The 72,089-nt window shown below is 38.5% G+C and overlaps 1 long non-coding RNA gene across 1 annotated transcript; it reads left to right on the top strand.

Moving 5' to 3' along the window:
- The first annotated feature begins 40,422 nt into the window (after nt 1–40,422).
- Nucleotides 40,423–59,247, top strand: LOC149127619 (uncharacterized). The gene is made up of 3 exons (XR_016231295.1): nt 40,423–40,590; nt 56,960–57,046; nt 59,084–59,247. It is a non-coding gene; the product is annotated as an uncharacterized LOC149127619 (long non-coding RNA).
- Nucleotides 59,248–72,089: the final 12,842 nt, after the last annotated feature.

Genomic DNA, 72,089 nt, shown 5'->3' with positions numbered 1-72,089 from the left:
TTCCTGTTGAGTTTTTGTTGTTCTTAAGTCTAGAAGAGGTGAATACAAGAATTTCATACAGAGGTCTTTCCTTTCAAGTTCATTTCTTCTTGAGCATTATCCAGCTTTAATTAACTCTACAGTACCTTCAAGTAAGTGTGTGTATGTTTGAATATGGAAGCATATAACATGTCCAGAATTTACATTTGATTTCTCTTGATGTGTTCATTTGGTAAGAGCTTGTATCTATTACTATGAAAGTATCCTGAAAGATTTCTTAAATAGGATAAAACATAGATCAATGCAAAGTTAATGTCCATCAAACAAGAACTTCTGTTAACCAAAGAGAGTCTATTGAGAGAGTTAAAAGGTAAAAGAAATTGTGACATACATATACAGATACATATCCACGTGTGTGTGTGTGTGTGTGTGTTTATGTAAGGATGATGAAGGTAAGGAGGTACCTAACATGGAGGATATGAGGTCACTAATCCCATCCTATAGCTCTCACTGTAACAGACAAACCCTCCTCCCCTTTCTATGAAGTGGGAAACTACAGCTTCCACAAAACCACTGCTCAGGACTGGAGTAAGTCAAATATAACCTACATGGCTTTTGGCTGCATCTCCAAGATGATCTTTAACTCATTAAAAGATCATTATAATACATTTCCTATGACCCATTGTTTATTTAGTATGCCATGACACTTTCTAGTTTTCCAAAAAGGAAGTGGGCACTATTTATTCCTGCCCCAGATTCCACCCTGTTTGAATATTCAGTTAAACTCATCACAGACACCGCCCAAAATACTGTTCTAGTTCATATAAAATGATGCACCTGAACCAAATTAAATGCAGCCCTTTGTTGACTTAGACAGCCTGCATTCCTAGTGTGTACATTCCCTTTGCTTACAAATAAAATTTGTTTCTCTGCTTACCTTTGCTTACATCTCACCCTTAAATTCCTTGTTGTATCACAGATAAGGTAGGGAACCCCACAACATATGATAAGCCAGCCAGGAACCCGGAGCAGGAGACAGAAGCCCCTGGAGACATTACCTGACCTTTCTCTCCAATCTGGCTTCCCTTGCGTTTGAAGATACTTGTTTCATTCTGCCTTGCTCTCTTTCTTCCTTCCATTTCTCTCTGTGATGGACTAAATCTTCTTAACCCAGTATTCCTTCTTTCTCCAGCAACTGCAAGAGGTGGGAAGATAAGTCATCACTGCACAGATTGGATACCTTTGATTCTTCCTTGCAGAAAGTTTATAATAACTGGGGCTTTCTCCCATGTTGTGCAGTGCCCAGAGGGTCTTGTTCCCACTGTCATTTGCCCATGCACTTTCTACTATGCTTAACCTCCTTTTCACTGTGACTTCTAATCCACCATTATTTTTGCTCCTTCAGAATGAATATTGCATCATATATTTTACCATCCCTACCAATGAGGTGTTTGGTTCTCATGTAGCAAGACTCTCACTATATATGGCAAGTAAATTCTGTCATCCTCTGACTTCCAACAACTCTTGCTATCTCTATGGGAAGCCCTTTTGCACATGACCTCTCCAATTGTGAACTCCAACGCCTACATAACACTACCTCACTTACATTGGGGTACTGTTTTCAACCTCATTTGTTACAGTCTTTTCAGCTCTCATGGCACCACCCAAAATGAGGGGTCAGGATGTAGTCCTAGGATATCACTTGATGGTACTCTAAAGAATAATCCATATTAAGATTTCCTCTGTATGATTAGTAAGAAGGGCCCTATATCCACTTTCAGTTGATAATTTCAGGATTATTTTGATAGTCATATCAACCCACTACCAGCCTTGATAAAATGTTAAAAATGAGACACAGACCCTGTGTTATACCTCCATAATCCCCATACCCACCATGTTCAACAGACACCCACATACGATGAGGGGTCCTGAGAATTATTGGGCACCATGTTCCATATTCAACATTTGGGAGCTCCGAATAGAGTCCAAGAGGAACTTGTGCTACCACGTGATACAGCCCAGATGCAGGGATATCAAATATGACCTGTGATACTTACAGGAGTCTCATAGAACCATGACCCACCCCTCCCCCCATCTTCCATTGTCTTCTCCTTAGATCATAAACAGACATTTTCGACCATGGATAACTCCCCATCAATCCCCATGGACTCAGCCTTGGGTCTCCTGCTTAAAATTGGGAAACCCTTGAACTAAATATTCTAAATAAGTCAAAACTTATTCTCCTTGACAAAACTGTTTGGTCACAATATAAACCAGAGAATGGAGAAACCTGAACACCAACTTTAATCCTATCTTCTCACCTAAATTCTTTTGTAAGAAACTGCAAAATTGGCCTGAAATTCCTTAGTCCCAGGTCTGTTTTCCATCCACAGATTCACTCCTCAATTGGCTGCAATGGCCAGGACAGAGCCAGGCCAAAGCCAGGAGCCTGGAACTCCATCTGGCTCTCCCACCTGGGTGGCAGTGACTCAAGTACTTGGACCATCATCTGTTGCCTTCCCAGGTGCATTAGTGGAAGTGAAGTAGCCAGGACTTGAATTCTTTGGGGAAAATGATCATGACTAAGTGACAAAGCCCTAGATTACCTACTGGTAGAGCAAGGTGCCATATGTGCAGCAATTAATAAAAACTGCTGCACTTGCACTAACAACAGTAGACTTGTGGAAGAGATCAAAAGGAATTATGATCAAGCCAACTGGTTGCATAGTTTTCATAATGGAATTTTCTTGGCTTTTACCACCTGAGAAGCTGTAAAAAGTACTCTCCCTCTTCTGACATGGTGTTTACTCTTGCTTTTTTTTTTTTTTTCTTTTTGCCCATGCATTCTCATCCTGATGGCCAAAATTCACCAGTCAATTTTCAGAATTCAGCAGTTTCGTGGGGAAATGATAGTCATGGAGGGATTCCAACCATTACCAGTGTCTGGTGGTGAAGCTCTCGATCCTCCGATGGAATCTTTAGATCAGTTGTCAATGGATTCGCACATCACTGGTAGTCGGGAAGCCATCCTAGCACAGCAGGGAGTTTCAGAAGATGGACCTTTCTCTCTCTATCTAACATCAAGATCAGGGCATGAAAATCTCCAGGAAGGGTGTAGATCATGTAGGGAAGGAAGTAACTCACAAGGAGGAGCTAAGGGGGCCATCCCTCCCTGCAGCCCCACCCACACTGCAGCCCTGTCTACACCACTGACTCCCTCCCCTTTTCCATGTAGCAGAAAACTGCAGCTTCCATGAAACATTTCTTAGAACTGACACAGACAATGGGCAAAAGTAACCAACATCTAGTCTCTATAACTCTGTAATGACTTTTAGCTCATTATAAGATCATTATAATATAATTACAACTGACACACCTACCACCACCACCAAGTACCTGAAACCGTGGACACTTGTAAAGTGTCCAAAATGGGCATTGAAATGGGTGAAACTCTTGTCCCATCTCAAATTCTGCCCCATTTGAATATTCAAGCGACTTCTGCCAAAGATACAACCCCTGTTGCTCCTAGTTACATAGAGATGGGTCCAAACTGCTGAGTGCAGCTCTCTCCTGGGTATTCCCACACTCTTTCTTTAATGTGCTTTTTCACAGACATCCCAAGCAGGATGTTTACTACTGCATCGAATGCCCCTTACCCCAGATATTTTGTAGTGGGATTCTACATCCTAGGATACTTATACATTTAATTTTACTAGATATTGCAAATTAATTTCCTTAGATATGTAACATTTCTGTAATTAAATCAGCAGTGTTTTTTCTACTTATTTCTTGTTGAATCCTTCATGTAGTAGAGTATTAAACTTGTGATTATAAAATGAATTTAAAGCCCAATTGCGAGGCCAGTGCTGTGGTGCATTAGGCTGAGCCTCCGCCTCTGGTGCTGGCATCCCAAATGGGAACCTGTTCGTGTTCTGGCTGCTCCTTTACTGATGCAGCTCTCTGCCCCTGTCCTGAGAAAGCAGTGGAAAACAGCTCACTGTCTTCGGCCCCTGTACCCAGGCATGAGACCTGAAAGAAACCCCTGGCTCTTGGCTTTAGGTAGGCTTAGCATTGGCTGTTCCAGCCATTTGGGGAGTAAACCAGCAGATGGAAGATCTCTGTCTTTCCCTCTCTCTGTCTGTAGCTCTGCTTCTCCAATACATAAAATCTTAACCTAAAAAAAGTACCAATTGCAAAAACTTGCAAAAATTAAAAGAAAAATAAGAAAGTAAGGAGGAGGGAAGGTAGAAGGGAAAGAGGGAAGCATTGGTAGGCAGATCATTATGTTCTTAAAACCATACGTATAAAACACATGAAACCTGTTCCGTTTATTTAAATAAATAAGTTTTTAAAAATCCAAATTTTCCCAGTATTGAAAAAATATGCATATTTTCACCTCTGTGAATTTTTGCTAATCTGATAAATAGTGGTCTCAGAATGTTTAATTTACATTTCTGTTATTCTAGCAAGCCCAAGTATTTAATAATAAATATAATTGAATTGATTCTTAATATATATGAGCATGTAATTTTCTCTTGCACATTTGTGAGGGATATTTGAGCTCTTTTTCTTTCCTTTTTTTAGGAGTTTTTTCTTTAGTAGTCATGTCAAGCCATTCAGTTGCATGTAGATACACTGTCAGAAAAGTATTTTATTAAGTAGTATTATGAAGTTTAATATGCATACAATACACGTGCACACATACACATGTAGGTTTTTCCCAAGTTTTGAAAATAAGGCAAACCTGGAGAAAATGATATGACTATGGTATGTTACAAAGAATGACATGGTTACTTTCCATAATTAGTAGGGATTTTCCTTCTAACTCTCATTCTTTCCTTCACATATTTTATTTTTTAGGAGAGGAAAATTTGGACTCAATTTTATCTAAATCTGTATATTAAATATTTCACTAATAGAGAATTCATAGCTATAATCATAAACTTTTGTTGTTGTTGAGTATGGGGAGATGCTTCTGTCATTTTGCAATCTTCTTGATTAACAAATTAGTAATTGTGTTAGAGAGAGAGGACTTAAAATTTCTCATGTCTCCAAGCTGGTTCATTAATCTCTGTATTAAGTCAGTGAAGATGAACTCAGTACCATGAGCCCTAGTGATGTCCTAGGTGATAAGAAGACAGCAGTGCAAAAAGAAAACTCCATTTTTCTTCTACCACTTTACTTCAAATCTAGTGGAAAAATAGGCATCCAGGTATGTAAAATCACATCCCCAGGCTCTCATCCCAGACTTCGCTTGAGAAAGTCTTAAAAATGAGAAGGAAATGGTGAAAACCAGACCTGGTAGATGTGAGAAGGAGTTCTATCCCATTGCTTCCCAACACAATTTTTTTAAATCAAATAGGTGTCATCATTGGGATATTAATGTCTTAACCATGACAAATAATCCTGCGTATAAGGCATTCACTTTAATTTCTCAAGCTTTCTTGTCTGTAATTTTTGGATTAATTTTATAAAGAATTCTTTCAAAAGATAATGATGAGGAAAGTGATTATTTTTATGTAGGAAAAGAAAGCAAAATATGTAGGAAAGATTAAGAAAATTCATTATAAATGAATAAAACATGTAAATTTATTTTTGCTCTCAATTATGACATGTACTAGGATTAGAAAAGTTTTTTTTAACTTGAAAGTATTTATGGGTACATAGTTCAAAATATGGCAAAAAACCTGCTTATTCTTGGAAATATTAATTAAGATACTCATATAAGAAGATGTCTGATGTGACAGTTTTGTTTTTTTTTGTTTGTTTGTTTGTTTGTTTGTTTTGACAGGCAGAGTGGACGGTGAGAGAGAGAGACAGAGAGAAAGGTCTTCCTTTGCCATTGGTTCACCCTCCAATGGCCACCGTGGCCATGGCCAGCGAGCTGCGGCCGGCGCACCGCGCTGATCCGATGGCAGGAACCAGGTGCTTATCCTGGTCTCCCATGGGGTGCAGGGCCCAAGCACCTGGGCCATCCTCCACTGCACTTCCTGGCCACAGCAGAGAGCTGGCCTGGAAGAGGGGCAACTGGGACAGAATCTGGCGCCCCGACCAGGACTAGAACCCGGTGTGCCGGCGCCGCTAGGTGGAGGATTAGCCTGTTGAGCCGTGGCGCCGGCCTGATGTGACAGTTTTGGTCTTTGTTTATGCATTTTAATGATTTTTTGACATGTGCCAAAAAGAAACCTTGCAGCAAATGACTGAGTAATGAAGGACTGCATTTTGATGCCAATAGATTCATCACTTTTGTTGGGTAGTGAATCAGGAGGCTTAAGTCATTTCAAATACTAACCAATTTCCCTGTCATAGTACTCTTTTTTTACACAAAAACTATATCTTATAACTCTGAAAGGTTGTTTTGCTTCCTTTTCTAGTTTTTAAATTTATTTATTTGAAAGGCAGGGAGACAAAAAAAGTAACAGCTATATCTGTATGTTTATATCTATATCTATCTATAACTATATATATGCATATATATATATATATATATATATATATAGATATGGAGAGAGAGTGTGTTCCTATAAGCTGGGTAATTCTCCATATATTCATTGAGCAAGCCACAGAGAATGCAATCCAGGTCTCCCAGGTGGTGGCAGGAATCCAATTACCTGAGCCATTGTATCTGCTGCCAAGCATGTACCTTAGCAGAAAGCTGGAGTCATGAGCTAGTGCTGCCTACTGAATTCAAGTACTCCAGTGTAGGGTGCAGGAAGCTGGAGTCATGAGCTAGTGCTGCCTACTGAATTCAAGTACTCCAGTGTAGGGTGCAGGAAGCTGGAGTCATGAGCTAGTGCTGCCTACTGAATTCAAGTACTCCAGTGTAGGGTGCAGGAAGCTGGAGTCATGAGCTAGTGCTGCGTACTGAATTCAAGTACTCCAGTGTAGGGTGCAGAAAGCTGGAGTCATGAGCTAGTGCTGCGTACTGAATTCAAGTACTCCAGTGTAGGGTGCAGGAAGCTGGAGTCATGAGCTAGTGCTGCCTACTGAATTCAAGTACTCCAGTGTAGGGTGCAGGCATTTTAACTGTGAGGCTAAGCACCTGCCCCATTTGTGGCTCTCTACTCCAATAATAAAGCAATCTTGGTTTTATTTTATTTTTTGTGCAGGCTCCCCTAATTTTTTTAAAAAAACATCCAAACATAAAAGCATAAGCATTAGCAGAAAAAGAGTCTGAAATTTCTCCAGAACATATGCCATCCATTTCAAGTACTGACATATAAATTATATATGGGAAAAGTCTTAAGGGGTTTCATGATTGGAGTCTTACAAAGCCGGTGACTGAAATATTTTAGTACATTATTTTTTTTTGCTAATTTAGATATTATTACATTTGAAAGCAGTGATTTTATAGATTCTGCTTTATTTCTGATAAACGCTAGAAAGACATCAAAAATAGAAATATCCACAAATACTTAAATAATACCTTTTCTTAAAAAAGGAGCAAATGGAATTATTTGTTACTTGTGAAATTCTGACACTTGAAGCGAGTATTACTGTTCATTGTTTTTATTAAAGTGTTTTCTCTTTTTTGTAGAACAACATTAAATGGAAGATAGGACTCTTTGTACCATTATCTCCTAACAACTCGAGTCTGTACTCCTTACCACATCTTTTCCTTTATAGCTTTTACAAAGAAAGGGCCTATATTGGGATCTGCATGCATGGCCACATGCCCAAGTTTACTGTGACTTGTGTGATATGTACTTCACTCATGAACCTTCATCTGTGGATAGACAGACTGTAATAGGAAATGCAGAGAATATGAAAGACTGCTATCAGAAATTAATGAAAGAGCATTTCAGTGGCTGCATTTCACCAAGGAAAGACAACCCCTATTACATCTTATGTTCTTCCTGTTGCTGGGGTAATGATCCCACCTACCTCTTAACCCCCATATCCTCTTCATCCTGATATGATGCCAGCCCCACATATGGGAGGTATGTTCCAAGATGGCACTGTTGGGCACTTCTTGTGGGATGATGCTGGTGGGTCCTGTGCCCAGAAGGTGACCACGCAGGGGCAGCCACCAACCAGTGATGTCTGGGCCTCCAAGTAGGAGACCTCCCACCTGTTGCCTGATGGTAGCCACACAACCAGGAATGACTTGACCAGACAGACAAGGACTGAGAGGAGGCTTCTTCATATGACTTTGGCATCTTCACAAGAAGGCGATGGTGCTATGACACTGGGTGTTTTCTAGCATGACAAGGGGGCCTTTTTTCTCTTTCTGATCAAAGGGACTAGTTTTGGAGGGAAAAAGTGAATTAAAAAACCAAAGATAAAAATTCAGAATTCCCCCAAAATACAATATTTAGAAAGGGCGAACAACCAGATTAGCCTAAGACTGTGAAAAACTATGTACATGAATGTTCCCTGAAAAACATACAATCTGGGGGTAGTTGACAACCTCATAATGAAAAAAAAAAAAAAAAAAAACACAACAACAAAAAACTAACCATAATGGCCGCGGGTTCATGGTAGACTTAGAATTTAAGCACAGAGATTAAATATATGGTGATTAATCAGAGACACCAAATAATTTGCAGGAGCAATAGTAGAGTGACAAGAAGATATAAAGGAAATGACTGGAAACTAGACCATTATAACAGGAAAATTACTGAAAAATATTAAAGGAAATGTAAGTGAAAAATCATACCACTTAAAGAAGATTCTTAAAGAAACCAGTATCCAGACCTCCTCTACTGAAACTTTGGTATATTGATAGTGAATTTAGAGTTCCACAAAAATCCATAAAGTAAAAAACACATTCATTTAAAAGAGGGAATTGTTAGGCAAACCTAAGATGTCTATGAAAATATGTGTACACGATGCTGTCAGAACAACTTGTAGAATTTTGATAGAGTTCATAACCTCAGAAAGAAAACGTCAACAAAGATGGCCCTAGGTTCACAGTGGCTGGGTTATCTTAGATTAGAATAATAAGCATCAGTGCAGGTAAAGGTAATCTCAAGGACAAAAATAAAAATGCTGGAAGTTTTATGAAGCAAAATATACTGTGGTTATGGTGAGTAGAAATGAATAATTTGCTAGGAGCAATAATAGCCTGATAAGCAGAACTAAGTAAAATTGGTAATATACACAATTACAACTCATTATAAAGGAAAAAAATCAAGAAAACATTGACCAAACATTATACTAACTATGAAAATAATATTGAACTTTTTAACTTTCAAAAATCTAAGGTAAATTTAGAATCTCATAAAAATTCAGAAAAGCTACTGAATATATTACCTGGAAATCGTGAATGATTCCATTTGTCTAAAATGGCCCTGAGAAACAAATATTTGATAATTTCCAGGACGACTTTCAGAACTGCATGGTGCCAATGGTCTTACAATGAAAAAAATCAAGCCAGATGGCCTCTACCTCACAATGCAAGTAATGGATTAGATGAGGATATTTAAAGACATGGAAGCAATGGGTATAAAGCCAAAGACAAGGAAATTCAAAAGTTGTGTTCATATTATGAAATAAAATACAATGTATTGTCATTACTTTGGTAAAGAAATGAGTAACAGTACAAATAATAATAAACTGAGAAAGAGATTTTTAAAATTGCTAAAAAATATCCCATTAAAATTGCATTAAGAAAGAAAAATTTTCAGGAAAAGCAAATTAAAGATGATACCAATTAAAAATAATCAAATACAGTGTGCCTGTATTTATAACTACTCTACTTCAGCTTTCAAAATTCAGAGATAAATTTAGAGTCCCATAAAAATCCAGATATGCCTAAAGTTATTTTGCAATGGTGAATGACCACAGTGGCCTAAGATGGTTCTAAAAATCTATATACTATGTACATGAAGGTTTCCAGGAGAAAACTTTGTTTTAAAGAAATTTATTCATACATTAGATTGTTAGGGTCACAGAAAATTATAATTGTAACACTTTTTTTAAATTCATATTAATATCACATTACTACAAAGAAAACAGATCCCATGTAGTTCAGATATAGTTCTAAGAATACAATGATACTCCCTTCCACAGTCCCTCCTTCCTCCTTTCTTTCAATGGTGTTGATTATTACACCAAAAAAAAAAAAAAAAATGGCACAGGTGATAATCACACATTGAATGACAGAACCATAACCAAAAATTAAGGATGAAGATATTATGAAATGAATAAAATATATGGTATTAATTGTGAGAAGAAATTAATTAAGTTTGAAGGGGTAATAATGTAATAAAAAGCAGATATAAGAGAACTTGATGAAAAATTGTCTGCTACATTTATATAACAAAAAGAAAAATGAAAAATTTCCCAGGAAGTGTAAATCAAATAAATCTCACCGTTTCCCAAACTACCATGATGAAAATGTGCCAATGTCTAGAATTATTCTATTAAAACTTTCAAAAATCAAAGATGATTTCATAGTTTGGTAACATTCCAGAGTAGGAATCAATTATTTTACCTGGAACGGATAAACAATCAGATATTTCTTAGATGGTTTTGAAAGGCTGAACATGCAGGTGTCCAGAACACTTACAGAACTGTGAGGCCGTTGGTGACCTCACCATGAAAAAGCCAATTGAGATGACCATAAATTCACATTGCTGAGACTGGCTTAAACCAAGATAGTAAGGTTTTGCAGAGGTGATACACATAAACTCTAAGTTGAAAGCAAAAACTGAAAAAGGGATACAGTTGTTGGCATATAAAATGTAATGTGATTAATTTTCAAAGAAATAAATAATTTGCAAATAGTAATAAACGAGCGAAAAGAAGAAACAAGGGAAGCTGTTGAATAATTAACCATTACAAATATATTAAAATACAGAAATAAAAAACATTACTAGGAAACAATCAAGCAAAATTCTGTCATATACTAGAATAATGAAAATGAAACGTTTCAGTTAAGATAAAAATGGATGATATGACCATAGTACTTAAAAAAGCTGAACAAAAATAAAAATATGTACAGACGTTTAGTTTCTATTTTTTTCCAGTTACACAAGCTAATGTAAGTTTCCCTTTTGTTGGCTCTAGTGGAAAGACTAGAGGGTCTACTTCTTCATAGGTTTTAATTTGGAAGATACAACATTGTGAATTTTGATAAAACTGAAATCGGTTTACTTGAAATTTCCTATAATTTCTAAAAATTATAAAAATAAAACTTTTTTCTTACTGTAGTGCTACTTCTGTCCTTTTTGTCTTTCATCTCTCCTAATATTATATTTTACTTATTTTTTAAAGATTTATTTTATTTATTTGAAAGGCAGAGTTACAGAGAGAGGTAGAGACAGAGAAAGAAAGAGAGGTCTTCCATCTACTGGTTTACTTCCCAAATGGCAGCAACTACTAGGGCTGGACCAGGCAGAATACAGGAGCCAGGAGTTTCTTGTGGGCCTCCCTGTGGGTGCAGGTGCCCAAGCTCCTGGGCCGTCCTCCGCTGTTTCCCCAGGTACATTAGCGGGGAGCTGGATCAGAGGTGGAGTAGAGAGGACTGGGTCACAAAGCCAGCCCCTCTTCTCTCCTTTGAATCTCCTGTTGTCAAGAGATTTTCATCTTTAATTATACTATTTTATTATTAATATTATTATTATATTATATTATTTTATATTATTTTTCCAAATATGAGGCAGCAGCTCAGACCTCTAACCTGTGTTCTAAATATCTATATTGAGTTTCCTACCAGATTTTCTCAAATAAATGTGATTCCAATATTTTAATCCTAATATATACAGTATCAAATATACTGGTTTTCTGATTAGGCTTCACCTTTAGCTATATTTCTATCTATCAAAAATTATTCATTTTGCCACTTAACATAAAACTGACTCCATTTTATCATTTATATTATCAAGTGGTTACTTTGCTTCCTGTAAATTGTTGCTTACTCATTTTGAGAACATGAATTGAGACTTAATAATTGTGTGAATTTATAGTGTGCAACATGATGCTTTCATTTATGCATTATATGATGATAGAAGACTTACACATCCTAATTTTTTCTTAAATCTTATCCTTATTGCTTAATAAAGATCAATATTAGCATATTTCATCATTATTGGGTGTTGGACTTATAGTGTGTCTTTAAGTCAATTCCCCTACTTATTTCTGTTCTTAATGACTAAAGATGGCTTATAGGCAACTTTTGATATAAATCTCCTAATTGATTTCAGTGAGGGAATATTTTTATGCTAAGTAAAACATTTTTAATAAATACACTTAGGATTTGTATATATGTTTTCCTATTTTTGATGTTTAATATTTAATTGATAACAAAAATATTTCTCCATAAAATGAGGTTTACTTGTATTTGATATATTAATTAATATATGTGTCATGGACCATATCATGTTTGGTGTTTGATTTTCTCTTGGAAAGACAGAATATAACAAGGAATAAGAAAGTGAAGGGGGAAAATGCTATTGTCTGTGGACACTGTTACAATCATTTCAACAGGCATAGGGAAAAAAAACACTGAAATTTCAGCAGGAACCATTGAAAACATGTGATCATCATCTCCTTACAAAACGGAGAGAAAGAATCCCATATGGTGGAGATTTTGAAAAACAGAAAAGAAATAAACCAGAAAGATTGCATTAAATTATTTAGTAAACAAGTTCATCATATTTTTGTGGATAATGATTATAATAAGGATAAGAAGAAGGAAAATATGTTCAAATTTATTGTGAGGTCTGATCTAAACCTGAAGTATGATATGCTAGTTAAACCCTAAGGAACTACATGAAGATTAGTTGTCATGTTGCAAATATTACATATGCTTACAAATATGTTTTCTATGGAAAGGAAATCTCTCCAAGGACAGTACAGTTTACATTAGGCCCAAGTTATCCTATATCTTGAAGATTCTTGGTAAGCAACTAAGGAATGCCATAATTAAAATTTGCATCTGGCTAAATATATTTTAATTTATTCTTCCTTCAAATATTTACTTGAAATACTTTTAAAAGTCTTTATTTTTCATTCTTCTCACTTTCTCTTTATAAATATGTAGAGGGCTATTTAAAAAAAATAATCTGTAGACTTCATATAATTTCAACCCTAACTCTTTGGGCATGCATTCATTCATCCATATGAAATCCTACTATAAATCAGAATATTGTGGTTGTATACATTTATACAAATTGAGAATAATTTACTGATATTGTGTAACAGTGAATTAATTAAAAATTTCTCACAGTGCTTCCAAAACGAATTTTTATTGTCCCCATTTAGGTTGTGAAAAATGGGTATTATTTACAGTTTTAGATACATTGTAATTCTAGGTTTTTTTCCTCTTTTATCATGCTGTTAAGTCTTGCTCAGTCATTTTGCACTTGATGTGTTTATTCATGTCTCTTTTAAATGTCATTTTATGATTTTTTTTACTGGATCTGTATTTTTTTGCTGTACTTTCCACCTTCATTTCATTTAAAACACACAATGTTATTCTTGAAGGAACCAGATAAACATGTTGAAATAATAAAACTACAGGATATGAGAAAGATAAAAATCACCAGAAGGCACCTTCTGGCATTGAGAAGGTGAATAGGGCAAAATAATGAGACAGAAGCATCATGTTATTTCACAGTTCTGTCATCAGAAGGGTCTATTAGATCCAGTTATGGTTTTAGGGAGGACACTAGAAATAATACAACTCAGTCAACAAAAGTCAATATGTGCACATTTTAATATGAATAGATTTCCTGTAAAGAGAGGAATGGGAGGGGGAGGGTGACACGGGAAGAGAGAGGAGACAGAAAAGAGCAAAAGAGAAAATAACAGCCATGCAAAATATATTCATTTCCATTCATGCTTTTTTCTGGATGGTGATTTTTCTTTGCAAAAATAAAACATTCCTTTGCTTATGGAGAAATGTTATGCATATTTGAATCAAGGTAGTGCCTGAACTAAGTGGTATGATCAAACTAAAGTCTGACATTAGATAATGTAACAGAAATGAAATATAAATCAAAGAGTTCCTCTCTTAAATAATTGAATTCATAACCCATGACTTTGAATTTCAAATTTTATTCATTCATTTTATGATGGCTTTCTAAATTGGCTTTTTCCAGCTCATATGCCAAAAATACTTGATAGCCCAAATTTTCCCACTATAGAACTGCTTTGATAAACTAACTTTGAAGTCAATTGGATCATTACAGACAAAAGGGAATAATACTACAATGCTTGCAAATTTAGGTAAGTATATAGAGATTATCTCAAAGAAGGCTTGTAATTGGATGTAGACATTTTCATGTAACTGTATGAACAAGGAGGATTAGGGAGCCAAGACATAATTAAAGAGCCAGAGAAAATCATTATGTGTTTGAAATCGCATAGGATACAAATGTAACATTCATTATTTCCTCAAAATATATTGATAAAACATGTTCCATGTGCCAAACACTTTTTTGGCATTTGGGAAGCAGTTAATGAAACCAACATTCTTCCTGTCATGAAGATTGTATTGAAGCAGTCAGAGACAGATAAGCAACACTACAAGGAATATATAATTCAGTTAAATCACATGCTATAATATAACATTGGTGTTTATAAAATAACAGGAAAAGCAATAGTCTGTGTCATAAGTACAAGGGAAGGATGTTGTTTCAAATTGGTTGGCTTATGAATGCCACATTGTGAAGGAGAGATTTAAGAAATGATTTTAATGAGGTCATGGAGTTAGCCATGCATTTTTGGAAGAAGAGTAGACAAAAGAATCATTGACAGAAATATTCGATGACAAGAACCTTCTTGTTATGTTCAAAGAATCAGTTGGTGACTGGTGAAAATGAGGTGTTATAGACAGTTGGGTTTGGAATAGGAAATAAGATCGATAAGGTTGGAGATGTTCTTATCCATTGAGTGTGGACAGAACTAAGTTATTTGCTTCTAACCAATAGCATATGGAAAAGTAAAGCAATACCACATCCATGATTATGCTACAAGACTGACTTGTCTTTCTGGAACTCTCTCTTGTTTTACTACTTTACTCCAATAATCTAGTTTCTGTATTGTGAAATGATCCATGGAAAAGTCCACATGGCAGGGAATTAAAAGAGACATTTAATCAACAACTCTTTTTTTTAAAAGATTTATTTATTTATTTGGACATCAGAATTACACAGAGAGAGACGGAGAGGCAGAGAGAGAGAGAGAGAGAGAGGTCTTCCATCTACTGGTTCACTCCCCAATTAGCCACAATGTCTGGAGCTGTGTGATCCAAATCCAGGAGCCAGGAGCTTCTCCTGGTTCTCCCACATGGGTGCAGGGGCCCTAAAAATTTGGCCATCTTCCACAGCTTTCCCAGGCCATAGCAGAGAGCTGGATCAGAGGTGGAGCAGCAGGGACTCAAATAGGAACTCATATGGGATGCCAGCACTGCAGGTGGCAGCTTACCTGCTGTGCTACAGTGTAGGCAGGCCCCAATCAACAACTCTTGAGAAAGTAAGGTTTTGTCCAACACCCTATCCCAAAAGACTAATTCCCACATACAATCTAGCAAGTAGTCAAGTAAAAAAGTACCTCCTTGTTGAACCTTGGGATGATTGCAACCTTTTAGAATTGTCAGATACAAGGGCGCAATTAACATTAATTTAGGTAAAACAATTTTTCAGTGTAAGTATGACATATTTGAGTTATATACTAAAATCATTCATTATTTACTTCCAATTCAAAGTTATTTGGGCATTTCATATTTTATCTGTAATCCAGCAGACCTACTTGTGAAGAGCTAAGAGCGGAAGAACACCTTTGAACTGCTCCCTTGTTCTGTATCCACAGAAAGTGAGATAATGGATGAGGATTATTGATGCTAGGTTTAGCAGTCATTAGGTATACAATAGTAGATAACTGATACAAGGCACTTTTGACAGGCAGAAGAGAGCTGGATTGCCTAGATGGCAGAATACTGAGGAAGCTTAGTGCTCTAGTCTAAGGGAAGATAGTTTAAAAAGAGTGGAGAGTGCAATTCCCTGGAGAGAGTGCAATCACACTAGGGTGGAGAGAGTTAGGGAGAAAACCACAGAGGAAGCATCATGCAAATTAGAGGAACACTATGGATCCATGTGGAGGGTGTGTATGTGCACAACTCAGGACCACAGCAGTCAAGAGCCTCAGCACCAGCTTTGGAGAGGAAGGTGAAACCAGACTGCAGCAGCCCCAGCCACTGATAAAGCTGCAGGAAGAGCCTATTGTGAGTCCAGCTTGGAACCCGTGGGGGACAGTGTAACTGACAACCTAGAGGAATACAACAAGGGGGGACATACTTCTCTCTCCCTTACCCCTGTCACTGGTGTCCAGTAACTGGCTGAGAGAGGGCAGGTGCCCATTTGGACATACATAACAGCTGCACCAACTTGTGTCCACATGCCTAGCAATGAACTGAGAGGAGACACCTGAATCAGTTTGTGAGCACTGACAGGGGGCTGGATGCTTATGATGTGAGAGCCTTGTGTGCTGGGACAGACCATGAAAACACTGTGGCTGTTTAAGGGCACCAGGTGTGGCTGGTTCTCTGAGCAATCCCTGCGGGCAGCCCCACACTCTCAGGGCTCCTTGATTGACTGGTGAGAGTCATTACTGCACAGATCCTTTGTGTGGTTCTTGTGGCAGTGCAGATGAAGATTGTACCCACTGGGGCTAGTGCCCAGGTATTGGTCTCCTTAGAGGAGAGAAGGTAAGTGTGAGATTATATCAACAGATCTGATCAAACCCTGCCCTCTGATTTAAAAAAAGAAAGCAAACAGCAGAGAGATTTACTGCAACCAAATTGGATGTCACCTTTGACACCCCCTCACCCTTGAGCACTTAACAGAGCTCCTGGGGCACACCCAGCACATGACTCTAGAGCTCCTGGGGCACACCCAGCACATGACTGTTTCTTCACTGAAAGCAAAGATAGTCCACTAAGCCACAGGTAATAGACCAACGATAAAAACAATCAAAAGGGCAAAAAATCCAAGTATCTCCAGAAATGTCTAAAAACAAATGCAACAATTCAAGAAACAAGAATAAAGATGACAACAGAGGAACACAATGACACATCAGTACTAGAAAGTGAAGATGAACAGATTGAAGAAATGCCAGAAATAGAATTCAAAAATTGATCATAAGAATTACTTAGAAGTAATCAGAAGTAAATCAACAAATTATAGAAATCCACATATGAGATGAATGAAATTTTTTCCCATGAAATAGAGATTTTAAAGAGAAATCAAAATGAAATAATGAGATAAAGAATTCAATAGATCAAATTAAAAAGGTGCTGGAAAACTTTAGCAAAGACTTGGTGAGGCCAAAAAAGAATAATTTAGTTAGAAAAGAAATCTCTGGAAATTTTTCAGTCAGACAAAAAAAAAAATTAGAAAACTGAAAAACAGTATGAGATACTATCAAATGACCCAACATATGGGTCTGAGAAATTCCTGAATGTATTTAAAGAGAAAATGAATTAGAAGGACTTATTAATGAAATAATTACAGAAAACTCCCCTAATATGGAGAAAGAAAGGGATGTCCAAGTATGGCAAGCTCATAGAACTTCTAATAGACATGACCAGAAAAGATCTTCACCAAGACACCTTGTAGTCAAATTTTCCACAGGAAAACATAAAGAAAACATTATAAATGTGCACAAGAGAAATGCCAGAAACAAAAAAACTTAAAGATCAGAAAAATCAAGAGTTGTTTTTTTTGAAAACAATAAACAAATTTCACACACAATTGACTCAACTAACCAAAAATAGAGGGAGAAAAACCAAATAAATAAAATTAGAGATTTAAAAAAGAAATGTAACCCCTGACACCACAAAAATAATAAGAATCATCAGAAATTACTGCAAAGAGTTGTGTGCCAGATTCCTGGACACATACAACCTACCTAAATTGTGCCATGAAGACAGAGAAAACCTAAACAGACCAATACCCAAAACAGAACTCAAAACACTAATAATGATCATCCCAACAATGAAAAGTCTAGGACCAGATGGCTTCAGTGTTGAATTATAGCAGATATTTAAAGAAGAATTAACTATAATTCTTTCTGAGCTATTCAAAACCATTGAAATGGGGAGAATCCTCCCCCACTACTTCTACGAAGCCAGCATCACATTAATTTCTAAACTTGAAAAGAAGATATAACAGAGAAAGAGAACTGCAGTCCAATTTCCCTGATGAACACAGATGCAAAAATTCTCAACAAAATACTAGCCAATCAAAACCAATAACACAACAGAAAGATCATTCACCTGGAGCAGGTGGGATTTATACCTGGTATGCAGGGATGTTTCAACTTTTCCAGATCGATCCATGTGACATATCACATTCATAAACTAAAGAGCAAAAACATGATTATTTCAATATGTGCAAAGAAAGTTTTCATAAAATACAACATTCTTTCATGATAAAAACTTTAAGCAACTTGGGTACAGAAGGAACATCCCTCAACACAATCAAGGCAATTTCTGACAAATCCATGGCCAGCATCCTATTGAATGATCAAAAGCTAGAACCATTCCCCATAAGGTGGGGGACCAGACAAGGATGCCCACTCTCTCTATTGCTATTTAATAAAGTCCTGAAAGTCTTAGCGAGAGCCATTAGGCAAGAAAAAGAAATCAAAGGGATACAAATTGGGAAGGAGGAAGGCAAACTATTCCTATTTTCAGATGACACAATTCTATATAGAGAGGATAGAAAGACACCACTAAGGGGCTATTGCAACTCATAAAAGAATTTGTCAAAGTGGCTGTATATAAAATCAACACAAAAAAATCAACAGCTGTTGTATACACAGACAATGCCACAGCTGAGAAAGTAGTTCTAAGATTAATTCCATTCACAATAGCTGAAAAAAAAATTAAATAACATGGAATAAATTTAACTAAGGACATCAAAGATCTCTATGATGAGAATTACAAAACACTAAATAAAGAAATAGAAGAAGACACAAAATACGGAAGAAGCTTCCATGTTCATTGATTGGAAGAATCAACATCATCAAAATGTCCATACTACCAAAAGCAGCTTACAGATTCAATGCGATGCCAATCACAATACCAAAGACATTCTTCTTAGATCTAGAAAAAATGATGCTGAAATTCATATGGAAACAAAGGAGACCCCAAATAGCTAAATCAATCCTATGATACAAAAATAAAGCAAGAGGTATCACAATACCTGATTTCAAGACATACTACGGGGCAGTCATAATCAAACACTTGGTACCGGCCAAAAAACAGATTTGTACACCAATGGAACAGAATGGAAACTCCAGAAATCAACTCATACATCTGCAATCAACTTATATTTGACAAAAGAGCTAAAATCAAACCCTGAAGCAAAGACAGTCTCTTCAACAAATGGTTCTGGGAAAACTGGATCTCTGTATGCAGAAGTATGAAGCAAGACCCCCACCTAACACCTTTCAAAACATCCACACAAAATGGATCAAAGACCCAAATCTAAAATCCAACACCATCAAATTACTACAGAGCATTGGGAATACCCTACAAGACATTGGCATAGGCAGAGTTATTGGAAAAGATTACAGAGACAAAGGGAGTAAAAGCCAAAATTCAAAAATGGGATTACATCAAGTTGAGAGACTTCTGTGCTGCAAAAGAAACACTCAGCAAAGTGAAGAGGAAACTAACAGAATGGGAGAAATTATTTGTAAAGTATGCAAGTGATAGAGGAATAATATCTAGAAATTATAAAGAGCTCAAGAAACTTAACAACAACAAACAATACGGTTAAGAAATGGGTAAAGGACTTAAACAAGCATTTTTCAAAAGAGGAAATGCAAATGACCAACATTTGGATTATATTATAAATATTACATTAGAAATGCTCAGGATCACTAGCCATCAGGAAAATGCAAATCAAAACCACAATGAGGTTTCACCACACTCCTGTTAGATGGCTTTCATACAGAAATCAACAAAATACAAGTGCTGGCTAGGTTTTGGATAAAATGGTACCCTAATCCATAGTTGTTGGAAATGTAAACTGGTACAGCCACTGTGAAGACAGTACAGAGATATCTCAGAAATCTGAATATAGACCTAACCATCCCACTCCTCAGAATTTACCCAAAGGAAATGAAACCGGCACGTGGAGAAATTATCTGTATCCCCATGTTTATTACAGCTCAATTGACAATAGCTAAGATATGGAATCAACCAATGTCCATCAACTGAAGAATGGATAATGACATTATGGGATATGTACACCATGGAATGCTACACAGCAGAAAAAAATGAAATCCTGTCATTTGCAACAAAATGTATAAACCTGGAAACATCATACTTAGTGAAATAAGTCAGTCACAAGAGGATGAGTACTATATATTCTCCCTGATCTGTGGTAACTAATTGAGCACCTAAAAAGTAATTTATACAATTGAAATTGACACTTTGAGATGCAATGGCACTTTGAATATTCCTTGTCTCAACTGTTGAGTAACAGTTTTTTTTAATACTATTTGTTGAACTCTTTACCTAGTATAGAATTAATCTTATATGTATAGAGTTAATTGAAAATAGACCTTAGTAAAAAACAAGAATAGGAGTAGGAGATGGAGGAGGAAGGAGGATGAAAATGTAGATGGGAGAGTGGGTAGAGGGGGAAGAATCACTGTGTTCCTAAGGTTGCATTTATGAAATGAATGAAGTTTGTATACCTTACATAAAAGGTTTCCAGGGGGAAAAAAGAGAGAGCTAAGCCGTCTTTAAATAAAGGCTATGGCACTGTTGAGGAGGAACCCTTCCTTGATAAGAAGGCTAAGACCAATTTGGAAGTCTTAAGTGCTTAAGCATCTTGTTCATTTTTTTAAAAAATTGCATATGGAGGATATCGTAATCTTTTATTCCTTAATTTACCAATTTATAACAGGTAATTATAAACTGTCTCTTTAAACATATCATTGAATCAATTCCTCTGTAATAACTCTGAAAACTAAAAATAATATTTTACTATATGTCCTTGCTATATCTCTATGTTATAACAATAGTGACATGAAGAGAGCTTCCCGTTTCTGAAGGCTTTATCTGTAATTAATTAATTTAGTTACCATAATGACCATAATTATTGAGTATTATTCTTATTTACATGTAGAGAAACTGAGGCACAGGAGGATAAAGCAATTTGCCCCAAATTGCAAAAACCGTGACACACTCAAGACACTGAGTCCATGATCATAGTGAATATAAAATTTTCACTGTTGTTTATCATTTCCTTTGCCATAAACTCTAGATTCATCTTTTACTATTCGCACTGCTAATATTTTTTTTTGACAGGCAGAGTGGACAGTGTGAGAGAGAGAGAGAGAGAGAGAGAGAGAGAGAGAGAAAGGTCTTCCTTTGCCATTTGTTCACCCTCTAATGGCCACTGCGGCTGGTGTGCAGCGGCCGGCACATCGCGCTTATCCAAAGGCAGGAGCCAGGTGCTTCTCCTGGTCTCCCATGGGGTGCAGGGCCCAAGCACTTGGGCCATCCTCCACTGCACTCCCTGGCCAGAGCAGAGAGCTGGCCTGGAAGAGGGGAAACCGGGACAGAACCTGGTGTGCTGGCGCTGCAGGCAGAGGATTAGCCTATTGAGCTGTGGCGCCGACCATTACTACTAATATTTTTAATTATAAGAATACATTTTTCATTTCTTGAAAGTTTCATTATTATTTTTTTCCATGAAGTCCTGTACTTGCAAATCCAAACATGGTCAGCTCTGTGTTAAAAATAAAAATTACTTTTGTTTGGCTTATCCGCTTTGGCATATATTCAATCAATCTGAGTTTAAGTCTTGGTACTTTTTCATATGAACTTCAAAATCTTTACAATCTCTTTATTTTTCTCAGATTCCATTTTCTTTACTGTATAATGAGGATAATAATAACATCATAGGATGTGGAAAACATTAAAAATACTATTTTCGGATGGACTATGGTCTTTACACTTTTTATTTGTGAATTCTTTATTTAGTGGAGTCTTTAAACTATTAAAATGTAAATCACAAATGTCTCATCTGAAAAAGTTTTTAAAAATAAAGAAAGATTAGGAGCTGGCATTGTGGCATAACAGGTAAAGCCACCTGTGATGCGAGTATCCCTATGGCCATTGGTTTGAGTCTCAACTGCTCCATTCCAGTCCTTGAAAAAAACATAAGAATATGATTCAAGTGTCTGGGTCCCTGACAGCCTTGCGGGAAACCTGGAAGAAGCTCGTGGCTCCTGGCTTCAATCTGCCCAGCCCCAGCTGATGCAGCCATCTGGCAAGTGAAACAATAGATGGAAAATTCCTCTCTCTCTGTCTCCCCTTCTCCTGTCTCTGTCTCTGTCTCTGTCTCTCTCCTAGCTGCGTAACTCTGACTTTCAAATTAATAAATCTTTTCAAAAAACAAGAAAAATTTTTAAAAGAGAGACACTGTATATAAAGCACCTGTACAACATCTGCTTTACTTTTCTGTATTTTTATTGTGCCTAACTTCCAATCTTTTCCTTCTTAGTCACCTGTAATCTGGCTGGAATTCATATCTAACAGTGACATATGCTCTTAGAAGACATTAGTGATTTATCTCTCTCCCAAACTAGAAGCATTTCTCTCCATTCTTTTCTTCTACTATCTTTAGAGATTTTGGCACTTTTACTGCTGCATTTATTTTAAAATTTATTGTTCCCTGACCTCTGATGCAGTGTCTTTTACTGGAACCTCCCCATTCTGTTACAGCCTTCTTTTCTACGCCATTTCTGTTGTGCTCTTAAGATGAATGGATCAGTCACCAAGTATAATTAAAAATGCCCTGTGTGACCATCAGTTGGCTGAGAGTTCTATGGATTATATGAATGCAATCACAATTTTTTATTGAAGATTTTTGCACAGAAATTTTCCTAAATAAAAATTTGCCTGAATAAAACCTTGTGAAAATCCTTAAATTTAAGGCCAGTATTTGCCATAGTGGCTTAAGTCACATCCAGTTTTGTACCGTGATGCAATGTGAATCTCGGCTCCTCCACTTTTTTTTTTTTATCTTTTATTTAATGAATATAAATTTCCAAAGTACGACTCATGGGTTACAATGGCTTCCCCCCCCATATCGTCCCTCCCACCCACAACCCTCCCCTTTCCCACTCCCTCTCCCCTTCCATTCACATCAAGATTCATTTTCGATTATCTTAATATACAGAAGATCAGCTTAGTATACCTTAAGTAAGGATTTCAACAGTTTGCTCCCACACAGAAACATAAAGTGAAAAATAATAGATGATTTTTTTTAAATGATGATGAAATCAGATCAGACCTATTTTCATGTTTAATCCCAGTGAGAGTCAAGTTGGGAATTGATAATTTCTTTTTTTTTTTTTTTTTTTTTTTTTTACAGAAGATCAGTTTAGTGTACATTAAGTAAAGATTTCAATCGTTTGCACTCCCATAGAAACACAAAGTGAAATATACTGTTTGAGTACTCGTTATAGCATTAAGCCTCAGTATACAGCACATTAAGGACAGAGATCCTACATGAGGAGTAAGTGCACAGTGACTCCTGTTGTTGACTTTACAAATTGACACTCCTGTTTATGGCATCAGTAATCTCCCTCTGCTCCAGTCATGAGTTTCCAAGGCTATGGAAGCCCCTTGAGTTCTCCGACTCTTATCTTGTTTAGACACGGTCATAGTCAAAGTGGAGGTTCTCTCCTCCCTTCAGAGAAAGGCACCTCCCTCTTTGAAGACCTGTTCTTTCCACTGGGATCTCACTCACAGAGATCTTTTTGCCAGAGTGTCTTGGCTTTCCATGCCTGAAATACTCTCATGGGCTTTTCAGCCAGATCCGAGTGCCTTTAGGGCTGATTCTGAGGCCAGAGTGCTATTTAGGACATCCGCCATTCTATGAGTCTGCTGAGTATCTCACTTCCCATGTTGGATCACTCTCCCCTTTATTTATTCTATCGGTTAGTGTTAGCAGATACTAGACTTGTTTATGTGCTCCCTTTGACTCTTAGTCCTTTCATTATGATCAATTGTGAACTGAAATTGATCACTTGGAATAGTGAGATGGCATTGGCACATGCCACCTTGATGGGATTGAATTGGAATCCACTGGTATGTTTCCAACTCTACCAATTGGGGCAAGTCAGCCCGAGCATGCCCCAAATTATACATCTCTTCCCTCTCTTATTCCCACTTTTATGTTTAACAGGGATCACATTTCAGTTAATTTTCAACACTTAAGAATAACTGTGTGATAATTACAGAATTAAACCAGTCATATTAAGTAGAACAGACTAAAAAAATACTATGAGGGATAATGTATTAAGTTGTCCATTAGCAGTCAGGGCTATGCTGATCAAGTCACCATTTCTCATAGTGTCCATTTCACTTCAGGAGGTTTCCTTTTTGGTGTTGAGTCAGTTGTCACCGATCAGGGAGAACATATGGTATTTGTCCCTTTGGGACTGGCTTACTTCACTCAGCATGATGTGTTCCAGATTCCTCCATTTTGTTGCAAATGACTGGATTTCGTTGTTTCTTACTGCGGTATAGTATTCTAAAGAATACATATCCCACTTTTTTTTTTAAAGATTGATTTATTTATTTTAAGGCAGAATTACAGAGAGGCAGTGGCAGTACCTTCTCTCTTTCCCTCTCTCTCTCTCTCTCTCTCTCTCTCTCTCCCTCTCTCTCCGTCTCTTTCATCCACTGGTTCACTCCCCAGATGGGCCACAACAGCCAGAGCTGGGCTGATCCAAAGACAGGAGCCAGGACCTTTATCAAGGTCTCCCACATATGTACAGGGGCCCAAGGACTTGGGCCATCTTCTACTGCTTTCCCAGGCCACAGCAGAGAGCTGGATGGGAAGTAGAGCAGCCAGGACACAAACTGGTGCCCATATGAGATGCCGGCATTGCAGGAGGCCCCTGTACTCCACTGCTGATCAAGTTTCCTGTTAATGTGTCCTCTTGGAGGCAGCAGATGATGGCTCAAGTACTTGGGTATCTGTCATCAATGTTGAAGACCCAGATGGAATTCTATTTTCTTGGATTCAGCCTGTCACAGTCCTAGCTGTTGTATTTTATGAGTGAACCAGTGGACAGAAGATCTCTGTCTCTTTGTATCTCTCTACCTTTAAAATAAAATTAAAATAAATAAAATTTTAAAAATCCATGACTTCATTTGAACAAGTGATTCTGTAAATAAAGGACAATGATGGCAAGGCCTATAGGATCATTAACACTTTTATAAGTGCTGTTTTGAACTTTTTTCACTAAGGCAGTGAAAAGATCTAGCAAAGCTGGACACCAAATTTAACTGTCAATATTTCAAACCTAATGATTAAAGAAACACTGTATATATCATATCCAGGGGATCCTCAGGGGCCAGAATGCAAGAGTGCTTTGCTGTAGAATTAGTTTAACTTCAACTGTTACACAGTGCTAGTGATTGCGGCAGCACAGTGAGGAACGTGTGAGACACCACCATGTGTGATAAAATGTGCGGCTGCAATTCAAGTCTTCTCATTTACCCAGATGTTTTGAGCTAAGCCATTGGTTGGAAAAGCCACTCTTTCTGAGCGACCAGTTTTCAAGGGATCAGAATAGACAAGCCAACTGTTACCTCTTGTGGGAAAACGGATAATAAACAAGATTCACTAGCAAAGTACACAACATTTCCAGGGATGATGGCTGCTCAGGGGGACAAATCGAGCAAGGAAAAGGGAGAAGGATGACCTTGCACTCACTTTTAGATACAGTGGCTAGGAAAATCCTCACAGAGAAGGTTGTACCTACGATGACAGGAGGTGAGGGCTAAAGCAGTAAGTGTTTCTAGTAGAAGGATCTATTAACTATGAAGTTGACACGTGTTTGGATGGTTACAGAAAAGCAGGGAAATCATTGAATCTGTATCTAAGTGATTGAGGAGTTGGAAATGAATATGAAAAATTGATACATAAATATTAAATGACCTTAATTGCTAATGAGACATAAATGACATTACTCTGTTATTAATCTAATGCTTTTAGTCATAATTATTAGTTAATTTGTTCCTTCTCCGTCTAGTTTCCCCAATTTTAGTTAATAGTATGTTTGTTCCCAGCAGTGAGACCAGGAAAATTTCTGGTCCATCAACAAATCTATTAACAAATCTCACTTTATAATTTTCTAAATTTTCATAATAATATTAAATAATAAATTTTCATAATAATATTAGAATATAAAGCCAACATCCTTGACTGTTTCTGAATGCTAAGCAAAACCATTTATATCCTATATTGTGAATTCCAAGTTGAGCACAGCTTGGAATATGTTCTCTTTTTTGTTAAAGATTTATTTTATTTATTTAAAAGACAGAATTACAAAGATAGGTAGCCAGAGAGAGAGAAAGATCTTCCATCTGTTGGCTCACTCCCCAGATGACTGCAACAGCTAGAGTTAAACTGATCCGAAGTCAGAAGCTAGGAGCTTCTTCCGGGTCTCCCACATGGATGCAGGGACCCAAGTGCTTGGGCCATTTTCTACTACCTTCCCAGCCCATAGCAGAAATTGGATTGGAAGTGGAGCAGCTAGAGTCGAACCGGCACCCATATGGGATGCCAGCACTGCAAGCTGAGATTTAACACATTGTGCTACATCGCCAGCCTCTATATGTTCTTTTTAAAATTTTATTTAAGTTGTGCAAGTTTCATGTATTTCATATATACAGATTTAGGAACATAGAGACACTTTCTCTCCACCTCCCCTCCCCTCCATGCTCCAACGCTTTCTCCTCCTCCCTCTCACATTCCCACTCAATTTTTACAAAGATGTATTTTCAGTTTAGTTAATGATCATATAGTTAACTTGACACTAATTAAAATAATTCAACAAATAGTGTGAATAAAACAAAAAAAGCACTGTTCCTCTATGAAAGATACAAGGGTTCTAAACAATCATCAAATCTCAAAATATATATTTCACTCTAATACATTATATTTCTTTTTTATTTTATTTTATTTATTTGACAGGCAGAGTTAGACAGTGAGCGAGAGACAGAGAGAAAGGTCTTCTTTCCGCTGGTTCACCCCTCAGTGGCAGCCATAGCCAGTGCTGCGCTGATCCGAAGCCAGGAGCCAGGTGCTTCTCCTGGTCTCCCATGCAGGTGCAGGGCCCAAGCACTTGGGCCATCCTCCACTGCACTCCCGGGCCACAGCAGAGAGCTGGCCTGGAAGAGGGGCAACCGGGACAGAATCCGGCGCCCCAACCGGAACTAGAACCCGGTGTGCCGGTGCCGCAAGGTGGAGGATTAGCCTAGTGAGCTGTGGCGCCGGCTCAGATCTCTCTTTAACATACTGAATTCACTGATCTTTTGTAATTATTTTTTCAATTTTGTAGATTTCTTCTGTAATTTTAACTACTTCGTTCCTCCTTTAATTTGGGGTTTGGTTTGTTGTTGTTTTTCTAGGTCCTTGACACATATTGATAGTTCATTTTGTACCTTTACAATGTCTTCATGTAGGCACTGGTTGGTATAAACTTCCCTCTTCACACTGCTTTTGCTGTATCCCATAAGATACATATGATGTATTGTTGTCTTCATTCATTTCCATAGTTTTTTCAATTTCTCTTTTGACTGCTTCTATGAACCACTATTTATTTAGTTGCATGTTTTTCAGTCTCCATGTACTTGCATATATTCTAAAGATTCTTGAGTTGTTGATTTCCAGCTTCATTGCATTGTGGTTAGAGAAGATGCATGGTATGATTTTTTTATTTTTCTAAAATTTTCTGAGTCTTGTTTTATGGCCTAGCATATAGTCTATCCTTGAGATAGTTCCATGCACTGGTGAGAATGTGAACTGTAGGTTGACAAGTTTTGTAGATACCTGGTAGCTACATTTGCTCTATAATTTTAATTAACACTGTTACTCTCGTGGTGATTTTCTGTCTGGTTGATCTGTCCATTGCTGAAAGTGGGGTATTGAAATCTCCCATTACCAATGTGTTGGAATCTATGTCTCCCTTTAGGCTCAGTAACATTTCTTTTAAGTAGCCAGGAACCTTCTAATTGGGTGTTTATACTTTTATTATAGTCACAACTTACTGTTGAATTGATCCCTTAATCATTACATAGGGCCGTTATTCTTCTCTTTTAATGGTTTTTGTGTTAACGTCTATTTTGTATGATAGTAGGATGACAGCACCTGCCCTTTTTTGCTTTCCATTAGCATGGAACATCTTTTTTGTTCTTTTCACTTTCAGTCTGCATGTATCTCTGTTGGTTAGATGGCAGAAAATATGTGAGTCTTGTTTTTTAATCCTTTCAGCCAGTCTGTATCTTACAACTGGAGAGTTGAGGCCATTCACATTGAAAGTGACTATTGATAAGAACTTCACCCTGACATTTTTCCATAAATATTCTTATTGTTTATTTTGAATTTCTTTTGTACTTTTCCTGAAAGATTTTCTGCCTTTTGCAGTCCTGCACAATGATGGCTATCTCTCTGTGTTTCTGTGTTTCTGTGTGTAGCATATCCTTAAGCATCTTTTTTAAGGTTGGACAAGTGGAGACAAATTTCTTTTTTTTTTTTTTTTTTTGACTGGCAGAGTGGACAGTGAGAGAGAGAGAGACAGAGAGAAAGGTCTTCCTTTGCCGTGGGTTCACCCTCCAATGGCCACCACGGCTGGCGCACTGCGGCTGGTGCAACGCTCTGATCCGATGGCAGGAGCCAGGTACTTCTCCTGGTCTCCCATGGGGTGCAGGGCCCAAGCACTTGGGCCATCCTCCACTGCACTCCCAGGTCACAGCAGAGAGCTGGACAGGAAGAGGAGCGACTGGGACAGAATCCAGCACCCAGACCGGGACTAGAACCCGGTGTGCCGGTGCCGCAAGGTGGAGGATTAGCCTATTGAGCCACAGCGCCGGCCCAAGTGGAGACAAATTTCATTTTCTGCTTGTTATGAAAAGTCTTTATTTCACCTTCATTCATAAAGAAGGGCTTTGTAGGGTATAGTAGTCTGGCTTGATAGTTTTTTTTTTTTTTCTTTTAAGACTTGGACTATATCTCGCCATTCCTTTCTTCCCTGTAGAGTTTCTGATGAGAAGTCAGCTAGAGTCTAATTGGAGATCCTCTGAAAGTTATCTACCTTTTCTCTTGTGCACATTTTAGAATTTTCTTTATATTTTGCTGTTTATAAGTTTGACTACAATGTGTCGCAGTGAAGCTCTTTTCTGGTCATTTCTGGTAGGGGTTCTGTGTGCTTCTAGTGCTTGGATGCTCCAGTCTCTTTCCAAATTGGGAAAGTTTTCTGTAATTATTTCACTAAATATGCCTTCTCATTCATCCTTTCTTTCCACACCTTCTGGAACTCCTCAGACCCATATGTTGGATGGTTTGATAGTATCCAATTAACTTCCATCACTGTTTTAAATTTTTATAATTTCTTCTTTTTTAGATTGACTGAAAGAGTCCCAGGATTTGTCTTCTAGCTTAGATATTCTTTCTTCTGCCTCAACGAGTCTGTTGCTAAGGCTTTCCATCACATTTTTATTTGATATTGAATTCATTTCTAATATTTCATATTGATTTCTATTAAAATCTCAATCTTATGAGAAATCTTATTCATGTCATGGGTTTATTCTTTTAAAGATTTATTTATTTGAAAGTCATAGTTACACAGAGAAAGGAGAGGCAGAGAGAGAGAGAGAGAGAGAGAGAGAGAGAGATGTCTTCCATCTCTGGTTCACTCTCCAGATGGCCGCAATGGCTGGAGCTGCACCAATCCGAAGCCAGGAGCCAGGTGCTTCTTCCAGGTCTCCCACGAGGGTGCAGGGACCCAAGGACTTGGGCCATCTTCTACTGCTTTCCCAGGCCATAGCAGAGAGCTGGATTGGAAGTGGAGAGGCGGGTCTCGAACTGGCACCCATATGAGATGACAGCACTTCAGGCCAGGATGTTAACCCACCGTGCCACAGCGCCGGCCCCATGGGTTTTTTAATTCGTAGTTTTCTTCTGATTGCCTTTCAGTAATCCTATGATTAATTTATTGAATTCCATTCTGGCATTTCCTCAATCTCTTCACCTTCATCTTCCAATATTTAAATGTTGTTGTGTTCTTTTCTGGGGGTCATTGTTTCTTCTTTATTCTTGTTTCTTAAATTTCTGCATTTTTTTAGGCATTCATGGAGTTGATATTTATTTTTTTCCTCTGATGGCTTTTATCTTTGAGATATGCCTCTGTGGCTTAGTGGAACGTCTGTAGTTTTAGTGAGTATAAGTGGTGTGTGATGGGTGTGTCCTGGGAGCTCTGGTCAGTGCTCCAGGGTGGGGTGAGTATGCAGGGGAACACTCAAGTTGGTCGTGGTAGATCTCAATGCCTGGGTGTTAGCCCCAGTGTGTTCTCCACCACCGTATGAATCACACAATTGATCTGTGCAGTCTTTGCAGTCTCACTGTGAGCACGGTTCCTTCTGCAATGACCTGCTGTAGGTAACCAAGGAGCTCTGAGAGTATGGTGCAGCATCCACTGATTGCCCAGAGAATCAGCTACAGCCTGCACCTTCTCACATAACCACCAAGTCCCCACAGTCTCAGCATACAAGGCTCCCTCAGTAGCTGGGTGCAGAGGTTTCTCTGTGCTTGGCCAACCTGAGAGAAGCAGATGTTCCCCAAGACAACTCCACCTAGGCATCTTGATCCTGGGAAGCTGCATGGATGCCCAGCTACCTCCCAGGCAGGTTCAATGTCAGTGGGGACTGCAGATTGTTCCCTCCGTTATAATCTCTGGATCACACACATACAGAAGAGCACCCGCTGAACGTTGCTCTCTCCCTGCCACTGCACCAGTACTGCCAATAAGATGGCCCTGTCTCATCCAGTTGCTGTGTGCAAGCACAAAGACTTTGCAGCTCACACCCAAACCCAAAATGGTGCCCACTCTTTCTCAGCCAGGCAGTAAGTGCTATGTATGTACATGGGGAAGTTGGGGCAAGATAAAAGTGATCCCTCTGCTTTCACTGGGTTCACTAGCAACCACTAGCCCCCAGGGCTCCAGTCTGGATTCACGTCATGCTCTCCCTCTGGCTAGATGATGAGGGGGTGCTGCACTACAGTTTCACCTCCATCTTCAAGCTGCTGCCAGCTCCAGCTCTCAGCTGCTGTAGATGTTTGCTGAGTATCTGTCCGTGCTGTGCACCTTCCACACAGGTCCACGTTGTTCCTTTTCCTCTTGTAGGATTTCCTGTGTGGTTTTCTCTCCAATTTTCCACTGAGACTGTACTTCCTACACTTTTTATTATTTATTATTATTATTATTATTATTATTATTTATCCCTAGCCAAGTTCATATGTTGTTCCCTAATCTGTCACCTTGGAATCTCCCCAGTATATTTTCTTAATTTAAAGATTCATCCATATTTTGCCTACCCAGAAAACATTTTTTCATGTACAATACTTCAATCCTCATCCACTTTAGATCTCATTATCAAATTGTACAATGTTTTAAATACACACGAAGCTATTTGGTAATAATATGCTTTAAAATATAATGTTTGGTGGCATTTTTACATTAGTATTAATAATCCTTGGAATAAATAAATACTTGGTGATTTTTCTTACTATTGAGCACCCTAGAAATTGGTTCACTAGGCCTTAATCTATGACCACTTTAAGGATTAATCCAATTCATTTTTTCTTTTTCTTTTTTAAAAATTTATTTCTTTCTTGAAAGGCAGAATTACAGAGAGAGAGGGAGAGATGGAGACAGAGAGATCTGCCATCTGCTGGTTCACTTGCCAAATGGCCACAACAACTGAGGCTGAGCTAGGCTGAAACAAGGAGGCTTTTCCTGGTTTCCCACATAGGCTTCAGGGTCCCAAGTACTTGGCCATCCACTGCAGCTTTCCGTGGCACTTTGCAGATGGCTGGATTGAAAGTGTACGCGCAGGCCTTGAACTATTGCACACATGGGATGCCAACATTGCAGGTGGCTGCTTAATCTGCTGCACCACAAAGCTGGCCCTGAAGCCAATTCTTTAATCCAGTTTGATCCCACTAAATAGTTGTACAGAGCATCAAAAACGCAAGCATCTTGGCTAGAAACATAATGCAGGCTGCTTTGGAAAGTGTTAGGATTTGGGTTGAGTGCTTTGAGTGAGGATGCTTTCCCTGCCAGGAGGCCAACTATGAAGGGCTGACAGTTGCAAACCCTCCAATGACAGCTGGGTAGCAAGTCCTCTCTGGAAGAGGGGTATAAGCAGCACATCTCCATGTCCACTGCAATATTTGAGGCAAGGAAACAGATACATTGCCCCGATGGCCTCAGATCTATCTGCATGTCTTTCCCTAGACATCTTGTCTCCAATGTTCTAATATTTCTGCATTTAGGCCCTTAGCCCTTCCAATTGAGCTATTTTAACATACAGGAGAAGTCTGTGTTATATCCCAATCTTAGACCACTACTCAAAACAAAAATATTCTACTCTGAATTCTATTTATGTGGATAGTTTCTTCTTATCACTACCATTTAGGTCATATACAACCCTTAAGACTATCCCAACTTGTCAAACCAATCGTTTCACATAGAGGCTTGTGTTCTGCACTCCTGTGTTAGAAGGTTATAAAGAAAGTTCCATTTAGGTAGTAAGTATGAGTTGAGGAAACACATCAGTGTAGTCATGATAAAAGACTGGAGAGACTGACCACTTACTTGTTTAATTCACATATGTTCTTCACATATGCTTCATTTTCACCTCTAGTCTGCTATTCTGGTCATGTGATCTATACCTTTCTTGCCTGCCAGGATTTTTCATTACTTGTTGAATCTGACTGAACTTGTGATATGCAGCTCCAATTGCATAACAATTTGATATTCCATTACCAATTACTCTGTCACTATCAGGGCTTATTTGCATATGAGATAATAATTTTAAAGGAATTTTATTCCTTTTATGGAGAAGTTTAGCTTTTGCTTCAGATCAGGGTTTATTTGTGCTTCAACTTTCCCCTTTAAGCTTTTCAGAGAGCCATCTGGGATCCTTGGCAACCTTGGATACCTTTGTAATCATTAGAGTTGCTGCAGGTATTATAGCCTAAGAAATATGGTAGCTTAAAACACTGCTTCTGCACCAGAATATCCACCCCTTGCTCTAGACACCATTGAGCCGGAAGCCTTGCAAGTTACATGGTGAATGATTTTTTTCAAGAGTCATGCATGTTGTATCTAATTTTTTTTCCACGCAAATTATACCTTTTTCTAGTGATACAAGATGCATTATGCATAAATTGTCTTACTTTGAAGAAAATATATCAGGAAGTCACTAATTATTAGAACCTCCCAAATTCATACATTTTGGCCTCTGGAATAGATACCACATTGGCTCAGTCGACCTCCTTAGCACAACATTAATGCATAGTCCATCATGATATTGTGCGGTAAAGATCTCTTTATATTGTGACAGGGCAAAGGACTTAACATAGCAATGAGTGTAGGACACTGAATATTTACTGTTGTTCTTGCAAATAAAGTTAAATATTTTTGAAATTTTCTACTGATGCAGATGGTAGCTATAATACCACTTAGTAGCTTTAATGTTGTTGAAGTCCCAATAGTTCACCATCAGTTCCCAAAATCTGTGTCTTTTTCTTTTTACAGACTCCAAACAAGTGAATTCAATGAGCATCCAAAGAAAAATACTACTTCTGGCTCCTTTAATCTTTGATAGCAGTGCTAAACTCTGTATTTCATCACAAATTGCAGTGGAGTTGCTGCTGACTTGCTGTCTTTGGTGGAAGCAGAGGATTGGCAGTTTCACGGCTTTCTTACAGTTTTTCTTGAAGGCTTGGAAAGCAATGTGGACACTTACCAGTTGTTAGATATTAGCCCAAATATGCACTCAGGGCTGTATAAAACACCAAGGAGTATACCTGCAGATCCATTGTTCCTTTGGTGGAATGAACTTAGTTCAGAACTCCACTTAACTTCCATAATTGGCAGGTCATATTGCAGTTTCTGGTAACCCATTTTCAGGGCCAGTCCTGCTCATATAACCCAACATATACGGAAAGAATTGGATATTTACCCATCTTCACAATGTGATTCTTTGAGAAATTGCTACAGACCCCTTTAAGGCGCTATAGCAGACTATTTCTTGTATGAACTCACTGTGACATTATGTCTTTCTTTCAAGGAATTAAACCTTTGCATCAAACACGAATCTTGAAGTATAGAATTGCTAATATATGAATAACTATTCGGAGCTCATGATTTTCTACTGCAATAGCTAATATTACCATTTTGGGACCCACTATCCACCTAAATACATCTATCTCACTTTTAGGCACAGCACTAACATGTGAGAATCGAGGCACTCTGGTTGCCACATTGGCATTTGGTTTCACTTGGAGAATATATAAGGTAAAGGTCTTCTGAGCCTACATCGTTCGTCAATGCCATTCTTACTTCCCCAGCGTTTTGACATCTTTGTCAACACTCTCTTTATGTAGTTTTGTATCTTCTCTTTACATACCTGAGACCATCATGACCTTCAAGCCTCAAGGAAAACATCTGAACGATGTCTTTTGACCAAGTCCAGATTTCCTCATGACCAGATTTAATTCTGGGTCCTGGCAAATTATTTTTGGTTAATATCCAGGTTTGTATTCACACAGGTACATTAATTTCAACATTTACACCCATAAATGTTTACATAGTTCTTCTAATTGCATACATTTCAGAAATTCTTATGGTGAGTAACCTAATTCTTCCTGGTGCCAGGTGTTAATTTACTGCCTTTCAGCTCCAAATCCACATTTGCATTGCTTTGTAAAATTGGGGCTGGAGTTGGTAAACATTTCTTTTCTGTCAGCGGCTTCAGGGTCATGCTTTGCCAATAAAAAGTGCCAAGAGACCCAGCAGGAGGAAGGATGTCCATCCCTTGGCTCTAGTAGGCTTGTTCCCTTCATTCTCTGCCAGTGAGGCTGCCAGAAGCTTGTTTGTCAAGACATTGTCTTCCCTCCAGGAAATGATCCTTGCCAGTCCCATCACATGTTTCCTACTTGGCATTTTCAGCCTCCTGGCTCCTGAGCCTGCTCCTCAGGCTTTCTCTGTTAGCTGTGAGCCAACACTAGAGGGAAAACACAGGACACCATCTTCATCATCTCTTTGGTTTCTTACTTTGCCAGCCTTGGCTCCTTGGCTTTGGACCATGTCTTCCCTGGCAACTCAACACTCTTTCGTAGCCTCATTGGGCTATGGCTACACCTATCTATGAAGGACTGAACCTCATTCTTTGGGAGTTTCTTCCTTAATTAATATGTTTTATATTAAAATTTGAATATTCAAATTATTGATGTAGTTTATAAGTCCTTACTGGATTCTAACTGATACCAGATAGGTATGAGGTAGGTCCCCAGGAAATAAGCTCTAAAAAATTGTATTTTAGAATAAATTCAGTCAGATTCATAGTGGACTCCTTGCCAGTGGGAATTGGAACACTAATAAGGCATATGTATAGCTTCTACTTTAATAAATTATGCCAAGCAATTCTCCAATGTTGTTATATAAATTTAAACTCTGGGAAGTAGTGTATTTTTAAATTTTTTTATTTATTTATTAGAGAGGGAGAGAGAAAGAGGGAGAGAGTGAGAGCATGCATTCCCATTCACTGGTTTATTCCCTACATGGCTGATAGCCAGCGTTGTATCAAATAGAAGCCAAGAACCAATAACTCAATTCAAGTTTCCCAGATGGATGGCAGGAACCTAATTATCTGAGCCATCCTCACTGCCTCTCAGGGCTGCATTAGCTGGAAGCTGAAGTCAGGGGCCAGAGGTAGGAATTGAATCCAGGTTCTCAATAAGAGAGTTGGGTATCTTAATTCCTAGACATGATTCCTGCTCAAGCTGTGTCTTTGAATGCTTACTAGTATATATTCCTGCAACTCGTTGCCTTTGTGTATCTTCTTGGCTTCAGTCATCCTGGCAAATATGTCTTGGTGTTCATTTATAGTTTTGATCAATATTTATATTGGGGCTAATGAGGTTTAATATTTTTATATATTTATTGTCCATGTGAGTAGCTTCTTAATTATTCCCTGGTCAAATGCTCTTATCATTTTACATTAGCTTACTTGCTGTCTTCTTCTTAAATTGCTATATAGGTGTTCTTTGTATATTCTATAACATTTTACATTATTTTTATATGTCTAGTTTCTAGAGATATAATTTAGAATAATATGAAAAGTCAGATGCTAGAAAATGAATCTTAAATTCACAGGACACACACACAGTTGTGAAATTATAAATTGAAGAAAATAATATGATTTGAATGACTGTCCTACATTCATGGATTGAGAATGTACATGTAAACATATTAACTTTCTCTAGTCTTTCCTATATGTTCAATAAAATCTCATTCAATATCTCAGCAAGTCTCTTTTGTAAGTTGAAAATCTATTTCCAGATTTCAAATGGAAATGGGACAGTCTTGGAGAAGATACCTGTTCAAGATCTACTCTAAAGAATCACTCATTTATTCAATGTATTTCTGGCCACAATTTATACAGAAGAGCATTGAAAAACAACAAAGAGTTTAGCCAGCATTCTTCTTAAGAGAAGACTACACAGTGCCTAGAGAAAACTGATTTGCTATTATTTGACTTCTGTGAGTATGTATATAAAATAGTTGTTCTCCAAGATTCTTCCAGAATCTGATTTTGTATTAGTGTCTTATATTACTGCTTCTTCCACTCTGTTATTTTCCCTAAATAGCATTCATGTAAAGAAGTTTTCAATAGTTCTTTGCATATGACTAAGACTCACAGCAAGGAAATTTTTTGAAGTCTAGTGTACAATGTTTATTCCCACAGGAATTTTGATGTATTTTATTTCTTAAATTGCTTCAAGACAGAATTTAACATCCCGATGCCCAAAACACAGTATATTCCTCTTTTCCCTTACAAGCAAATTAATTCCTTTTTTATTTATCACCGTGATGTTTTATGGAGATCAGATGTAGTATCTCTCCCTGAGTTTAGTCACATAACAGAGGAGGTTGGATGGAAAAGGGAGATCATTTTACTTGATTAGCAGTGTTCCTAATAAAAACTGCAGCATTGTGACAGATTTGTGTATTTTCAATGAAAGGCATATTTAATTTCCAACAGCTAGTTTTATAGAGAATATTATTGCCCATTCACAGAAAACAGCAAGAGCCACTGTTAACAACATGGTTACTTTTGAAAATATTGTTCAGTATTTGAACTTGTTTGAAAGGATCATGCCAGTTTTGGATGACTGGAAAAATTGAAACTTCTATTACAACCATCACTCACATACATGTCAATTTTGATCACATTTTTCCCTGCTGATTAATGTAATTAATCTTAAAAATAGTTTCATTTTTTTTCTACAATTAAAGGCAATATACTGCCAAAATGATCTTAAGTACATGAATTCTCTTTTCAGTATGCTGTTTTTTTTCTTTCTTTTTGCTTGTTCATATTAGTCTGAGTTACATTTTGAAGAAATGAATAGAAGCTATTATTCAAATAATCAAGTATAGAAACTAAGATAAGTTACTCTTAGTTACTCAAGAAAACAGTTTTCATTAATGTTTTTGAAATAAATATTTTATTGATGGGTTCTTGGATTACAAATAAAATCATAGTCACAATTTATTTAAAATTTTTATATTTTTTGCTAAGATAGCTGTGAGAAGAGAGGGGTTAGCTAACAAACTTCCATTATTACCAACTTTAGCCTTTGCTTCAACAGTTAAAAGCTGAGGGTTCACCTTCATAGGATCTTGACAAGGGATGAACAAAGCAAGTACAGTTTGGGCAGGGATGCTTTTCCAGGTGTCTTACAATGTCTGAACAAGGTGGTTGAAAAAGGTCCCTGTTCTTTTCAATCAGCGTGGGACTTCTTTGGTGGGAGAGCTTGCCCAGCAGCTCTCACAGTCTTTGGCAGATCTTTGCCATGCTCTGGTAATTCCACTCTCAATCCTGGTTTTTCCCTGTGAAAATTCCCCCGTAAATCTTTTACTTTTCTGAACGCATCTCAGTATGTACTTACTAGCAAACCCAGCCCATGCAAAGATAATTTTTTAAAGTTTAATATAGAATCATATTACAAATCAGAAAGAAAAGGGAAATGGAGATAAAACCAGCCACAAAAATAATGGCATGCTTTTGTTTACTGACAAAAAACAGCTTAGTTGCACTGATTACTAAAGATTACTTTGAGCATCACCGTTTACGTACGAATGAAAGAGAAAAAATTCTTAGAGGCAGAAATATACTGACTGAACATTTTGATATGAAACAGTGATTATCAGGATGGTTACATTAATGGTTGGTCATTGTTAGAAATTATATATGATGCTCATTTCTTTTTTTGTGCAAATTCTCCTTAGTAGGAAGGTAAGTTTATAGCACATTATCACTGGCACAAATAGGCTATTTCATTAGCGTATTTCAGAAATAACTGCTGAAAAATTCAACTACTCAGACTATTAACATTTCACTTAGAGGTTTGTCATAATTTTTACTTAGTAAGAACTGTAAGTATGGAACTGATTTTTAACTACATGGGCATGTTTGTTCAGATTTAGGAGGTTTTGTTTTTATCATAGGGATTCAAATTCAGAAATTCATAGATAAGTCAAAATCTTTTAGAGCACAAAAATTGAATTGATGTGAGTATACAAGGTATTAATTTGTGTGGTTGCTGGTTGCCATCTCTTTTACCGTTACCCACAGATTGGCCTTTAGAGGTAGCCTTTTCAGGGAGCCTCAGATACGTACAGTGATACATGAGATGCACACAGAGCTTTGTGAAAACACTGGTGGTCTGAAGCTCTCTGCTTGGAAGAAGTTGACGGGAGTTCCTCTTCAGATGCTGCAGTCATGTCCTACAGACACAATTGCTGTTCCCTTTGTACCTCCCCCTACTCAGAAGTCATGCTAGGGAGTGCTAAAAACCTGACACTTTTAATAAAGTTTCAAAAATTTTGGACTCCAGGATAGATTGTTTCTCACAGCTAAACATACTCTTCTTTGTGAGCCTGAAGGATTTACAGCTTCGTCTCAGTTTTTCAACTTCTTCAGTCCTCATCACAGATTCCTCCACCTCAAGAGAGTTCTTTCTGTAACACCATGAAGTTCTTACTTCTCTTCTTCCTAGCTAGTCTTTGGAGTTATTGTTTCATTACTTGCTTTACTACTTGATTAGAATCAATTTATCCCTTTGCTGCTCTATTTTCAATTATTCTCTAATTTGAAAATACCTAACTTGTTTTTTTGTCTAACTACTGCAGGATGAACAATGCCAACTATTCACACATCCATGAGTATGTTTAAAGCTTCTGAACTCCTTTGTTAAGCTGAAGTGATGCTAAATCTACGTGCACAATGCTTTTCTTTCTACTTTTAAATTTTTAAAAAAATATTTATTTAAGTTAAACAATTTTCATGTATTTCATATATACAGATTTAGGAACACAGTGATAGTTCCCACTCTACCCTTCCTCCTGCCCACCATCCAAACTTTCTTTCTCCTCTCTCTCCCATTCCCACTCTTATTTTTAATAAAGATTTATTTTCAGTTTACTTAATGATCATAAAGTTAACCCTACATTAAGTAAAAGGGTTTAACAAATAGTATTAAGAAAAAAACACGATTCCTCAATAGAAAAGGCTATAAGCAATCATCATATCTCAAAGTGTCTGTTTCACTCCAATGCATTACATTTTAGGTACTATATTAGCTACCTTGGATCAGGGAAAACTGTTTGTTTGGGACTGTATTTTTGGGGCTGGCTTACTGGCTTATTTCACTAAGTATAATGGTTTCCAGTTGCATCCATCTTGTTCCAAAGGACAGGATTTCATGGTTTTTGTTGTTGTTGTTTGTTTTTAACAACTGAATAGTACTCAATAGTGTAAATATTTTTTATAGATATTTATCTTATTTATTTGAAAGACAGAGTTACAGAGAGAGGTAGAGACAAAGAGAGAGCTTTTCCATCCGCTTGTTCACTCCCCAGATGGCCTCAAGGCCGGAGCCGCGCCAATCCGAAGCCAGGACCCAGAAGCCAGGAGCTTCTTCTGGGTCTTCCACATGGGTGCAGGGGCCCAAGGACTTGGGCCATCTTCCACTGCTATCCCAGGCCATACTGGAGAGCTGGATCAGAAGAGGAGCAGCCAGGACTAGAACTGGTGCCCGTATGGGATGCCGGGGCTTCTGGCCAGGGCTTTAACCCGCTGCACTACAGCGCTGGCCCCCTCCATAGTGTAAATATATCATAGGGGGAAAACAAGCCATCACAGATGATGGCGCCAGCGGTCACTTGATGTGTAACCGGGCGACCAGGAAATGGCTGCAGGGAGCAGCCACAGAAGTACTCTGCCCAGCAACCAGCACCTATAGGCCAACTAAAGAAACGCCCTCTGAGCTGATTGGCTAGAACCCCTATTTAAGCTGCTGAACTAACTGAAATAAACAAGTTTGCAAGCTGCTCCCCACTACTTTGCTTCCGCCCAACTTCCGGTGTCTGTGCCGTGACTCTGTGTCGTCTTACTCTCAGGCACCATGGGAGAACCCAAACGAGACAACATGTAGCGCCCAACGTGGAGTCACCCGTGAGTGAGCTTCAGACTGAGCTGAGGATTCAGTAAGCGCCCCTTGGTGTTTTGTGTGCTGACGGTTCTGGAGGGTGAGCACAGAACCCCTCCCTTCCTTTGCCCCTTTCCTTGTCCTTGTCCTCGGTCATGGTGACCCAGTGTTAGGCACACACCACCTGGCGGTGTAACACCACCTCCAGGCCCCTCTTCTTTTACTTTCGGTTCGCTCTGCGAATTCATATAAGGGACAGATCACCTCAGAATTCGGAACCGCGACAAACTTTCCATAACGGAGTTTGCCGTCCTGGAGACACCGTGTGGGCACACAGCCTTGTCGTGAAACTCAAGGAAGTCCCCCCCACACACACTAAGCACAAGATATACTTAGAATCTGATACACCATTGTCTGTTGGTCTAACATAGGGAACCCCCTGCTTAATGCCATCAGCCACTGAGGTGCTAGGAATTTGTTTTGTTAAGGCAGCAGTGCTGTGGGTGTCTTTCCTTTGGCTAGAGTTGACGTGTCATGCCACTCTTAAGCACTCAAACATGGGAAACATACCCTCCTCTCAGAAGCTCACCCAGATTAAGGCCTTGCACGTTTTACTTGAACAGCGCAGCCAAAGCAGTTGGCTTAGCGCCATTGATAGACCCTGACAATGCTTGGGATCCGGGAATTTGGCTGAGAATCTTGTACATGGCTTGCAGAGAAGTTGAAGAGGGCCTCAAGCTATCTGCATACTTCTTCCGGATTCTCCAGGCTCTCGGGGCAGCCCCTAGACCCCATCCCACCTGCAAGCTTGCTGTTAATGTCAGAGCAGACGCTGGTTTCGGGCCCTGGATTCCAATGCTTACTGACTGCTGCCAATACAGGATGCTACCTTACAGGCAGCAACTTAACCTGCTATGCCACCTCATCAATGCATAGTACTAATTTGCTTAAAACCTATTTACTAATAATCAATTCTTTTACCTCAGAATTAGTATTTGTGGGTTATGCAGGTAAGAACATTTTTAAGTAGTCATGACTAGTGTAGCATTCTACCAGTATCTACATCATATAAAAAGTATCAGCTATTAAAACAGACGATAGAAGATAGAGAGATAAAAGATACCATCACAGCCACATAGACATTTGCACATGCATTCAAGGGTGTATATGAAACATTCATGGAAAAGTAGAATGGAAAGATAATTTCATTTTGTTACAAACATTTTGGAATTCATTCATAGGTTTTCCATGATACACATTTTCCATGAACTTTTAAACAATGTTTAGAAGATAATTTTTAACTGCATTTTCCACGAATTTTCCAGTTACCATGTGTGACTGTGTGTGTGTGTTTGTGGTGTCCATTACCTAATTGTATATGTGCAGAAACTAGAAACTAAGAAACTATTTTGAGGAACATGCCTGTCTTCCTCACACAACAGTGCTGGCTTAAGGCATCACATCTCAAGCTGCAATTCCATTCCTTCAGGCACGTCTATGACAGGTGCAATGGGAAAAGATGGATGTAATACAAATATTGCAAGAAGTTGTCAGCTTTTCTTATTTTGTGCTGAGTAACCTCAGGGGAAAGGGAGAACTTACCAAGTAAGACAGAGCTGTGGGATCCACACAAGGGGAACAAGGAGAATTCTGCTAATACCAAAGCACTCTCACCTAAACGGTAGCATTGAGAGGGAAGTAAAGTGCTCGATTAGAAAAAAAAAAAAATGTATTTTTGAGACATCTCTTCACATTCAGATTTTTATACTAGCCATAATATTGAGTTCCGTCCTGTACAAATCAAAAATAGAAATCAATAAATAAAAATCAAAAAATAGAAAATTGATATGCAAAAAGAAAACTTGCAAGGTATTTGGTGAAAAGGAGATAATCCATTAAGTAAAGAAATTTAACATTTTCTAGCTCTGTTGAAACGATGGATAAGTGTTCAATTAGGCAATTTAAAACATCAGTTGATATTGTAGTATACTTCCATCTGCTGGTTCATTCCCCAAATGGTTGCAATGATCGGGTCAGGACAAGGTCAAACCCAGGGGCCAGGAACTCCATCCAGGTCTCCCAACTGGGTGCCAGAGGCTTAAGTACTTGGAACACCTTCTGCTGTTTTCCCAGGCACATTAGCAGGGAGCTGAATCAGAAGTGGACAGCCTGGACTGGAACTGAGTCTCATATGGGAAGTTGGAGAAGGTGGCTTAATTTGCTGTGCCACAACACCAGCCCTTAATGGAGATTATGACTACGGAGAAGCGTGTGTGGCTAACTTGGCTAAAGGGCAATTTCAAGGGGGAGAATATTGGGGGATTGACTTGATGAAACTTGCGTTGACATAGATAGGGCTACTGGTGTTAAGACAGCTTTGGCAATTTCACTTATAATGCAGTTCATCTGCTGGTGTTACTTGGAAGATAGATGACATTCCCAATTTAATAGCTTATACACACAATAAGTCCTTCTTAAAGCAAAAACAATGAGAACTGCCTTTTTGTTTTTCTTCAGTTGCAAGAGTGAATTGTTCAATTTATAACAAAAGTATGGCATTGGCAATTTATTTTTATTATCAGGTCTAGATGTATGGTAAACCAGCTGACTGAGGCCATTATAACCGTGCGGTCACTTCTCAAGCCACCCATTTTTGGCGTGATCCTAAATGGTTTCCTTGGGGAGCATTACTGTTGTTGAGCCATGCTTGTATTGTTGAATTATTTTGCTTCAGCGGGTTTTTGACAAGCAGTGTTTTCTTACATAGATAAAGTATTTAACAGCTTTTCTCAAAGACCATGTCTATATAGCCAATATATAACTGGAAATTTCCACTGAATATAATAAGCCATGATTATAAAGCAGGGCCAGATCTCTGCAAAATTAAACAAGGAAATTTTCTCCCCATCTCTTCATGGGGTGCCTGATTTCCTCCTGAACAAAGTGCTTACTGTTTTGTGGAAGTTCTCTTCCACCTGTAATCAGAATTGATTTCAGCTGTACCTCCAAAATACAGATGTATTCTATGTAATATGAAGGATATGTTACAAATTCCAAGCAAATTATTCAAATTTAATTTAAGTAAGATGTGGGGTGAGTGTAGGTCCATTTTATTCCACTAGAAAATGGCCTTAGCATTTGTTTTACCTAAATATTTTGCCTAACATTCTTCTACTACTGGTTAGGAGTATTCTGACCTGATGTACTCAACTTCTTCAATTAGAAACCAATATTGTCCAATAAATTTCTATTGCCAGGGTTAACAAGAGGATGGCTAGCAAAGGGAAATCTGAGATCAGTCTTTCTAGCACCACAGGCACACTTGTACATCAAGGCCTTTGCAATTATTGTTCTTTCAACATTTAGATACCCATACATCTCTCACCTTTGGGTCTTTATTCAAATGTTTTCTTCCCAAATTCACTAGGATTGTCTTCTAAAATGCTTTAACCCAACAAATCTGATTCTTAACCCAACCATCCGGCTTTTCACTTAGAACCTACTGCTCCATTACTGTGTGTTTTGATATTCCTTGCTTCCTCATTACAGTGACAGTAAAGTCTTGTGAGAATAAGGTTCCTTATTTGCTTTGTTCCTGTCTTTATCTCGAGACCCCTTACAGGAGGGCGTGAGATATAGCTGATGCCGCCTACATGTCTTTTGGATTGCTAGATTTATAAAAGTCATTTGCTAAGTGCTTTTTAAAACTTTTAAACTTTTTTAAAGATTTTATTTATTTATTTGAAAGTCAGAGTTAAGCAGAGAAAAGAAAGGCAGAGAGAGAGAGAGAGAGAGGTCTTCCTTCTGTTGGTTCACTCCGCAATTGGCCGCAATTGGCCGCAATGGCCGGAGCTGCGCCTATCCGAAGCCAGGAGCCAGGTGCTTCCTCCTGGTCTCCCATGTGGGTGCAGGGGCCCAAGCACTCGGGCCATCCTCCACTGCCTTCCTGGGCCACAGGAGAGAGCTGGACTGGAAAAGGAGCAACTGGGACAGAATCCGGCGCCCATATGAGCTGCTGGTGCTGCAGGTGGAGAATTAACCAAGTGAGCCACTGTGCCGGCCTCAAAACTTTTTAATTTGAAATTATTATAAATACACAGAAATTTACACAGAAGTACAGAGAGACCTTTTGCACTTTTTATGTAGTTCATGGGTTCATCTTGCTTAATTGTAGCACAATATCAAAGCCAGCAGGATCAGCATTTGGCCTAGTGATTAAGACTCTAGTTTGTCGGGCACCGCAGCTCAATAGGTTAATCCTCCACCTGCAGTGCCGGCACCCTGGGTTCTAGTCCCGGTCGGGGCGCTGGATTCTGTCACGGTCGCTCCTCTTCCAGGCCAGCTCTCTGCTGTGGCCCGGGAGTGCAGTGGAGGATGGCCCAGGTCCTTGGGCCCTGCACCCGCATTGGGGACCAGGAGAAGCACCTGGCTCCTGGCTTCGGATCAGCGTGGTGCGCCAGCTGCAGCGGCCATTGGGGAGTGAACCAGTGGAAAAGGAAGACCTTTCTCTCTGTCTCTCTCTCTCACTGTCCACTCTGCCTGTTTAAAAAAAAAAAAAAAGATTCCAGTTCAGGTTTACATATCCCAGGGCATGTGTCATGGCATAGCAGGCTAAGCTTCTGCTTGCAATGCCAACATCTCATACTGGAGTACCATTTGATTCTCAGCTGTTTTGTTTCTAATGCAGCCCTGTAATTTGTCTTGAGGTCTGGTGTTGTAATGCCTCCAGCTTTGTTTTTATTAATATTGCTTTAGCTATTCAGGGTCTCTTGTGTTTCCATATGAATTTTAGCATCATATTTTTTCTATATATGAGAAGAATGTTGATATTTTGATTGAGATTACATTAAATCTATAAATTGCTTTCAGTGGTATGGACATTTTTAACCTGTTCATTCTTCCAATCCATGAACATGGAAAATTTTTGCAGATTTTAGTATCTTCTTCTATTTCTTTCTTTAAAGTCTTGTAATTTTTGTCATAGAGATCTTTAATATTCTTGGTTAAGTTTATTAATAGCTATTTACATATTTTGTAGCTATTGTGAATAAGCTTGATCTTAGAATGTCTTTTTCAGCTATGGCATTGTCTGTGTATATAAAAGCTATTGATTTTTGTGTGTTAATTTTATATCCTGCTACTTTACCAAACTCTTCTATGAGTTCCAAGAGTCTCTTCATGGAGCCTTTTGGATTACCTACATACAGAATCATGTCATCAGCAAACAGGGATAATTTGACTTATTCCTTCCCTATTTGTATCCCTTTGATTTGTTTTTCTTGCCTGAGTTTCTGGCTAAGACTTCCAGGTCTATATTAAGTAGCAATGGTGAGAGTGGGCATCCTTGCCTGGTTCCAGATCTTAATGGGAATGCCTCCAATTTTCCATTTTAGTAGGATGCTGGCTGTGGGTTTGTTATAAATTGCTTCAATTTTGTGGAGGAATATTCCTTCTATACAAAGTTTGCTTAAAGTTTTCATCATAAAAGTATGTTGAATTTTGTCAAATGCTTTTTCTGCATCTATTGAGATAATGATGTGGTTTTTGGTCTTCAATTTGTTAATGTGGTTTGTCATGTTTATTGATTTTTTTTTTTTTTAGATATTGAACCCTGTCTGCATACCAGGGACAAATCCCACTTGGTCCTGGTGAATTATCTTTCTGATGTGTTGTTGGATTCAGTTGGCTAGTGTTTTGTTGAGGATTCTTGCATCTATGCTCACCAGGGATTTGGTCTATAGTTCTCTTTTTCTGTCATATCTTTTCCTGGTTTAGGGATTAAGATGATGCAGGCCTCATAGAAGGAGGTTGGGAAGATTCCAGCCATTTTGATTGTTTTGAATGGCTTGAGAAGAACTGGGATTAGTTCTTTTTTAAATATCTGACAGAATCCAGCAGTGAAACTGTTGGGATTTGTGCTTTTCTTTGTTGGAAGGGTATTTATTACTGATTTGATATCCATTATGGTTATTGGTCTGTTTAGGTGTTCTGTGTCTTCATGATTCAACTTAGGTAGGTTGTATATATCCAGGAATCTATCCAATTTTTCTAGGTTTCCCAATTGTTGGCGTATAGTTCTTTGTAGTAATTCCTGATGATTCTTTTTATTTCTGTGTTTTCTTTCTTTTTCATCTCAATTTTTGTGATATGGGTCTTTTTTTTTTTTTTTTTGGTCAATGGACCAATGGTGTGTCTATTGTGTTTATTAAAAAAAAAAAAAACAGCTCTTCATTTCATTGGTTTCTTATCTTTTTTGTTTCAATTTTGTTTATTCCTTAATTTTAATTATTTCTTTCCTTCTATTAATTTGGAGTTTGGTTTGTTGTTGATTCCTTGAGATGCATTGACAGCTTATTTATTTGATGACTTTCCAGTTTCTTGATCTAAGTACTAATTGCTATAAAGTTCCTTCTTAACACCACTTTTGCTGTATCCCAAATGTTTTGATATGAAATATTGTCATATTCATTCATTTCTCCTTAAATTTGGACTATACCTTGCCTTTGTCTTTTAGCCTGAAGGCTAGAAGTCATCTATGAGTCTAACTGGGAATCCTCTGAAAGTAATCTGGCATTTCTCTTGTGTGTGTTTTACAATCTTTTCTTAATGCTTTCCTGTAGAAAGTTTGACTACAATGTGTCATGGTGAAGATTTTTCTGGTCATATCTGTTAGGAGTTCTATGTGCTTCCTGCACATGGTTATTCCTTTCTTTCTCTTAATTAGGAAAATTTTATGGAATTACATCACAAGGAGGCCTTCTATTCCCTTCTCTCCTTCCACATCTTCAGGCACTCCTAAGACTCATATGTTGGGTCTTTTGATAGTATCCTTATATCTCCAACACTATTTTTAAGTTTTCTAATTTTTGCTTCTTGTTTTTGGTCTGACTATAAAATTTCCAGACATTTGTCTTCTAGCTTGGATATTATTTCTTCTGCCTCATCAACTCTGTTGTTAAGATGTTAAATTTCATTTTTTGTTTGATATATTGAATTCTTCATGTCTAGTATTTCATTTTTGTTTCTCTTTAAGATCTCAGTTTCATGGGAATAGTCGTCATTCATGTCATATAGAGTTTTCTTTGGTTTGGGGATTTGTTTCTGATTCCTTTTGAGTAACCCAATGATTATTTTTTTAATTTCATTTCCACCATTTCCTTAAGTTCTTCATCTTCACATTCTAATATTGAAATGTTGTAGTGTTCTTGGCCGGCGCCGCGGCTCACTAGGCTAATCCTCCGCCTAGCGGCGCCGGCACACCGGGTTCTAGTCCCGGTTGGGGCACCGGATTCTGTCCCGGCTGCCCCTCTTCCAGGCCAGCTCTCTGCTGTGGCCCGGGAGTGCAGTGGAGGATGGCCCAGGTGCTTGGGCCCTGCACCCCATGGGAGACCAGGAAAAGCACCTGGCTCCTGGCTCCTGCCATCGGATCAGCGCGGTGCGCCGGCCGCAGCGTGCCAGCCGCGGCGGCCATTGGAGGGTGAACCAACGGCAAAGGAAGACCTTTCTCTCTGTCTCTCTCTCTCGCTATCCACTCTGCCTGTCAAAAAAAAAATAAAATAAAAATAAATGTTGTAGTGTTCTATTGGGGGAATCATAGTGTCTTCTTTATTCTTGTTTCTTGAAATTTTGCCTTCATTTTAGACATTTGTAAATTTTTTTTTTTGTATGTGTCTGATGGCTTTTATCTTTTATCTGTGGCTTAGTGGGATGTCTACACTTTCAGTGAATGCCAAGAATTGTGTGGTAGGTGTGGCTAGGGATCTTTGTTCAGTGCTCTAGGGTGGGCAAGCATCCAGGGTAACACCAAGTTGGTATGGTTCCTCTCCTCTGGTTAACTGATAGGGAGGAATGGTCATCTCTGTTGGTGCTACCTCCCCTCTCCTCCCAGCTGAGGAATGCCCAAGTGTTAGCCTCAGGTTTGCTCAACACTCATCCACACAACTGTGCATATGATCCCTGGAGCCTTTCCTGTGAGTATGGTTCCCTGTGATATGAGTTGCTCTAGGTAACCTAGAAGTTCTGAGAGAATGAAGAAGCACTGTATGTTTGCCCAGAACCCAGCCACACTATGCATCCTTTCATACGGTTGCAGTATTTTTCAGTCTCTACTTCCAATGCTCTCAGCATCAAGGAGTGCCCCTGGAGCCACACTGCTACTCTAGCCCTCTTATCTGCAAGGAAACTAGTGTGTGCCCAGAGCCGCTGTCTGTGTGCATTCCAGTCCTCTGGATCGAGTCCTCCCAACCAGATTCAATGTCAGTAGGGAGCCAGGGTTTTCCTCTCTAGTTAGATCTGTGGTTCGGAGGCATGCAAAGTACCCTCCCACCACAGTCTCGCTTGCTCCGTGATTGTGCTGGGCATGTAGGAGAGTCCCCCAGGCAGCTCTTCCCTTCCATAGGGATGGCTCCCCTTCCTTCCTGTTGCCCAGTGGGTGCTACTGGTGTGGTGGAAGCTATCTTGTTCGATTTCTCCTGAACTGCTGTGGTTGCCCCGTTGACTGGGTGGAGGACAACTCCAGTAATTGTGGTGTGTGTACACAGGAGCTGGGGTAGCTGCTACCTGCCTGTGTCCAAAAATAGCACCAGCCCTCCCACTGCTGGTTGTATGTCTCTGTTGCAGCAGGGAGTGAAGGAGGGAGAGAAATGTGCCACTTTTTTTTTTTTTTTTTTTTTTTGCTTCCTCTGGGTGAGTGGTCACCCAGCTGTCTTGGGGGATCTGGGTGGGATTCTAAAATGTGCAGTTCACTAAGCTCTCCCTCCCTCTGTAGCAGCAGCACGGTAGGTCTATGGAGTACGTTCTCACCTAGTTTGCCATAGCAAACACCTTCCTCTCTGGATCCAAGCCGGTGGGTTGTTTGCTCGTTCAGCACTGGTCCAGACCATTTTGTCAGATCTCCTATTGCAGTTCTCTTGCAACTTTACCAGGAGAGAGTACTTTCTCCCCCTTTTAAATATTAAATTTTCCTAGCTTAAATCAAACCATCCTGTCGCTAGCCCACCATCTTGCAACCACTTAAATATGTTTTTTTTTTTTTTTAAGATTTATTTATTTATTTGAAAGGCAGGGTTACAGAGAGGCAAAGAGAGAGAGAGAGGTCTTCCATCTGCTGGTTTATTCCCTGGATGAGCACATGGCTGGAGCTTCGCCAGTCTGAAGCCAGGAGCCAGAAGCTTCCTCTGGGTCTCCCACATGGGTGCAGGAGCCCAAGCATATGGCCATCTACTACTTTCCCAGGCCACAGCAGAGAGCCGGATGGGAGGTGGAGCAGCCAGGACTTGAATTAGTGCCCATATGGGATGCTGGCACTGCTGGCAGCGGCTTTACCAACTACACCACAAGTGCCAGCCACATAACTGTTTTTAAAAGTATTTTTGTTCAAAATGTTTTCCAATGCTTGCATAGAATACAGCATGTTAAAGATCATTCAAATAAGTTCCAGTATAACCCTTACCAATATCATGTTCATTCTTTGTGTATAAGAAAGGGTAAAAAGGAGGCCTGATGATGAATTTGTAATGAATTGTCTAATCAATGAAGGAAGGCTTCTACAAAATACACTATGAAAATTCTATTTGTTTAGTGTCATGGAGGTATTTTCATTTGGCAGGAATATGAGAAATTCAAGATTAGTGATATTGTGTGTGAGTGTGTTAATGTTAGAACCATAGTTGAAAGGGCAGTGAAAAATAATAGTCTATATAATACTAGAAATAAAATATTTGGGATTTTAAAAAGATTTATCTTATTCATTTAAAAGGCAGAGCTATCTATCTATCTAGAGAGAGAAAGAGAGAGAGAGAGAGATGAGAGATATCTTCCAACTACTCGTTCATGCCCCGAATGGCCACCATGGCGGGACTGAGCCAGAATAAAACCAGGAGCCTGGCACTCCACACAGGTCTCCCACGTGGATAGCAAGGGCCAAATTACTTGGGTGATTTTTTCTTGCTGCTTTCAAAGCATGCTAGCAGGGAGCTGGATCAGAAACTAAGCAGCAGGGATTCAGACCAGCTGCTTAGATATGAGATGTCAGTGTCACAGGTGGCTATATAACCCACCACACGACAATGCAGCTTCGATATTTAGGACCTTGCATATTATAAATTAACAGTACTGAGTACCTATAGTTTAATATCACCCCAATACACAAACCTGTAGTGTAGTATATTACTGCTAGAAGACTGCAGTTTGAACAGTGCAGATTTTCACTAGTAGAAATAAAATTGTAATAAAGACCTTTTTATTTTTCTTTGTGAACATGTTTGAGAATATATATTGGGAGTAACCTAGAAATAGTCTTGTTGTCTAATGAAAAATCAATATTTTCAACACTATTAGGTATTCCCAAATTAGATTCTAAAGTGATAATTTTTGATTGGTCACACAAAAAAGAGTATAAAATTTTCCAATATTTATTATACGTACCAATGGTTTGTATCAGTGGCCTTCAACTTTGTTGGTGAGTATGACAGGCATGAAACAATATATCACTTTTTAGAAAATAGTTATATGTTTTTAATTACTCCTGAGATTGAGTAAAAATTGAGTATCGTCATTTCCCATTTTACATGATTTTCCCATTTAATAGCTTTTTTTCTTGATATTAATGTTTCAATCTGCTGTATAGTACTTATTTAATTAAGTAGTCTACATTAATAACTTCTTTCATTATGGAATTTGTCTTTTCAATTTTTATATGGAGTCACTGGGAATTTTATGCAGCAAAATTAATTAGCATTTCCCTTGTGGAATGTTTTCTAAGATATTGTTTTAATTGATCTGCATTGATAAAGCTATTTTCCTGTAGTTTTTATAGCACTTATTTTTAAAATGGTACTTTATGTGCTAAAACTCACACCCAGGTACTACTATATGGTATGCAGGCTACCAACCAGTATCCTTACACTGTCCCAAATATCAGCTACTTTTTTTTTTTTTTTTTATTTGACAGATGGAGTTAGACAGAGAGAGAGAGAGAAAGGTCTTCCTTCTGTTGGTTCACCCCCCAAGTGGCCGCTATGGCCTGCACACTGCACTGATCTGAAGCCAGGAGCCAGGTGCTTCCTCTTGGTCTCCCATGCGGATGCAGGGGCCCAGGCACTCGGGCCATCCTCCACTGCCTTCCCGGGCCATAGCAGAGAGCTGGACTGGACAAGAAGCAACTGGGGCTAGAACCCCGGCACCCATATGAGATGTCGGCGCCACAGGCGGAGGGTTATCCAAATGAGCGATGGCGCCGGCTCCATTATCAGCTACTTTTTAAAATTTTAGAATGTTGGCTGGCGCCACGGCTCACTAGGCTAATCCTCCGTCTTGCAGCGCCGACACACCAGGTTCTAGTCCTGGTCGGGGCGCCAGATTCTGTCCCGGTTGCTCCTCTTCCAGGCCAGCTCTCTGCTGTGGCCTGGGAAGGCAGTGGAGGATGGCCCAAGTGCTTGGGCCCTGGACCCCATGGGAGACCAGGAGAAGCACCTGGCTCCTGCCATCGGATCAGCACGGTGCGCCGGCTGCAGTGTGCCAGCCGCAGTGCGCCTGCCGCGGCGGCCTTTGGAGGGTGAACCAACGGCAAAGGAAGACCTTTCTCTCTGTCTTTCTCACTATCTACTCTGCCTGTCAAAAAAAAAAAATTTTTTAGAATGTCGCTTTTCACCATTGGATGTTGATGTACTTGGAGTTCATCTTCATTTGTGACATTGACCTTAGAATTTTGAAACAGTATTCGCTTTCTATTGTTGAATGAGAAACCACCACAAACTTAGTTGTGTGGAAATCCACCCATTTATCACTGCATGGTTCATGAATCTGAGTCTAACTGGGTATTGTTGACTCTATCTACCTGAGCTCCACAAAGCTGAGGTTCAGATGTGCTTAAATGAACTCTTATCTAGAAGCTGTGGGAACGAATATGCTTTCAGTTCATTCAGGATTTTGCAGACTTCTGTGATTTGGGACTGAGGTTCTCATTTTCTTGTTGAGTGACACCTGGGGAACTTGTCCGCTTCCAAGTCCTTTCTGCATGTCTTCCTTCATCCCCACCCAGCAATGGAATTTCTGTCTTTGCATCTTGTCTTTCTCAGAATGCATCCTTGTTGCGCTCAGATCTCTTTGACTTTTTACTTTATTACCAGCCAGAAAAAAAATCAGCTTTTAAGGGCTTAATTTGCTAAGTCCTGGATCTCCCGGATAACCTTCGATCTAGGGTGAATTGATTAGTGACCTTAATGATATTTGCAGAATATAACTGAGGATATATCATGACCTAATCATAAATGCAATACCAGGAGGTAAGATCAAGAGTCATTTTGGAATTCCACCTATCATATAAGTTTTGGGATGGGCTTGGTACTCAAGTATTTTAGATTTCATCTGCCTCTTATTTGAATCTTCCTGATGGGTTTCTAAGACAGAAAAGTAGAGATAACCTCAGATCATATGCTCTTTATAGTTATTTTAAAAATATATTAAAATACTGCTTTTAAGATTCATATTTTAATTTTTTAGTATAGTCAGAAGCATAATGAAATATTTAGGCACCTAGTTTCTATCTTTTTTTTTTTTTTTTTTTTTTTACAGGCAGAGTGGACAGTGAGAGAGAGAGACAGAGAGAAAGGTCTTCCTTTGCTGTTGGTTCACCCTCCAATGGTCGCCACGGCCGGTGCGCGGCAGCAGGCGCACCATGCTGATCTGAAGCCAGGAGCCAGGTGCTTCTCCTGGTCTCCCATGGGGTGCAGGGCCCAAGCACTTGGGCCATCCTCCACTGCACTCCCTGGCCACAGCAGAGAGCTGGCCTGGAAGAGGGGCAACCAGGACAGAATCCAGCGCCCCGACCGGGACTAGAACCCGTTGTGCCGGCACCGCAAGGTGGAGGATTAGCCTAGTGAGCTGCGGCGCCGGCCCTAGTTTCTATCTTAATTGAAAAAGTCCCCTCTTTATAGGACTACATGTCTATTTTGGTGTATTTAATTCATTAATTATCAAAGAAGCAGAAGGTACATACCATACCTTTAACTTCTATTGAAGAGACAGACAATGTTAATGAACATCATTCCAAACTGAATTAAGGTAGTGACTCAGTTATAAGCACATCAATAGAATAGGAAAAAGAACAGCTGTATGTGTGCACTCAGCATTCTCAGAAATTAAGCTTCTGCATGAAGTTTCAACTTTTTCTCATTTTTATTTCCAACAATTCAGTCACGTGGATTTTTGTAATTTATTTGTATATATTTAGAGCCCCTTAATTTTTAAATATCATATAAAGTGAGCATTTCATGTAAAAGTGACATTGAAGACTAGCTATGAACACATATCTACAAGTCTAAGATTTAATAAAAAATAATCAAAATAAATTCACTCAGATTTACTTTAAATTTGAATTATGTGTTTTTTTCATTTAAATATATATAATAAATATATGTGTATATAAATATAAATATATAATGTTCAATTTTCTACTTCTTTATTTTTTTTAACTTTTATAAATGAGTATAAATTTCCAAAGTACAACTTATGGATTACAATGCCTTCTCCCCCCATAATTTCCCTCCCACCTGCAACCCTCCCCTTTCCCGCTCCTTCTCCCCTTCCATTCACATCAAGATTCATTTTCAATTCTCTTTATATACAGAAGATCAGTTTAGCATATATTAAGTAAAGATTTCAATAGTTTCCACCCACATAGAAACACAGAGTGAAAAATACTGTTTGAGTACTAATTATAGCATTAAATCCCAATGTACAGCACATTAAGGACAGAGATCCTACATGAGGAGTAAGTGCACAGTGACTCCTGTTGTTGACTTAACAAATTGACACTCTTGTTTATGGCATCAGTAATCACCCTAGGCTCTAGTCATGAGTTGCCAAGGCTATGGAAGCCTTTTGAGTTCACCGACTCTGATCATAGTTAGACAAGGTCGTAGTCAGAGTGGAAGTTCTCTGCCCCTTTCAGAGAAAGGTACCTCCTTCTTTGATGACCCGTTCTTTCCACTGGGATCTCACTCGCGGAGATCTTTCATTTAGGTGTGGTGTTTTTTTTTTTTTTTTTTTTTTTTTTTTTTTTTTTTCCAGAGTGTCTTGGCTTTCCATGCCTGAAATACATTCATGGGCTTTTCAGCCGGACCCGTATGCCTTAAGGGCTGATTCTGAGGCCAGAGTGCTGTTTAGGACATCCTCCATTCTATGACTCTGCTGTGTATCTCGCTTCCCATGTTGGATCTTTCTCTCCCTTTTTTATTCTCAGTTAGTATTTGCAGACACTAGTCTTGTTTGTGTGATTCCTTTGGCTCTTAGTCCTATCATTATGATCAATTGTGAACAGAAATTGATCACTTGGACTAGTGAGATGGCATGGTACATGCCACCTTGATGGGATTGAATTGGAATCCCCTGGTATGTTTCTAACTCTACCGTTTGGGGCAAGTCAGCTTGAGCATGTCCCAAATTGCACATCTCTTCCCTCTTATTCCCACTCTTATATTTGACAGCGATCACTTTTCAGTTAAATTTTGCAGGCGTACACCTTCCGGATAGGTTAACACCGGCGAGACCTCGGAGACACCAGACGCGTTTATCGGCTTTTCAGCTTCACTTTATTTTTCAGCAGACTCGCGTTACATGTCGCGAACGCCCGCCCTGTTACCGGCATTCATTCACAACTCCTTCATTCACCATTCCCGCTTACTACTCGCATTCATTCACAGCTCCCGCCTGTTACCGGCGTTCATTCATAACTCCGCCTGTTACCGGCGTTCATTCATTCCTCCGTCTTTTTCCAGCGTTCATTCATTCCTCCGTCTTTTACCAGCGTTCATTCACTCCCCCCGCCCACCGTCCACCTATTTATATATATATATATCATTCACGGAAAACATGTTACCAACTAAGTGTGGGAAACATGCAATAACAGGATGCTTAAAGTCAAAACAGGATCTTGCAATTAGCAATGGGCAGGGTGGAAAAAGCCCAGCACTAAACTTCTTGTCTGGAGCGGCACAGCTGGCCAGGCTGTCCCGTTCCCCGACAAATTTCAACACTTAAGAATAGCTGTGTATTGATTACAGAATTCAACCAAAAGTATTAAGTAGAACAAACAAAAAAAATACTAAGAGGGATAACGTATTAAGTTGTTCATCAACAGGTGGGGGCAAGGGCTGATCAAGTCACCGTTTCTCATAGTGTTCATTTCACTTTAACAGGTTTCCTTTTTGGTGCTCAGTTAGTTGTCACCAATCAGGGAGAACATATGATATTTGTCCCTTTGGGACTGGCTTATTTCACTCAGCATAATGTTTTCCAGATTCCTAACAGGGATCACTTTTCAGTTAAAATTTAAACACCTAAGAATAACTGTGTGTTAATTACAGAGTTCAACCAATAGTACTAGAACAAAAAAAAATACTAAAATGGATAAAGTATGACATTGTACATCAACAGTCAGGACAAGAGCTGATCAAGTCACTGTTTCTCATAGTGTCCATTTCACTTCAACAGGTTCCCCTTTTGGTGCTCAGTTAGTTGTCGCCGATCAGGGTGAACATATGGTATTTGTCCCTTTGGGACTGGCTTATTTCACTCAGCATGATGTGTTCCAGATTCCTCCATCTTGTTGCATTACCCAGATCTCCCAGGGTGTGAAGAATTTTTTTTTATGGGCTGCTTCTGGTGTTAGCCTGCCAAAGCTAATGCGAATCCCCCATGCTTACATAGTGTGTGAGCATAGCTCTAGGGCTAATGCCCCAACACTCCCATAGTTGCAGGATTCAGGGGATTTGTCCTTTGCCCTCACATATTCCCCTCGCTCTGAATATGATTCTGGTGAGAGAATGCAGGAGGCATGCTGTGTGACTTTCCACTGCAGAATATGGGGCTCTGCGGGAATGGGAAAGGCAAAGGAGTCAAATCTGTATCCCTGCTCCAAGCTCAGCAGTTGCTTAGACCCCATAAGCTCTCCAAGCAGAAGTAAATGTGAGGGGATGACTGTATAATTCCCTTTCTACTAGAACTGCAGGGGATGGGGCAGGCAGCAATTTTTTCCTACCTTGATTTGATAAGATGTTGGCTCACAGCCAGCAGCTTGCTGGGATGTGTGGCTGGCTGCAGGGATGTCACTGTCTTCTCTCCTCTTGTCCCATGGAATGACTCCTGGAAACAGTCTATCCTTTGTTCTTTTCATATCCCAGAACAGCTTAAGTTATTGTGGTTATACTCTGTTCAGTCATATAGATAACTTTTTTTTTTAATTTCAGTTTCCACATATAAGGTTGAACATGCAGTATATGTCTTTCTGTTTCTGGCTTATTTCACTCAACATTATGTCCTCTAGTTGCAACCATTTTGATGTAAATGATAGAATTTCATTCTTTTTTATAGATGAATAACAGTTTAGTGTGTGTGTGTGTGTATGGTTGTGTGTGTGTATTTCACAGTTTCTTCATTCATCTGATGATGAACATATTGGTTGAATCTATAATTTGGATATGGTGAACAGTGCTGTTATAAATATGGATGTGCAGGTATCTCTTTGATACAACATGTTCATGTCTTTTGTGTATATACCCATAATGGGATTTCAAGGTCATATGGCAAGTATATTACTAGTTTTTAAAGAAATTTCCATACTGTTTCATACAGTGGCTGCAATAATTTACATTCCCACCAATAGCATATGAGTATTCTCCTTTCGCCACTTTCTTGCTAACATTTGTGATTCTGTCTTTTGAATAATAACTATTTTGAATGGAGTGAGGTCTCTCATTGTAGTTTTGATTTGCATTCCCCTGATGGCTAGTGATTTAAGCATTTTTTTTCACACATTTGTTGACCATTTGTATTTCTTTATTTGAAAACTAGTAAGACCCTTCCCCCATTTCTTACCTGAATGTTTAGTTTTTTGTTTTTATTCAGTGTTTTGAGTTGCTGATATATTTTTTATATTACTCCTTTGATGGATAAATACTTTGCAGATATTTTTATTCAGATGGCTCTTCACCCTATTGATTATTTCTGTTGATGTGCAGAAGCTTCCCAGTTTGACATATGTGTCTACTTTTGCGTCTGTTACCTGAGTTTGGGAGTCTCATCAAAGAATTCATTACCTACAACAGTATCTTAACGTGTTTCCCCTATTTTTTCTCCTAGCAATATCATAGTTGTAGTTCATGAATTTATGCCTTTAATACATCTCGAGTTGATTTTTGTATTTGGTGGGAGGTAGACTTCTCATTTTATTCTTTTACATAATTCATCCAGTTTTCCAACATCATTTATTGAATAAATTATCCTTTACTCTAAGGTATGGTCTGGGAAGTTTTCTCAAAATCAGTTGGCTTTATCTATATGGTTAAGTTCTGGGCTGTGTTCTGTTCCATGACCTTTTTGATATACCTGGTATAACAGGAAGTTTAATCACAATAAAATATTAGACAAAGTAAAATTCAGAAAGTTTTCAAAATGAGAGTCCAGATAATTTCAGAAATATTAAATCATGAATGATAAAGACTGAGAAACTCTCCCAGATTTGAGGAGACAAAATATATATATATGGTAATTAATGCAATATTTATTTCTGGAATTGATTTTGGATCAGCAAAATTTTATCAACAGAACAATTAATAAAACATATATAATATTTGTAGATAATTCAATAATATTATACCAAGTTAACATCCTGATTTTCAAAGCTGTAGTGAGGTTTTTTACTTAGTTGATAAGGGAAATGAGTGTAAATGGAAATTATTTGGATTATTTTTGAAACTTTTTGTAAGATTAAAATTAATCAAAATAAAAACTTGGATATAAAACATTAAAATCTTACATATAAAGATAATCATGAGCTATGGATACATGTAAAAATCTTAGTGAATCTAAAAACATGACTTTTAGGCAAAAGACCAGATCCAAGCAAATAAACATTTTGTGATATTGTTTTAAAAGCGTTTAAGAGTAAGCAAAACTAACTTATTATCTTAGAAATCAGGAAAGTTTTTATATTTTTAAGAGGGTGGCTTTGACCAAATATAGATACTTTTTCTTACAACACACCATTGCAAGATGGCCCTTCTTTGACAGTAGAAAACCAAATGGTTTCCCCTTGAGAAGAGACAATGGGCTATGTAGCAAGGTTACCAAGGTTACCAGTGGAGTTGAAGGCCTGGGATCTTCTCAGGTCAGACAGCATTATTGTTACAGGCAAAGGAAGAATTAAATGTATAAATGTTTTAAGGGAATTAAATTGGTCATTTTCAAGATATGTAGAAAGGGTCCTTATGACCTGAACTAAATGAGACGGATGAGTCCCACGAGAAAATATCAAGGATACATTGTGATCAGTGAAAGGCTTTTGACCAGTGTAAATGGTTGAACAGATCCTCATTTTGGTGCCATTTGGGCTGTTTCAGGGAATGTAGATTAGAAGCCTCCGTGCGGATGTGCAAGAACTCTTTGAAAATCTAATGGGAGAGGCCATGTTTGTCTTGGTGGGTAAGATACAGGTTAGTGCACCTACATCCCATATTGAAGTGTTCAATCCCTCGCTCTGGTTTCTGATCCAGGTTTCTGCTACTGTGGACCATGGGAAGGAGAGGTGATGCCTGAAGTAGCTGAATTCCTGCCAGCCATGTGGGAGACCTGGGTTGAGTTCTCAGATCTCCAGCTCTGGCCTCAGAGCAGCCCTGGAAAGTGACCACTGAAAGTGAGCTCTCTCCCGTTCCTCTGTTTCTCCAATAAATAAATAAATATTTTTATAAGAACAACACAAATAACTTTACTCACTATCGAAATTTGATAAAGAGGGTGGTAGCATGAACTATGCTAGTACATATATAAATAGGTTTGTATTTGAAATGTTTTCTAGGTAACTGCAACATGATCTGATGATATGAAAAGTAAAGCCAGGATATAAAACGCAGTGATTCATAATTTCTGTCAAAATCAGTAGAGTTGACAATTTTGCCTCCTCTTTTTACTAAATAGAAATAACAAAGGGGTGAATTTTTGTTGTTGCTATTAATGTTTTAGTTTCACAGTGGGAACATTTTCAAGATCTTTTATTTACTACCTCTGAAGTGTTTTTGTAAATATATTAAATAATGTGTAGATGTGGCATATGGTTTTAAAAATTAGAGGATAGTGCTGACTTTTAACTAAAAACTTCAGAGCCACAATATGTAGATGATATAAGAACAAATGAAACTCCTTGGGATAAAAGTAGATATTGGCAAAAGTGCAGTTCCTATGATGTTGTTGTGAGGAATTTCAATATTTAGAAGTGAATAATTCCGGCCGGCGCCACGGCTCACTAGGCTAATCCTCCGCCTTGTGGCACCAGCACACCGGGTTCTAGTCCCGGTTGGGGCACTGGATTCTGTCCCGGTTGCCCCTCTTCCAGGCTAGCTCTCTGCTGTGGCCAGGGAGTGCAGTGGAGGATGGCCCGAGTGCTTGGGTCCTGCACCCCATGGGAGACCAGGATAAGTACCTGGCTCCTGCCATCGGATCATCGTGGTGCACCGGCCACAGCGCACCGGCCGTGGCGGCCATTGGAGGGTGAACCAACAGCAAAAAGAAGACCTTTCTCTCTGTCTCTCTCTCTCACTGTCCACTCTGCCTGTCAAAAAAAAAAAAAAAAAAAAAGTAAATAATTCCAACATTTGTGGAGAAAAACTGGAACTAGAATCAGCAACTGGTCTGAAAATCATGTCATTAAAGAATTGTTACTGTGGGCCAGCGCTGCGGCTCACTTGGCTAATCCTCCGACTGCAACACTGGCACCCCAGGTTCTAGTCCCGGTTGGGGCACCGGATTCTTTCCCGGTTGCTCCTCTTCCAGTCCAGCTCTCTGCTGTGGCCCAGGAAGGCAGTGGAGGATGGTCCAAGTGCTTGGGCCCTGCACCCGCATGGGAGACCAGGAGGAAGCACCTAGCTCCTGGCTTCAGATTAGCGCAGCGCACCGGCCGTAGTGGCCATTTGGGTGGTGAACCAACGGAAAAGGAAGACCTTTCTCTCTGTTTCTCATTCTTTCTTTCTCTCTCTCTCTCTCACTCTCTCTCTTTCTCACACTCTCACTGTCTAACTCTGCTGGTCAAAAAAAGAAAAAAGAATTGTTAGTGTGGAACCATAATAATCTGACAGTGATATGATAGTGGTCTTTAAATAGTAATGCCTGGTGTCAAAAGAACATCAATTATATATGGACTTAGAGTTAAAAGCAGGATCAATGAGTCAGTGTGACAGAATTCTACTTCAATTCCATAGAAAGAACAACCAGCAGAGGTTTTCAGAAAATTGACATTACTGTTTGGGAAATCTTTGAGTTTCCAGTCAAGTCATTGATTCTACTCCATTGTTTTGTTTCATAGTTAGGGTAACATTGATATGATTTGAATTGAGTGTGAGTGTTGAAACAGATGAATTTCTAAGTATCTTCTGTATATAGGAGACATAGTTATTAAAAGAAAGAACTCCCTTCAATTATTTCTTTGTACAGAGTGAATTTGATATGTACTTGTTAATTAGGAGATCACACTAAATTAATGACACTACTTTGCTTTCAAAAATTAATACTGATTTAACCATAATCTTTGGCCTTTGAAAAAAATATTTCCTCACTGCAAATCACAAAGCCATCTCTGTAAATACTCTTTAAGCAATATAAAATTAACATAAGCTGTAAATTCATCATATAAAAGAAAAACATCAGATGAAACCAATCTTTTAAAAGTGATATGAAACAAACCCTCCTGAGTACAAATTTTATATATATATGCACATAAATACATACATACACATAGTCACAGTATTTTTCAGACTGAGTAATAAATCAATTCCAGGATGAAACTCAAAGCACACAAAATGTGTTCTTTTCATAACCACCAAATCTAATAAAACCTTACTTTTTTTTTGAGAATTGATTACATCCTTCATTTGTATACAATTGTACTGGCATGAGCAAATCCCATCCATTATCATTGATGAAACCCAGAAGTGAAAACATTAACTCAGATCCTTTCAGAAACAGATGATAGACCCAAAGGTTTGATTTTTTGAGAAATTTGTGGACATACACATAACCCAAATTCTAAAAACAAGTGTCATTTTCAAACCTAAATTTCATGAATAATACTTAGTGTGAATTTAGAAAAAATATCATGTGTTTGTACATTGCAGATAGATCTTTTAACAAATGTATTTTAACTTTTTTTTTACACCATAGCTCTGAGGGTTAGATCAATCAATTTAAAAAAATGTAACCAGTGACCCATGTTGTAGACTTAAAAACCTCTGTATTATTATTTCCTGGATTTACCTGAAACTTATAAAAACAAAGTTGGTGACTAGAGAGAGCTGTACTGTTCAGACAGCAGGACAGAAATTGGCATGCTTTCCAAGTGTGTTTATGCTTACTCAGTCTGGGTAACAGAAGCCTCGTAGGTAAGGATATTTCCTGGAGTCCCCAGGGCGTCTAGATTCTTGAATAGTGAAAAGGAATTCTGCTACTTTTTAGGATTGCTACGCTGAAAGAACATTATATATAGTATGAGCAACTTATCTCTGTGTCAAAGTCAGCTGGGAGTTACAGAAATATGAAAGAACAAAGCTGGATGAAAGGGGGAATTCTGATACCTAGAAATGTGCACACAAGGAGATAAAGCAGAATATATATCCAGGGAATATCAGAAACCATGGAGGTAGTCCACATGGTAGGACGAATGGCTGTTAGTGTGTAATGTACTATCGCTGATTTAAACCACAGACCTCTTGGCCTAAATAAAGATTTGTTAAAAACCAGTTGTGATAATGGCTGTTTTTCCTACACCTCTTTTTCCTGGCAATTGCCTCTCTCATTAGTGTTTCTAAAGAGAAGTCCTTTAGGGCCCCTGGGTTCAGCCTGGACCAGCCCCAGGTATTGTGGCCATTTTGAGGAGTGATGGAGATCTCTTTCTTTCTCTCTCTGCCCCCCATAATTTTGCCTTTCAAATAAATAAATATTTAAAAATAAGAAAAAAAAAAAAACACTAATGTTGGGTATATCACAGGCTTTTCCTCAGGTCCATCAAGAGAGCATAGTGAATCTCTGAACAACTTCATTGGATCCCTGGTTTTAGAAACTCTTGGGAGGCACACATCACCAGCATACCTGGAGCTGTCTTAACATGTCTCAAAAAGATTCCAATAGTTTTTCCCTCTATTTTCTACCTGAATCAGTTCACTTTTGGTGTTTACCAAATGCTGCAAAAAGTATTGGCTTAAAACAATGCTTTATTAATGCTTAGAATTCTGTGAGTCAACTAGAGAGGTCTGCTGAGTCAAAGTTAGTTAGTCTTAGCTAATGTCAGTTGGGTCCCTCACATATTTGTAGTCATTTGTCAGTTCAGCTACACTGAGGCCAGACCAATGTCGCTTTGGGTGAATGGCTTGTTTCACGAGGTCTCTCATACTCCAGGCTTGTCTAGCTGAGCTGAGTTCCAAAGGAAACAGCACTGTATGCCATTTTTTCACACATTCAAAAGAATGTTATTGTGTTACAAATTACTATTAACATACAAACCTGAATACATGGTGATTATTCATGAGCTTTCATAATTACTTGCATAGTCAGCATATGATATGCTTCCTTTTGGTCAGCACTCAGTTAAATACATGATGCTTTAAGTGAATGTTGCTAAAAAGGTAAATAGGATTTTATCGTTAAAAAAAGGTTATTTGGCAATATCATAAATTGCTCTGATACGTAACTGTGACTATGCCTTAGAAAAATCTTAGATACCCAGGCTAATGTGACTTATTTTTGTACCTACAATAAGGAAAACTCTCTGGAGAACTACTAATCCTTAGTCGTCTTTGAAGTTTTCTTGATAAGAATAAATAATTATTTCCTAGCACTTAATCACTTACATTCTAATTGTGATTTAATAATACACTGAATGAATGTACTTTTAAAATGGATTTACCCTTGAAACATACTTCTTAGCACTAAACTTACCTAAAATTGTATCAGTTTCTTTAAAGTTTTGTCAATAGCTAGATGAAAAAATGCCAATCATGTCAAAGAGTTTAAACAAAAGAGCTAAAGAGTACTAGGAATTTTTTTTTCATTGAAAGTGAAATTTGAATGATGAAGCAATTAACTAATGGTTATTTTAAAGGAAAAAGCTTACAATGGATGAGAATGGATGTACAATGGTTAACTAGCTGTTTATACTTTTAAAGTATGGCCAGAAATTAAAACCACATATGCTTCACATGTTATCCTGAAACTTATTAAAACAGCTTTGAGCTCCTTGTGAAAACAGAGACAGGTGAAGAAATCTTCCATATGCCCCCTTCCTCAAATCTATAACTATATATCCCTTTACCATATTCTCTTCCTGCTTCTATGGCAATCAATAAAATGCCTGTTCGTAAGAATGAAGATAACAGCGTGTGGACCATAACCCATCATTCCCACTCACTCAAATATTTTGTCTTGAGTTTGTCTTTTCTGCTGACATCATTTGCCCATCTCCATTCTGAGTCATTTCTTAAATATACATGCATGTTCCCATGAATATGTGATCTCACGTGTCCCCACAAACTACCCCGTATCTCTGGACCTGTTTATGCAAAGGGGCTCACAAGAATTTTCAATTTAATCTGCCGGGGTTTCTCTCTAACATTCTCTGAAACTCACTCAGGTTTTGATTCTTGTTACTAAATTGAAATAATTGTTGTTAGAATTGCTAAATCCAGAGTTCAATTCTCAGCTCCAATCTTAATTGGTCTCCCAGTGCCGTGTGATAGAAATCATTAGTCCCTCCATTTTGCAACTCTTGCTAGTTATGTATTCTGGGTGAACCTGCTGTTTGTGCTCACCAGTTCTCACTGACTGTGACTTCTCATGCCCCCATTCCCTGGGGAAACCTTCTTTTCTCAAACCCCAAGTGTTTTAGCCTCCCGTTCAGTTTTAAGCTCTAGTTCCCTCTATCTAAACTAACTCCCTGAGTCATTGTATCCAGACTTAAATCATATGTATGCTGAAACTACAATTTTATTTCATATTGGTTTTTTTTGCATTTATTTGAGAGCCAGATCTTTCTCCCTCTCTCTCTATACATCTATATATGCATGCATATATAGACATAGAGAGATAGAGGATAGATATCTATAGATATATGACATAAAAACATACAGAGAACGCTTCCAAGTCTACTGGTTGACTCCCAAATGATTGCAACAGCTGAGACTTGGTTGGCCCAAGCTCGGAGCCGTGGACTCAATCCAGATCTTCTGCATGGGTGGCAAGATCTCAACCACTTGGACCATAACCACTAACTCCCAGGGTCCATATCAGCAGAAAGTTGGAGTCAGGAGTCATAGGCAGCATTGAATCCAAGCACTCTGATATGGGGTGTGGACATCCCAATTAGTGTCTTAACTACTAGGCCAAACACCTGCACCTGAAACTCAAAATTGTATCTCATTATACATTTCCCTAAATCTGCTTGCATAGATCTGTATACTACATATCCACATAAATGTCCTGAAGTCATCTCAGGAAACATGGATAAATTGAATGTTTGACTTTTTATTCATAAGTGCTTGACAAGAGAGAACTGTATCTTGGATTAACTACTAGAGGCAAAGTTGGAAGTCTGCTGAATTTTAGATATATTTTGAAGAAGTAGACATTGAGTTTACTGAAGGTTTAGATACTGTGTGAGAGAGAAGAAAATGAGCAAAACTGTTTGTATTTTGCCTGAATAAGCAATGGATGAGTCTCATGTGATATATTATGGAGGTGGCTATCTATGTTGTTTTCAGTCCTAAACTCATCAAAAAACACAAACAAATCTTATAAATAGCACTGCATATAATGAATTTAAACTTAAAATTAATCTGCATTCAATTTTACAGTAAATATTTACTAAGGACTTACCCTTAGTAATGCACTATTAAAATTGCTGGAGAGAGCAACAAAAAACAAAACAAAGCAAAACACCTTTTAGTCATGGTGCTTAGATTTTAACTGGAGAGAGAGTGCAATAAAGCAAACAAAAGCAAGGAAATAAGGTCAACAGAGAAAGGCTTAAACTATTCAATATGATGTGTGGCGATACCTGGATAGTGAGAAGAAAGGCTGACTATAGATCAGGGAAGTTTTTCTCCCTAGAAGACCGGGCAAACAGCTGGAGTAGCATATCCCAGGCAGGAACAATGACAAGTTAAAAGCTACAAAAAGTGGAGAGAAGCATAAGATACCCTGAAGAAAAGGTACACCCACATACCTGGAAGATAGTTAGTAGGTATGTGAAGCCTGCTCTGAGATATCAGATCAATCACAAGGAACCCGGGAATTAAAAAATAAGGAAATTTATTCTCAGTGAAATGAGAAACTAATAGATGGTTTCATGCAGAGAAACTATTGATTGTATTTTAATTTTACCAAGAAAAATGGTGACATCTGTGCTTTTAACAGTGTCATGTGTGTCAGTAAGTTGAAATTTTGGAGATAGTGTAGCAATTGTAGAGATAGCAGTGGCTTGGATTAGTGTGTCCTCACAGAATTTCAGTGCCCACAAATATTGTTTTTTAGGTTTATTTTATATATTTGAAATACAGAGTTACAAGAGAGAGGTAGAGACACAGATAGAGGTCCTCCATCCACTGGTTCACTCCCCAGATGGTCACAACGGCTGGAGCTGCGCCGATCTGAAGCCAGGAGCCAGGAGCCACTTCTGGGTCTCCCATGAGGGTGCAGGGACCCAAGGGCTTGGACCATCTTTTACTGCTATCCCAGGCCATCGCAGAGAGCTGGATTGGAAGAGGAGCAGCCGAGACTAGAACTGGTGCCCATATGGGATGCTGGTGCTTCCAGCCAGGGCTTTAATCCGCTGTGCCACAGCGCTGGCCTCGTCAGTGCCCACAAATATTAACATATAGTGTCATAAGAATTTTCAATGTTTTTATTTTTTAAGATTGATTTTATTTATTTGAAAGACAGAATGATGGAAATAGTGAGAGGGAGAGGGAGAGGCAGAGGGAATCTTCCATCTGCTAATTCATTCCCCAAATGACCACAATGGTTGGGACTGGGTCAGGCTGAAGCCAGGAGCCAAGAGCTTCTTCTGGGTCTCTCTCAAAGGAACAGGGGCTCAAATACTTAGGCCATCCTCCACTGATTTCCTGGGTGCCTTAGCAAGGAGCTGGATCAGGACCAGAGCAGCTGGGACTCCAACTGGCCCCTCTATGGGATGCCAGCACTGCATATGACAGCTCAACTCTTTACACACAACACCGGCACTATCAATGCATGTAATTGTCTAAAATATTTAGAAAGACTCATTTTATTTTACATCAGAATTTTTTATCTGTTTGATACATATTTGTTGAACATTTACTTTATGCCAGTAATATGGTAATTTTTAGTTAATTCAAAAATTGCAGGGACATTACTACCAGCAACTTTCTTCTCTATAAAACATTTACACTGAGAGTCTTTAACTAATCCTTTGCTTCTATAACTAGTAAAAACCAGCAACTCTTCTTTTACTGCTTCCTTCTTTTTTAGCATGGGCTAAAATATTTTCTCTTTTTTTTCTAAGAGACAGAGACAAAAAGTTCTTCTATCCGTCTGCTGGTTCACTCTGCAGAAGCTTGCAAAGGAAGGGTGGGCAAGGCCGAAGCCCACAGGCCAAACTCAGTGCAGGTCTCCCATATGGGTGGTGGGGAGATGATTACTTAAGACACCACCTCCTGTCTCCCTCAATGTGAATTAGCAGGAAACTAGAATTTGGATTGGAGCCAGGACTCAAACCTAGGCACTCACATAAGGAATGTAGACATTTCAAGCAGCTTAATTGCTGCATTTAGGTTTTACATTGTTGTGTATTCTTTATTAATGTAAATATGATACATTATTTTCTATCAAATCCCTTATGTCTACTTGTTACTCCATTAGTGCTCCTACCAAACTGCTCACTTCCTGACACTGGTAGCATTTCTCAAATATATTCTGTAAAGTGACACGTTGTCTGCTTCACTTGAAATCCTTCAATTTTTTTAAAAAATAAGACTTTTAAGTGCATTTGCATTAGATTATTTCTCACCGAATAATCTTATATCCACTTGTCCCTCTATTGTAGTTTCTACCTATTACACAGTTCTAATCTTAATAGTCAGAATGCATTTTTTTTTATTTGACAGGTAGAGTTATAGACAATGAGAGAAAGAGAGATGGAGAGAAAGGTCTTCCTTCCACTGGTTCACTCCCCAAATGGCTGCTACGGCTGGCGCTGCAACGATCCGAAGCCAGGAGCCAGGTGCTTCTCCTGGTCTCCCATGCGGGTGCAGGGCCCAAGCACTTGGGCCATCCTCTACTGCCTTCCCAGGCCACAGCAGAGAGCTGGACTGGAAGAGGGGCAACCAGGACTAGAACCCGGCGCCCATATGGGATGTCGGCAAAAACATCCTTTTTATTTTTGTCTTAGGCTTTATTGCCATATCCTTAAAGTCTCGTTAATGTCTTAGTGTAAGCCAATCCTAGCACAATCAACCTGTTGAGAATTTTTTTTTTTTTAATTGTGAGGTCATCATATCCCTTGTCATTCTACATGTTGTTTGAAAAACAATGTATATATACATATATATGCATATATATATTTGAAACGATATGAGAAAGAGAGGAGTTGTGAACTCCCTTTCTATGATTCACTCCCTATTTCCACATGGCTAGGAGACTGGACCTCTGCTAAGTTCTCCAGTGCAGTTGGCTGGGACCCACATATTTGAGCCATACGGCTGCCTCTCAAGTTACCTACAGCGGGAAGCTGGGGTAAATTACTTTATATCACTATTTATATGCATTATGTTACATTATATTTTAGTTTATATATATGTATTTGCACACATATATAATATACCTTTTTATATCACCAGCAAACGATCCATGTCCATAACAATTTTATGAACAGCTTGTGTTATTTTGTTGGTGATGCAAAACAGAGAGGCTATTATGCCACTTCAAGGAGACAGTTAAAGTTTGTGAATTCATTTCAAGAGTAGTCTTTAGATTAAAAGTAAATAGGACATAAATTATATTTTTATCTCTAATCATCTGTTACTTATTTTAAAGTCATTATAATGATATAGAACACATGGAAAAACAGAGAAGAAGTATTTGAAGATTCAAAACTGTATTTGCCTTGCCAGAATTTGATAAATTGCTTGACATCTCTGTTTCACTACAGTTTTGATTTTCAGTCACAAAAATAAAACTGGGCAATTTACTGGTTTATAAACTGAGAACCTTTACATTTGCTCTTAATGGAAACGGAAATAGTATCACTCATTGTTATTATAGTTTTGTATTATGTAAGGTTTTTATTTTCCCTGAACTATTGTATCTGACAATGAAGTCATCATTTACCATTACTAATTCTTCCCTATTTTCTTGTAACTTAGCTCAAGCACTTATTTTTTCTCAGCTACGTTTTGCCATATACTTTTTTTAAAGTGTTTTCTTTTTTTAACTTTTATTTATTAAATATAAATTCCAAAGTACAGTTTATGGATTACAATGGCTTTTCTTCCCCATAACGTCACTCCCACCCACAACCCTCCCATCTCCGGCTCCCTCTTCCATTCCATTCACATCAAGATTCACTCTCAACTATCTTTATATATAGAAAATCGATTTAGCATATATTAAGTAAATATTTCAACAGTTTGCACCCATACAGAACATAAAATGTAAAATACTGTTTGAGTACTAGTTATAACATTAATTCACATTGAACAACACATTAAGGACAGAGATCCTACATGAGGAATAAGTGCACAGTGACTCCTGTTGTTGACTTAACAAAGTGACACTCTTGTTTATGGTGTCATATACTTCTAACCTAGAATTTTGAGACATCCTAGTCCATCTTCCATATCACTTCCAGAACAAACTTCACGAATGCTAGAAGTAGGCAGAATTATCATCCTCCAAAGATACCCACATCCTATTTTCTGAAAACTGTGAATACAGTATCATGCTATATGGCCAAGGGAAATTAAGTTAGCAGACACAGTTGCTCTTCCTAGTTAGCTAATCTTGAGATATGGACGTTGTCCTAAATTATCCAGGGTGGCCAGTGCGATCGAGGGGTACTTCTAAATGGAAGAGGGAGGCTGGGGAGACAGTTTCATAGTGACTGGCATGAAGCAGAGTCTTCCAGCTATTGCTGGCTTTGAATAAGAAAGAAGACTTAAGCCAGAGAATGCAGTAGGTTCTAGAAGCAGGAAAAAACAAGGAAACAGATCCTCTCAAAGTTTTCAGAAGGAATGCAACCCTATGACCACTTTGATTTTAGCTACTTGAGACTCATTTCAGACTTTCGACCTCCAAAATTATACAATAAATTGGTGGTGTTTCAAACAACAAAGACTGTGGTAACTTGTTACAGCAGCAATCGAAAAAAATGCAATAAAATGGAAATCTAGACAGCACACACACCATGGCTTAGAATCTTAGTGACTCCTCATTACACAAAGGATTTAGCCACAAATGAGCTGGTAGATGCTTAATAACTGGCTCTCTGGGATATAAGCTTCGCTTTGTGGTGTTGACCAGTTCTTATGGTATAATTACCCAGCAAAGGCCAAATGAAAGCTGCTGACCTTACCAAACTGAACGCTGGATTGGAAAGACGTGCATGAGTGTATTACGATCAAACAAGCAGACTACTGTACAAATTCCATAATGGCTATAATGTCTTCTATAATTCATTATTTTCTTAATTGACACCTCTTGTTCAGTATTTCCTTAATTAACTTTGCTCAAATACTTATAATAAAGATTCTGGTCTCTGTTGCATTCAAAGAGAATTTTAAAAAATGATCATAGATTTTAAGGTTCATTTCTTTATATATTGTCATTGATTTAACAAACACTTAAATATGCTTGCTTACCAGGAACTCCTGTAAAAACCGTAATTCATTTGATTATTTTACTGTCTTCCAATTGACAGACATGAAGCTGAAGCACAGATAAAGTAACTTTTACAGCCCACAGGTAATCTGAATCACACAAGTCGGATGGCTCAGCTGGCATTCAAACCGTGTTGTCCACGTCCGTGGTCTGCGCATTTATCATGCTGTGCTGATTTATCAGTTCATTTTACAGAGAGAACAATGATACTTATTACGTGACATAAAGTTAACATATTTTAGCTGGGAGATTTCTTTGGTTAATGTACTTTTTGTCCCAAGTACTAGAAATCCACATTTGCCATATAAAACAAAAATATAAATGTACCATAAGGGTCTAACAAAATTTACCTGGTCCCAGAGAATAGCTTCCAATCAAGTGTTCTGAGTGACTGCTTCCAGCTATTTCACTTGCTCTCTATGATAGCGTGGATTCTCACATCTGCTTCTGTTGGTTTCTGCTTAATCTAGTTCCTTCCTTACACACTCCTGCAATATGGCTTTAATTATGACTTCCCACGTAGTCTGCTTTCTAGGTTATTTGACATCATATGCAGGTACACCACTTGTGTTATAATTCCACAGCTCTGTTGTTCCTAGTTATTATGACATTCTCTGTAACACATTATCAATGGTCAGACTGACACAATGACCTCCGTTTCCGTCCAAGCCTGGACACACTTTTCTGCGTAGCTTTGGGTTATAGATTTCAAATGATGGGAATTTTGGAGACTTAAATGGCAGAAGCGAAAGGAGTGCAATTCTTGCAGGATCCTAGATGTCCGACCTCTAATCTTCATCAATGACTGGACTTTGATGTTTACCAGACACACGCACGTGTTAAGGCTGAGGAATCTCTGATCTGTCCCCTGGCTTCCAATCTGCCTCTGTGGAATAGGTTTCAATTCTCCCATGAACTCTCCTTTTCCCGCTGCACTGTTGTGCTTCAATTCAGGATCCACACACATGTGTGACTTTGGGAAGTAAAGAGCCAGATCTTTAAATCATCTTTCTTATCTTGTCTGCAAGACTTTCAATGGTTGTGTAAATTCATATCTTCAATTACTCCTTTTAAAATCTCAACAGAGATGTACTTGCTAGCCAAAATAAACATTTACTGGTGTATCTTTTTAATGTATTTTGTTTATTTGCTTTGTTTTGTTGCCCACAGGCCATATTTATCCCGATTCAGGAGTCAGTAATTTCATTTAAAAGATACAGGCTCCTCTTTGTAGTGTGGCAATCACCCAAGCTGTTTTTCCTCCATCTTTACAACACAAATTTAGTGGCTTAAAATGCATGCATTTTAATGGGTATAACAGGACTTCTGCTTGAATGAGTTTTTGGATTGCTCAATTATGGAAAATAGAGAATACCATTCCCTCAGGAACACTGATGCCAGTGTCCCCTGAAATTAACGCACACATAGTAGACTCAAGTTCTTTATCAGACTTAAAATCTCCCTTCATGGACAGAAATAGAAAAATAAAAATAAAAACATGAAAATAAGGAGTTCTACCTGGTAAGGAGAAGTACTCTCATTTAAACAGTCTGAACCTGCGGATGCAAATGAAGTTACATTAAAAGACCAACATAGTCAGACAGGCTTATA

Source organism: Oryctolagus cuniculus, chromosome 3 (assembly GCF_051225735.1).
Source record: "Oryctolagus cuniculus isolate XC-2025 breed Fujian yellow rabbit chromosome 3, ASM5122573v1, whole genome shotgun sequence".
Taxonomy (NCBI): Eukaryota; Metazoa; Chordata; class Mammalia; order Lagomorpha; family Leporidae; genus Oryctolagus; species Oryctolagus cuniculus.
This window is presented reverse-complemented; position numbering and strand designations above follow the sequence as displayed.